The sequence below is a fragment of the Pteronotus mesoamericanus genome, unplaced genomic scaffold, assembly GCF_021234165.1.
Source record: "Pteronotus mesoamericanus isolate MK-2021 breed Mesoamerican mustached bat unplaced genomic scaffold, CSHL_Meso_final scaffold_1186, whole genome shotgun sequence".
NCBI classification, from domain to species: Eukaryota; Metazoa; Chordata; class Mammalia; order Chiroptera; family Mormoopidae; genus Pteronotus; species Pteronotus mesoamericanus.
Window position 1 is genome coordinate 1,395,296 of NW_026555302.1, and position 72,089 is coordinate 1,467,384.

Consider the following 72,089-nt stretch of genomic DNA (forward strand, 5'->3'; position numbering starts at 1 on the left):
CCCTACATCAACAAATCGTAGGGAGAAAATGGTGAAATGGATGAAAAAGTTCCTTTTTAAATATCAAACATACAGTATTAGGATCCCTGCATTATTTACTTGACTTGCAATTTAATTTTCCATGTGTGTTGTACTTTATATTCTTCACCAGAGTGTAAATTCCACCCACACAGGAAACAGGTGTATCATCCCACTGACCTTGCCCATACTGATGGGGATATCTATTAATACCAGTTACTGGTGTTATAGAATGCATATGAATAAATACTAGTGAGCGACTAGGAAACCAGAGATTTAGTTTTTCACCCTTGGAACTTAAGAACTGTTAGGGCACAAAGAATGTGTGCTACTGAATGGAGGCCAAAGCAACCTGTGTTATTGGAATAAACATTGATGTATTCTGGAACAATTACTGGTGACTTCCTATTTCCCTCACTGAAGATGCCTGGTTCTCTGTTGTTGTGGTTGTTTTTGCAACCTCCTCTTCCTCTGTTGTCTCTTCACTCTTCTCCCCTTATCTATACTCTTACATTTTCCATCTGCCCCTTTTCCTTTGGCCCCATGAACAGCCTTCTTGGTTAGATAGTAACTGCTTAGTACTCTCAAACCTTGTTACTCAGACCAGCAGCCATGACATCCCCTGCAAGCCGTTGACGAGGCAGAACCCCCTTAACCACCATCAGCCCCACCACAGAGCCTACGTGCTGGTGGCCACATTAACGTTTGGAGAACAGTGCTCCAAAATTCAGATACACACATATACACACAGAACAGATCAAATCATTTGCTAACTCACAGGTCAAACTTAATTATTGTGAGCTGATTATCAACTTATCCTCTTAAACCAGTTGAGTCTCTCTTCCTTAGTCTAACTCACTCTTGTGTTGGTTTGTTTTGTTCTTCTTGAAGCACGTTGCCTCAAAGGCTAAGAATGGCAAATTAAGTCCAAATAGTGCCAAAATTAATTTTTAGCAAGTTGGGTAAAAAGTTTAGTGAGACGGGACTCACAAAGCACATTCTTCAGAGGCTTTTGGATTGCGTGCAGCCCAGATGTGAGCTGCAGCACCCCCATCACATGACATTTAGGCTCCATTAGCTGAGGCTGACCCTGCGCTCTCCTATGAGAAGTCAAATGCCCTCCTCGAGACGGCTGCACATTCCTGGGGGCGTCCTTCTCAGGGCCACGTTGGCCCCTCGGCTTGCGTTCAACAAGCTTGCGGTCTTACTCCCTTCTTTTCACCCAGCGCCTCTCCTCTGGACACCTCACCATGTTGGTCTGAGAGAGGCTGCTCTGTCCTTCATTTCTCCCCGTCCCAACAATGTGCGCAAAAGGTGTGGCTGTTTAGAAGCTATAACTGAAGCGTAGGAGACGGAGATGCTTTTTACCTCAAGTGATATAAAAATGGCCAGTGAACGCTTTTGTTCTAAAAATCTTCCGCCAGGCTCCTCTCTGCAGGCTCACATTTCCACTTTGCTTCCTTCTTCTTCCTTCTCTACCTCCCTCCCCTCATCTCTGGTCTTCGCTCTTGAAATTCCTGTTCTTTCTCTTATACATGATACTTGCGCAATTTTATTTGTTTTTCAGCTGCCTTCTAACCCATACGCTCAAGTTTTCAAATTGTTTCTCTGAACAAAGTTTCTTCCCTATGAAGCCCCCTAGTGACAGCTGTGTAAGAGAGAATGCTGTGATCCCACTCCATGAGGAATACGCCGAGGCCGTGAGGGTGGGGTGGTGAGGCTGGCCTTGCTCCGGAAGCCTGGGTGTTCCCGGGTTAGTGAGATGAAGAAGTGCTCGAAACTGGGCAGGGTAGAATGAGAGGGCAAAGAGGCTCACAGGAAAAAACTACAAAGAGAACTTATTTCTTACCGACTTTCTAATCCCCAACTAGCACCACATAGAACCAATTCTCCTGTACTCTCTAGGAACACACTGACTTAACCAAAATTCAATGTAATTATATTCCCTTTCTTCATCCCAGGTACCGTCTCTCACCGACCGCAGCCCACAGCTCTTGAAACGCACACACCAGTGTAGAGCTGTGGGGCTTTGCACAAGTTCCTTATCTGCTTGCACTTCAGCATCTACAACTATGAAATGGGGATCATGGTATTTAACAGGGTCTTAAATGCATCTTTCCCAGTTCACTCTGCGTTTTGGCCGAGACCCCAAAGCTAAGGACAATAGGTGTCGAGCAGCAAGACACTCTAAAGAAAGAAATCCAATCACTCACGCAGAGCTTAGTAATGAGGGCAAACCTGGGGATGCGCCCTGCCGTTCACCCCTCTTGCTTCTCTGTAACAGGAGGCCAAAAAATTAAATCAATTTCAGAAAGATTAGAGAGGATGGATTTTTCCCCTTCCTGCTTGCCCACACGGAGAGGGAAAGGGGCTTTCCCTCCTCAATCCAGGTGGGGATACCCTGTGGCACAACGGTAGAGCAAAAGGATGGAGTTCTTGGGAGCCAGTGGCCCGTGTTGCCTGACTGGCCTGAAACATCTAAGATAAGAGTAGTTAAAGCTTCCTCTCTTGGCAAAGCGAGTGCAGAGGGCCATGGGGGAAGCAGCCTGCACTTCCAGCTTTTGGTGGAACATAGACACTGAGTTCTCCTGGCCGAGAGGACTCTCCATGCCTGTCTTGCCTGGGTGTGCCTGTTGATGCAGAAGGTGAGTGTCACATACAGTCAGCTAAAAGGTGACTCAGAGTGCCAAGGAATGCTACTGTGAGAGGTCCCTGCTGAGGGAGCAATGTCTCTAGACAACACACTAAAATACATAAGGAGGAAAAGAGCCCCCATTTGAGCCCAGCATGGAGCCAACACCAGATTACACCGCCCATGCATGCTATTCCTGGGTGTGCAGGAAGACTGTATCTCTCAACTTCACTTGCAGCTGAGCTGGGTCCCAATGCCTCGGTTCCGGGCAATGGAAAATAGGTGAGAGTACTGTGGGACGCTTCCGGGTCTTGTCACAAAGTTCCCTGCATGATCCTCCACTATTTGTCTTCTCCTCCCACAGTGAAGGTGGCAGAGCCACAAGATGAAAGGAGTCTGGATCCCTGAGTTGCTCTTCGGAAGAGAGCTGCCCCAGCCTCAGTGGACATAAGTGATAGAATTTCATTATGCTAAGGTACCAAAATTTCAGGGATTTCTGTTTGTTGTTGTGGATGTGTGTGTGTGTGTGTGTGTGTGTGTGTGTGTGTGTGTTAAAGAGTTTATTCATTTATTTTTAGAGACAGGAGAAGGGAAGGAGAAAGAGAGGGAGAGAAACATCCATGTGTGGTTGCATCTCATGCGCCCTACTGGGGAGCCGGCCCACAACCCAGGCATGTGCCCTGACTGGGAATCAAACCAGCGACCTCTGGTTCACAGGCCGGCACTCAATCCACTGAGCCACACCAGCCAGGCAGTGTTGTGTTTTTATTATTACAGCATGGTTTAGTCTTCCCTAAAACTGTAGCAGACTATTCTATGCCTGGAGCAGTTCTGATCTGGCAGTGCAAGGGAGGGGAGAAGCTGTAATAAGATGAGATATCAGAGTTTTTATATTATGCTGAAAAATAGTGTTTAATATGAATTTTTAATTTTGAAATAATTATAGATTACAGGAAGTTATAAAGATAGCACAGAGAGCTCTCAGGTTCTCTCCATCCAGGGTCCCCCAGTGGCTCTATCTCCCATAACTGTAATACAACACCCAAACGAGGAAATTGGCATCGGAGGGTTGTGTTTGTATGGTTCTGTATCACTTAATAATACATGTACATTTGTTTAAATACCAGTTACCAGGGAGATCAGGGTACAGAACTGTTCCATCACCCCAAAGATCTCTCCAGGGCTACCCCTTTCTGGCCAAAGCCGCCTCCCTTGCCACCAACCGCTAGTGTGTTCTCCATTTCTATAATTTTGTCATTTCAAGACTGTTATAGAAACAGAAATGTACACCTTGTGACCTTTGAGATTGGTTCTTTAAAAAGGAATCAGCCTAATGTACTTGAGAGCTACCCAAGTTGTTTCCTGTATCAATAGTCCACTCTTTCTTTTTGTTTTTTGTAGAGTAGTATTTCATGGGACGTATCCATGAAACAAGGATGTACCACACATTGTTTAACCACTCACTTACTACAGGACATTTTGGTCATTTCCCCTTTTGGAACAAAAGTAAATAAATAAAGTTGCCATGAGCAATCATGTACACGTTTTATGATGATGGAGTAAATACCCAAGAGGTGGATTGTTGGGTTGGTTTTGTTTGTTTGTTTGCTTTTTAAGAAACTGCCGAGCTATTTCCCAGAGTGGTAGTAAGCACTTCAAATTCCCACCAACAATGTATGAGAGATCTAGATTCTCTACATTCTCTCCATGTTTTGTATTCTGACCATTTTTTAATTTAATTGTTTTAATAGGTGTGCAGTAAGAGCTCATACAATAATAATCTTAATTTCCACTTTGCTGATAACTGGTGATGGTGAACATGTTTTCTCATATGCCATTGTAGACCTTCTTTGATAAAATGTGTCCTCATGCTGTTTGTCCATTTCATAATTGAATTGTTTGCTGTTTTTTCCCACTGCTGAGTTCTGAGTTTTTTAGATATTCTAAATATAAGTCCATTTTCAGATATGTGGTTTGCAAATACTTCCTCCTAGCCTATAGTTTGTCTTTCATCCAGTGTATCAATTTTTTTTTCCCTTATGGATCATGCTTTGGTGTCATGTTTAAAAACTCTTCACAAAGCCCTAGCTTTCAAAGGTTTTCTATGTTTTCATCTAGAAGTTTTATACTTTTCATTTTACATTTAAATATATTCTCCATTATAGAACCATATACTTGAAACTTATATAATCTTATTAACCATTGTCACCTCAATAAATCTAATGAAATAAAAATATTTAAATAAAAATAAACAAATATATGACCTACTGTGAGTTAGTTTTTGTACAAAGTGTGACGTTGAGGCTGGATTAATGTCTGCCTGTGGATGTCCAATTGCTCCAGCACCATTTATTGAAAATGAATTGCACCAATGAATTGCTTTTGCACCTTTGTCAAAAACCAGTCCTTGTGCTTCTGTGGGGCTATCTCTGTGTTGACTATATCATTCCATTGATCTAGGTGCCTATCCTTCTGCCAGTATTGCACAGTCTTAATGGATATTATTTTTAACATGTAAAAGTGGCTAGTCCAGGCTATGGACCTGCCTAACTTCTCATCTAGTAGGAAGGAAAGTGATCCAACAAGGTTTGGAGAGAGTGGCAGAAAAAAAGTAAATTTTCTACCTGGTAAAATCTCATCAAGTTTTTTGTTAAGTTAAATAGGCAATTACAATTACCCATTTCTTGAAGGGTTTGATTTTTTTTTTTTTACGGATTTAATGCATTACATATGAGAAGCATTTAATAGTGTATCTGGTACATTGCTAATCCTTAATTTTATTGTATGTTGTTAATATTCACAGTATCATCATCTTCATCACATGCGCTCCTGTCTGAACTGTTTCTAGTAATTACACAGAGAGGCCAGAATTTCCGTCCTTCAGGTACATCTCTCCTCCATACTTAGAAGTTAAAAACTGCCTTAAGAAAAGAAACCTTGCTTAGCATCTGTTAGCCTTCCTCACCCACCTTGAAGGAAAGGGAAATTTACCCAGACAGGTGAAAGACCCCAAGACAGCCAAGGTGAGCAGGCATTCCCTCCTGACCTTCACAGCTACCCACCTGCCTAGTGCTTTCTCAGGTAAGGAGAGCAAGTTGGGCACCTGGATACTGCGCCCAGGGCCTGGCCTTATGGGTCTGTGTGTGATATGTTCAGAGGACCTAAGACAGCCAAGGCAGAGGGCCGGAGGGGAAAGAAAGAGCCAAGAAGAGAAATCACTCGTGTCCTTCAGGCCCTCCTCAGTGCCCTCCAGCACAGATCGCTGGGGATCTAAATCAGGACTCCCTGAAGCTTAGCCAGACCCACAATGGCCTGGCTTAGCTCTCCCAGCTGAGGACCGCCCGGGAGACCACACCAATCAATGGGTTAATAAGGATTTCCGGGGCTGAGGTGGTGAGGGTGGCAGCAGCTGGGATGAGGAAGGGGAGAATCATTATTTTTAATTTCAGCAAGTCAATGCGTGAATAAAGGGGTTGGATGAAATGTGAGGACTGTGGTGGTTAGGGGGTGGAAGGGGGGTGGCGAGTGAAAAGTCTGTCACTTTCTAAACGCTTGCCTGCAAAGGGTAGCCTGATGTTTGAAATCAGAGTGGAGAATTCTTCAAGTCGGGTAAGAGCAAACACTCTTCCCCATGCCCTGCAGTGGCTGCCGACTGCAGACAGCTTTTTTCCCCTTCAACAATAGAAGAGATGGAAAAGAAAAGGCAAGCTTTAGGCCTCAGGGCTTTTTTTTTTTCTTTAACGGCTCTTTCCGCTCCAACCTACATCTAAGAGGGAGGGAAACTATCTTTTGTTATCACTCAATCTCCCTTAAATTTAAGAACAGCTGGGGATATTTTTCATGATTCATTAAATTCACATCATTCCAAAGAAATCTTCCTGCCGATTTATCTTTGCCTCAGCGGTTGGGGCTCCAGGAGAGTGCAGGTTCCTGAATACCATCAACCTGGGTTCACTGTTTTGGGCTCAGATTCAGTCTGAGTCTGTGATCTTTCATGCTGGAATACCTTTTTTTGAGGGTGAAAGAGAAGTGGGAAAGGAATCAGGGTATTGAAATGAATCTTTCCAGTCAATTTTTCCCTTTTTGGAGATAAAGAGAAAGTCATATGGCTGTCACAGCTAAAGACTAAACCCCAGCTAATGTCCTCAGCAGGGAAGAATAATTGGTAAATTCTCTAATTAGAGTCCTGTTTACACTTCTCTTTTCATAGAGGCTAATCCTTGTGTTTAAAGAAGATATTCTGCCTTGATTAAAACCCTTGGTTTTAATTGGAGTCACACAAGAATCCATGGTAAATGCAATGTGCTTGCGTTTCCTAAGTGTTCATTCATTTAGTCATTCATTCATTGAAAACAGCTATATACCGGCACTAAATACAAATATGACATGATCTCTACCCCTGGGGGCTGCGGCAAGCATAACAGACAGGTTTCATTCTCTGTGCCAACTGTCGTCCATCGGAGGTGGTTTTCTAGAGCACTCTGAGGCCATTTGCTGGTTTAAGGGAAAGAAGAGCTTTCCTGGATTAATGACATCCATCAAAGAGGCAGGAAGTTGGGGCACACTGTTGCTGTAGACAGTCAGTCGGAGACACGGGGACTGGGCAGAGAACGTGAGTGCACCGGGATCCAGGGGTGCTCTGCAGACTCCGACCAGCTCCCCCAGATGTGCGAGAGCCACATCCAGCATCGTGAGGTGGCTAAGGGCTGCTGTAGGACTTGACTGCAGGTCCTGCAACCTCCTATTATCCCTCTGATCGTCATACCATCGACCCGGTAGACAGGGAGCACCGTGGGGAGTCTTCCCCACTGGCTAAGATGGTGCAGGTAGGAGTTCTTACGGCTTGTGCCCCGAAGGCTACAAAGATGAATGGATAGGGCCTGGGCATGCCGAAAGCTAGCAGGATGATTGGATACAGAAAGCAAGGCCTCCCCTCCCTACTCCTATAAGAACCATGGGCGTGAGCAGGAAGGGGAGATAGTCTTTGAGACTGGAGCCCACCATTCTCCCAGGTCCCATGGCACCTGAATAAAAACTCTTTCCTTTTGCACCAGCACCTGTCTCTAGAGTTTGGCTTTAGCTGCCACAGGAAGCAAAACCCACTTCCTTTGGTTTCAAAACCAATGATAGGGAGCCCTGCCCACCTCTGCTCGCTCCCTCCCCGAGCCCAGTTATTTGTTCAACACCCAAGAAGTACAGAGCACTGTATGAAGGGCTGTCAAATCCACTCCTGCCATCCTCCCGTGGGCATGCAAATGCAAGGGTGAGCATGAGCAGGGAGGGGGGTGCTGAGGTCCCATCAGAGCTCATGGCTTCCTGAGACCTGGCCTTTCCCTGTCATGGTCTTTATTCCAGTGACGCAAGGGGCCAGGCTTAGTCAACATGCTCACGTATGCACATCTGTGATTAAAAAGTCCTTGTTATTATCAGTCACTGTGCTGCATGGACAGCACAACACAGATGACAAGCTCATGTTCTGGAAACAGCTATCTGGGTGACACACTGGCTCTGCCATTTTGTGGCTGAGAAGAGCTGGGCAAATTACCTAACCTCGCTCTGCCAGTTTTCTCATCTGTAAAATGGGGAGAAGAGCACCTACATACTGGATTACTAGGAAGGTTAAGAGGAATCCCACAGTGCCTGACTCCTAGTAAATGACTCCAGTGCGTGATCGTCAGTGCTGTTGTGGTTGTACAGGGTTTGCTGAGGACCTGGCCTGTCAGATACCTTAGCAACAGTTACATTCTCCTTCAATTCCCCATCTTTTGGTTTATCCTCTCTAACATAATTATGTGCAAGAAAGAAGAGGAGAGAGAAGGAAAGGGAAGGGAAGAAAAGAAGAGAGGAGAAGAGAGAAGAGAAGAGAAGAGAAGAGAAGAGAAGAGAAAAGGAAAGAAAAAAGAAAAGAAGAACATGTCTCTATTTTAGAGTAATGAGGGCCCCACAGCCTGAGGGATTTGCTAAGGACTCTCCTATAAAAGTCAAGTGTAACCACATCTGCCTCTTCTAGAAGGAAGAACAGTAAGCTTGTATTTCAACAAGCTTTCAAGGAACTTGATAATGGTGACACATTAACTGATAAATAAGAAGCCATGGACAGAGTCACTATCCCTGAATAAGCATAAAATAAAAAGCCCAAGGAATTCTGGTGAATTATTATTTCATTAACATTAATGGTGGGAAACCATCCTGTCCCCTCCACGTTACCTGTGCCCTTTCCACCCAATGGCTGACGAATGCTACATTTGTGACTTTCTTTCTGTGTACAGACCCTGGAGTGGACACCGTAGAAAGGTTCAAAAAATTTACCAGACTTGGCTTCTGCCCCCAAAGAACCCCATTAGAGAAGCTTCTACCATAACCATCAACAAGAGTGAACCAGTTGCAAAGCTAGGCGTTAGAGCAGGGCCTCTGACTGCTGAATGGACGGGAAGAGAAGAGGCGTCTGGGTCTGGGAAGTTCATGAGGACAGACAGTTGGATTTGAGGGAAATGTTAGATGGACAAGTCACTTGAACTGAGGTCTCAAGTGGGAAGGAAGGGAAAGAAAGCAACAGCTAACCTACGAGAGACCAGATCTTCTCAACTACTGTATCTCATTTCTTTTCCAACAAACCTCCAAGGTTGATAGTAACTTGCCATTTTTATGATGAGGAAGGAGAGGCTAAGAGCCCTGAGATGGAAGATCCCTGGGATTTGAACCCAGATATGGCTGACCTCAAAGCACTTTCCGCTGGAGCACGCTATTTCTCCAGGAGCACAAAAGTTGAGAACATTGGGTATGGAAAGTCTAAGATATGAAAAGACAAGGGCCTCTTGGGAAAAAGCGAAGAGGAAAAAAGGGGCAGGTGGATGGAGACTCCCTCACGGAGGTTTGGAAAGAAAGCACCAAGTAGAACACTCCCTGTGTAGGAAGCAGAAAGCAGAGAGAGATGAGATTACTAGTTATCCACCTTTCGTAGCATAAACATGCTGCCTTCCCTGACCCCAGCAAGTTGACTTAGGTGCCCCTGCATGGTGTCCCCATGGCACCTCACACCGTCCATGCCGTAGCATTCTCCCCGCCCCCTGCAGTTGTCATCAACGATCCCCCACCTGAGTGTATGCTCTGTGAAGGCTTAGTATGATGTCCCCAGCATTTAGCCTAGTGCCTGGCGTACAGCCAGCACTTGGTAAATACGTGCAAATGAGCAATTGTCCACAGTGTCATTGCAGAATAGAGATGGCACCACACACGTGCTCCTCAGGGCCCGCATCATGATGAGTGTTACCCAAACCCCTCATCCCTGGTGACTTAGAGCCTCACAACTCTTTAACCCCTCTCTCTGAGTCCCCGGCAGGCACCACACTGGAGAGCAAAGGGCAGTTTATCTTTGAAGGCCACATCCAGGACTAGTAGGATCCCTGTTCAAAAATTATTATAAAGAATTTCAGAATGATAAAAGTAGCCCTGGCCAGTGCGGCTCAGTTGGTTGCAGAGTCGTTCCATGCCTCAAGAGGTCATTGGTTTGATTCTCGGTCACAGCACATACCTAGGTTGTGAGTTTGATCCTGGGTCAGGGTACGTACGGGAGGCAACTAATGCATGTTTCTCTCTCTCTCCTTTCCCCTCTCTCTAAACAAATGAAAATTTTAAAAAATTGGATACAAGTAGAGCAGTAAGCCAAGCATGGGGTGCTTTTAAGCACAGCCTCCTGTACTACTGCCCAGGCCACAGTCTCCTGAAGTCACACACTCTGGTCACGCATTTCTCCATGACCTTGCATCCAGAAGATCCAACACATTCTTTCCCCCGGGGCACTAGGAACGAGTGCTATCTTCACAGGAATTAAGTGACTTTTAAAGTGAACCAACTGAAGTAACAAAATTAAAACTAAGAAATGAATCACTAATGGTGGAATTTCTGGCCCCTGTGGCAGAGATCACTGGATGGGGCTTAAAGAGACCGGCAGGAACCTTAAATTCCATTATTTTGCTACTACCTCATTACACATTAGGCTTTCAGTTTAGTATACCGAGGTCTGTCTGGAAAAAGCCTAACCATTGTTAGTATAATGAGAATGGTTTGCATGACATCAAAGTAACCTGATAGCCAAGGAGAGTGAACTGGAATTTGTATGTGTGAACAATGACAACCTCACTGTGCTAGTCAGTGGGGGTGAGCACCATTGAGTGAGCACGCGTACTGTGTGGCCATCGTATTCAAAATGACTGTGCAAGAGGAACACAAATCTGCATCAAATTTTGCGTTAAGCTTGAACATTCCTCCACAGAAACTATTTGGGTTAATCAGAAGGTCGCATCTATGGGCAACTGGTGATTGGCAGCTTCATCATGACAATACACCTGTTCATGCATCATATCTCGTGCAGAGTTTTTTGGCAAAACATTATATCACTCAGGTGACTCAGCCCCGCGAGAGCCCAGATTTGACAGACACCCTGTGACTGCTGGCTTTTTCCAAAACTAAAATCACCTTTGAAAGGGGAGAGATTGCAGATTGTCAATGAGATTTAGGAAAATACAACAGGGCAGCTGATGGTGATTAGAACTGTGTGAGGTCCCAAGGTGTCTACTTTGAAGGAGACTAAGGTGTCACTGTCCTACGTACAATGTTTCTTGTATCTTATATCTTCTTCAGTAAATGTCTCTATTTTTCCTAGGGCATGGCTGGATACTTTCTGGACAGAGCACGTTGTCAATGAGTGTATCTGTAGTATATACATGCCTATCTTCAAGAGAGGGGACTTTTTTCCTAATCTCATTATATCGAACAGTAAAATGAACACTAAAATATTAATTCAGGGAATTCAGGTAGAGCCTTTGAAGCTTCATATTAGCCAAGAGATTAGAAATCTTCTATGGGAACACCTATCTATAAGCCCGTGTAACAATGGACTCCAGAGCTGCAACCGTTAGACGGCTGTAGCCAATACTTCATATTCACAGAATGCCATGTGCTGTAGCAGATACTTTACACTCACAGAAATCATGTGGTTTCGGGACACGCGACACTTCAGTGGTCCTCAGCCCTGTCTGCTCGTTAGAATCACTCTGCAAGCTTCTCACTCTGAGGCCAGGGCTCCAGACCAACTGAGCAAAATTTCCAGTAGTGTGGCTGGGGCGGCAGAACCAAGAATTGCCGCCCCTGGTGAACAGGTTCAGTGACAGGCACAGGCATTCCTGAAATGCAGATTAAAGCATTGTGGCTCAAACCTCAATCGGAAGCTTATTAATTTAAATCCAGACCCAAGGAGGATAGCCAGCTCACTTCAACTGTCATTATTATATATTTGAAAGCAGTGAAATCCCTTTACAAAAAGAATCTAACTTAAACCTAAAATCATCAATAAAATATAATATCAATTTCACCCCATGGTACAAATCCCAATTTCCATCCAAAACTGCCCAACCCTGCTAAAACATAGCAGGAGCTTGTTCTAATCACAAGGGATAAATTCTGAATAGGTCCCCCTTCTCCGGACAGCTAAGTCTGTAAGTGACACTGTTTTTACTGCAGCTGAAAAATTAATTCCTTTTCAGAAAAATTCTCATCTTCTCCTAAAAGGGGGGGAAAAAGGCCTTTTTGATGTCGAGTGACAGGATTATAAAGTGACCCTCTAGGTCAGAAAGAGACTTTTCTTTTTGTCATCAAGGAAATCAATTTCTAAGTCCAAGTCTCTTAAAATAATATATTCTTGTAGCATGCATGCAGCTTTTTTGATCTGCTATGAAAAGAATAAGAGGCAAAGAGGATCAGGGGCGGTGATGGAATATTATAATCTGCCACACTTACACGTCAGCCTTTCACTGAGTAATTCCAGAGAAATTGAGGATTTACATATTTAAGATTAAGTGGGAGGAAGACTAGTTGATGCATAAATACAGCGATGCAAAGATATAACCGAAGCACGTTAACTCCTTAAACTTAAAGTTACTTGGTGTTTATTTTATGGCTCCATGTGGAAGTTTAATGTGTATTAGTGACTAATCAAGATAATCTCTTTCAGATCAATTGAACTGACAACTCACCCTTAGGGAATTCTCCCCCCACCCCCTCTTCCTCAGTAAAGTCCCAATTACACCCACTAGCAACAGTTAAGTGCATACAGAGACGCAAAAACGCAGCAGATGGAAAACAGGAGGAAGCAGCTGGAAGTGTGTTTCCCTCAGAACTGTTTTTAACAGCCTGTGCACAAATAATGCCTCTCTGATACAGAGATAAAAATAAAGCATAAATATTGAAAAGGTGACTGGTCACAGCAACAAGATATCATGAGACGCTGTTAACATCCCTGACTGTGTTCCCCTGGGATCATTCTAGATACTCTCCCCCTTTGGGCTTCTGAGACATCCTGAAAATCGGATTCGACCTCAGGATCCCGACTTTCCTAGGAGAACAATGTTTCTGATTGTTCTGGCCACAGTTCCCAAGGATCAAGGGCCTCCCTGGTTCTTGTCAGGCCCCTGTTACAACCCCCGCAAAGGGAGCCACCACATCTCTCTAACTTCCAGACAGTTCAAAATACACGTAACCAAACACTGTCTTTCCTCGCTCCGGACTTTGAGCCTGTGGTGCAGTTCTCCACCCTGTACCTGTAGGTGCTCTTTAAATAACAACTCTGATTGCAGAACGTGCACCTTTTATATATGAAGAGAATTCTGACCCACCGTTGGATGAATGAAGTTTGGGCTCTTTCTCTAGCGATGAGAATGAGTCCAGCTGATGTTTTCTTAGGCTGCACCAGCCTCATCCTCTCTTCATCCAGCCTGCTAACACTTCCTGGCCACTTGCTGAGCCCGAGCCTCTATGGCAGGGATTAAAAAGGAGAAGAATGTGAATATGGCGGAGGGTGGAGGGAAGGGGCATATGAGGGCAAAGGATGGGGCTTCTGAGGAATAGGCAATGTTTTCTTTCTTGACCTGGGTCCTGGTTCCTTGCTGCTCTCTTTGTGATGATGTATTAAGCAGTGCATTTAGGCTTTGTGCACTTTTATAATCATGCTACTTTTCACAATGCCAAAAGTGGGGGTGGGGGGAGAGAGAGAGAGAGAGACAAATATGAATGTTTCAGTCAAGGATTTTTCAGTGTAGTAGAAAAAATAGCACAAGATACTAAAAACAATAGAAGTTATCTGGCTTGTAATGCAAAGGGAGGTATGGTGAATGTCATAATTTACATAGAGATAATAATTATAGCTGAATATAGACATATAATTACTGGTAAATATAATCATTTATCCATATTATATAATTATATAAATATAAATTACTATAGGCCAATATGTAAAGTACTATGGGAATTGAAAGATCCATCAGGATAGAGCAAGGTTATTGGATAAGGCACCATAGATAAGGCAATACTTGAAACAGGCCTTGAAATGTGGGCAAGAGTTTCACAGCGGAGGAGAGCTCCTGGGAGGTGGGCACTGACTGATCAGGAAGGAGGATCAGGAAAAACAGAGTCCAGGGAGGGCCCACCATCAAAGGACAGCAGCAGTTTAACTACAGCAAGGAGGAGAATGCATAGAGCTAGAGGAGTGTTTCACTCGGTGGATAAAGGAGGACCACAGAATGGTGAGCGAGATGACGTTGTGTATTTGAACTGTAATTAGAAGAATTAATTGGCAGTAATCTAGTGCATAAATTAAAGGGAAGGCGGTGTGTAACAAGAAGGTCAATAGGTTTTGTAGCTATTCCTTGGCCTTCAGAATACCGAGGTGTGGGGAGGGAGAGGTGGCTGTGAAGGCTGCTAGGAACTCAGGGCTCTAAGTCCCGATTGGCCTGGATCCTTCCTTCCTGTAACATCGCCTCTGCCCCTTTAGATATCAGTTCCTAACTGATGTTGTCATTTCCCTCCACTGGTATATCTTTCTTATATTCATTCCTTGTGCCCTAAAAAGCTTTGAATAAGGGAAGCATATACTCGTTCCTCAAAAAAAAAATTTTTACAGAAGAATGTTACAAATACAATCAGCCAATTGAAATAATGCAAGACCAAAATGTTATTGTTTTTCTTTCTGCTCCTGGGTTTAACTTTCCCCTTCCCTCTCCTCTGTCCAACACAGTTTCTGTGGGTGGCAGGGTTGCACATGAGTCAGTGTGCACATGCACCCAAGGGCACACTATGTCTCTTTCTGAGTTCTTGGAGCTTCTTTTTAAAAGTTCTGTTCGGTCCTGCTAGAGTGTCCAGGAACTCAGGACTGCTGGCCCCCTTACTTCCCAGAACTGTGACTGGGGCAGCTGTCAGTGCAATGAGCAGCTACGACGCCACCAACTTGGCTGCCTAGGCTTCCCCTTTCTTAGGCCCCATCAGAGTGTGTCAGAAGCATGAGCAATACCTGAAGGTCTTCTTGCTGTGTTTGCTCTTTGTACTTATGGACAAATTGGAACATTCAAAAGTGTATCAAAGGAGATGAAGGAATCGCCTCTGCTATTTGTTCACCCACATTAACCGAATTAAGAGGACCCAGAATTGGTGCATTTTCTAAATGACACATCTGTGTTTGTTGCCTTTCTTGTAGTGGCATCGCAGTTCCCTGTCTCATTCTGAGGCCTGTTGTTTTACATGGCTGATGCACAGGCATTTTTTACTTATTCTTTTCAGCTTCTGATATCCTGCACTTATCAAATAAGGACAGTTTGAGGAAGGTCATGGTTCAAAAGGACTCGATGCCAATAGGAAATAAAGCTTCTCCCTCCCTTTACACAGGTTTGCTCATGTCCCACAGCTGGGTCAGGTTTATGGCCGAAAGGGAAGCTTATCGTTGCTGACTTGCTGCGTAGCCAACTGTTGATTTGCACATATAGCTGTCACCATTCCTGACTGTATTTCCCCTGTGACTCATTTATTTCAGGTACTACAGCAACAGGTCTGGGATGTGCACATGATGAACTCAAGTTCCTCTCCAGACTGAGTTCAAAACACCTTTTGCCCTTCAATGGATCAGAAGAAATTTTCTTTTTAAATATCTGCCAGCTGACCCAGAGTTGGCCAAAACAAGAGGGAATTTTCCACCAGGACTTAGTAGGACTTTGGGAGCTTCTTTCAGAAGAATTAAGTGGAGTCAATGGAAAAACGCTTTCCTGTGAGTCAGAAGCTTAGATTGTAGTTCTAGATCTACCAGGATCTACTAGAATGAGCTAAAACAGTAACTCTCTGAAGCTAGACCAGCTCAGTGACTCATGGTTCTGGTCTAGGATGCGATGAAGTTAGCATAAAAGGTGAAAAAATGGGAGTAATGTAGCAAAGGTTTCATTATTCTAAATTATTTCATCAAAAGTGCCAAATTTTATTTAAAAATTCTACTTTTCTAATGTTAAAAAAAAACAAACCCTGTCATTCAAGGCCAAGTTCAACTATCATCTTCTCTTAGATGCCTGTTCTGAATATTCTCAATCTATCTCAATGGCTCTTTTAATTTCCATAGTACTTAATAGTTATCTTACCCAATGATGTTAAAAAGCTCTCCCCTTTTTTTTTGTAAGATGACACTGATGGGTTTTTCAGCCCATACGTGAATTCAGGAAAAGGTGGGTGAGCTGGAAAAAAAATTTTTTTAACTTATTTTTCTTATTTTTTATTTTTTCTTATTTATATTTTTTATATTTTCTTATTTTTTTAAGTCCACCCACCTCTTCTTAACCCATCTATGAAATCCAGAAATCTGAAAACCGTTGGGCCAAATGGATCTGAAGGACATTCTATGCCAACAGCTTTTAAAGTCTCAATGAGTATTTGTGTTTGTTATTTCACATTATGCCCACAAAATGAGAGTGAAGTAGCTACTAGAAAAATAGTCCATGTACACTCATCATTCATCCCAACATAAATGCCTACTGTGTGCTATGTGCTCATTCACGCCATTAGGGGCTTATGGTCTGCATTTTAGGGAGGGTGATGTTTATGCAAATACATAATAAAAATATGCATGTGTTCAAATATGCACATATATATGCACATAATGACACATGGTCATTAGAGAACCATGTAAGGCCCTTCTCTGGCTGCATTTGTTTATTTAGGTATGCTTCCCCTTTTAGTCCTATTTCCCACTCCCATTCCCCTGTTCTCGCCATAGACAACCTTCTTAAAGCCTATCCTTTCATCTGAATGGGTGTTTGCAAAGTGTGTGAATATGTCTTTAATTTTGCAAATGATGTTGTTACACGTCATATTCTACTTTCTACTTTTTTCCCACTTCCCAGGTCCATCCGTGCTGCTGGCATACATCTAACTTTGATGGAATCAATTTCCTCTCTTTTTCTTGGCCTTAAGTTCTGTGTTTTAATGTTTGTTGAAGACCTTCTTTACCCTTTATTACAGAGATATTCTCCTAATCTTTCTTCTATAAATGTATAATTTAGACTGTCTCATTTAGGAATTTAATCTATCAAGCAACCTTATGTGCAGATCCAATTTTATTCTCCTCCATCTCGTGATTCAGCTCTCCTAATATATCCACATACAATCCACACTTCCTTTCTCAATTTGTAGCACCTCCTTTATCATATAATAAGTGCCTACATGTACCCCTGTGCGTCTCCGAGGTGGGCATTTTTAGAGTGACTTTCCCAAGGTCACTCAGTGTGAAGGCAGCTTGAGATTAGACGCTCTCAAGCCCATTTGACCCCATGGCTCTCCTAAGGTTAATAAATCTCACTCAGAAGTCACAGGGTATTAAAGCTCAAAAGGAATCTAGAGATTCTAGGCTACGTTTTTCATTATCTACCAGTAACTCAGGCCTAGAGAGGGTGAGTGACTTGTGTGAGTCAGAGCAAGAAAGCCAAGGCTCAAATGCCTTTCGAGTCTGCTATGCCTTTCATTGCCCTTAGAGATGTCCAAATACAATTTGAGGGCTTGTTTACAGAGTGTACGAACAAACAAGCATCTCATATGCATTTGGCACTCGTGTTTAAAACATATGTTTGACTAACCTACTCAGCATTATTTTCCAACTAGAGCATAGCAGAAAAAGAGGGATAAAGGGAAAAAAGGAGATTGTTCTACCTAAATTAAAATGGATGTTACAAGGTCCACTCTATTTATTGGCCTGATCTTCAGATCTTACTCAATGCCTCTTTGCTTTTATTTTAGGGGTAGGTTGACCAAACTTGGTTGTCTGATTTCAAGGAGACAGCAGACTACAAAGAGTAAATTAGGAGGAAGAAGAGGGGGTCATTAAAGACACCAAGAGGAAAAAAGTTAGAAAGATTACCAAAAGCCAGAACAGATTCAAATAGCACAACAGCATGACACCACAGTTTCTGAATAATCAGTGTTTCAAAGACCAATGGGCACTGAGAGCAATCACTCATCATGGCCAAATAGCCAGCATTTTCAGGACAAGACCTCAGTTCCCAGGAGCACGTTAGATTACATTCATTATATTCTGTTCTAAATGTAGGAACGTTTGTAAAATATTCTACCTGTATTTTCATCCCCAGTGCCAAAAAGAGTAATCAAGATTGAGGGTCTATTTACATACAACTGAGAGGGCCTAAATGCTATGACACTCCAATAGCAATAAGTACTCTTAGCACCTAGATCTTGATTTCTAATACCATTTGCTAATAAAAGGAGCCAAGGATCCTTGGAGAAATGGCTGATTCTAGGCCTTGGGCAAGAAATATACAGGCTGAGCCTGGAGAAAATTTTTATTGCAGAAAGTAGGGAAGTGCACAAAACCAAACAAACCAAAAAACCCACAATGATATGGAAGAATGTCAAAGGGACACAGAAGCCAGCTAAAAATCTCACAATGGCCAAAGCTGAAAGAATTTCAGCAACAAGATAAAGTACTGCTGGATTATGGCCCAAGCTATTGAATAAACATCTATGAGTCACACTGATCTAAATGAATGATTGAACAAGTAAATAAAGGCAAGAGAAGAAACAAGTCTCCCATGCAGCAGAATTCCAAAAATTTATCTAGAGACACCAGTCTAAAAGGCGAGAGCATACCTTCCCATTCCTCAAGTAGGGGCATATAGTGATATGATACTCTTCCTTCCAAAACGAACAGTATACAAAGATTCAGGGGAAATAACTTTACAGTAGAGAAACATGATACACATGACCTCAGCCAGGTGATCAAGTTCAATGTCAAGAGTGAGAAATCATGTTGCTATGTACTCTGAATATGACGGGATGAAAATGTACTTTACCTCTCTGTCTTCTCCCAACACCTATAACCTCCGTCTACTCATGAGAAAATCACCAGACAAACCCCAACAGAGGAACAGTTTAGAACATATCTGACCAGTGCTCCTCAAAACTGAGAAACTATCACAATGAAGAAGGGCCTGAGGAAACACAACTAAACCCCTTGGAGCACCCTAGATGGGACTCTTGCACCTGGAAAACGCATTCAGTAAAACAGTAAGAAAATCTGAATAAACTTTGAACATTCGTTAATAATAGTGTACCAGTATCGATTCACTGATTGTAACAAATATACTATGCTAATAGTAAGATGTTAATAGGGCAGGAGATTTGTGGGAACTTTCTATACTAACTTTGTAGTAAATCTTAAACTGTTTAAAACAGACAGTTGGTTTAAAACAAAATAAAACAAGGGCCTATAGAATCAAACGCTTATGCATCCAGAAAACTTGGGTCTCCAGAAATAAGAACCTCAGGATTCTGTGTAATTAAGCTTTTGTCACATACAATTTACATGATGGTATCTTCAAATGCAGCAATAAATGGGATAATTTATACCTTTACATAAAAAAACCACCATGATTGTATACTTTATGACCAAACTCAACCTTGGACTCCTAGGGGGCTGTGACGGTCTTACCCATCAGAGTTTCCAGCACCTAGGACAGTGGCTGGCAGATGCTGAGCCACCTATTTAAAGACTCCATGAGAGAATGAAGGAATGCAAGATGGCGGAATCAAGTCTGTTTATTGTGGCAAAGATTGTTTTTTGAAGAAGAAAAATAATTCAGAGATGTGGAAGATAAACAAGTAAAACTGAATCCCTCAAAGATTCAGAGCAACCTACTTCATATCCATTGGGACGACATTATCAAAATAAACAGAAAACAACCACCATTGGGGAGGATGTGAAGAAACTGGAACTCTTGTTCTCTGCTGGTTAGGAGTGTAAAGTGGCTCAATGTCTATGGGAAGCAGTTTGATGGATCCAGTAATTCTACTGCCAGAATTGAAATAGGGGCACAAACATATTTGTACACCCATGTTCATAGCAGCAAAAGAGTGGAAGCAACCCAAGTGTCCATTGACAGATAAATAGATAAAATGCAGTCTGTGCATATACAATGGAATATTACTGAGCCCTAAAAAAGACGGAAATCCTGGTACATTCTCCAACATGGATAAATCTTGAAGACATTACGCTAGGTGAAATGGGCCAGTCACAGAAGGATAAATACTATATGATTCCACTTACACGAATGACCTAGAGCAGTTGCATTAATACAAACAGAACGTAAAACGGCAGTTGCCAGGGGCTGGAGGAGTTTCTGTTTTGGAAGGAAAATGCTCCCGGAGATGGTGGTAGCATTTACAAACAGGGGCTGCACGTAATGAACTGTGTAAACTGTGTCAGGTATATTTTACCATGATTTTTAAAAAGAAAAATAAAAGGAGTATAAAGTAAAAAAGAAAAAAAAAGATTCAGAATAAGGCTGAAATGACGTTGCTCAAATAGCAAACTGAAAGTTTGGCAGAAGGTCAGGAAAGAATTCTAGAAATTTGTAAGCCGTTGCACAGAGCATTTACAAAACTGCCCAAGAATAAATGGTGAATATTGTCACAGATGCTTCTTTAGCTGTGTTGTAGACATTTCTACTTTCATTGCATTAAAAATATTTAATTATAACAATAACATCTAAGTGCTTAGTGCTTTTTCATTTACAAAGCACCCTTGCGTTCATTTTTGCTACCTTCTCAGAACAACCCTTTGGGGGTCGGAAAGCCAAAACCATGGCCCAATTCCCTAATTTCAACACTTCTTCGATATTTACTGTGCTGCTCCAGTGTGCCAAGCACTGCGCCCCCTAAGAGGCTGTGGACACAGAATGGTGATTTCAATCCCTGACCACCCCACTTCACAGCTGGATGACTTTGGACAAATTGAGTTAATTCTCTGTGCCTCAGCTTCCTCATCTGTAAAATGGGTTGTTTGAGATTAAAATGCCTCAGTTAATGTAGCACATTCAGAGCCAGCATCTGGCAGGCAATGGGTCCTCGGTGAATGTTAGCTGAGTTATGATTGCTGAGGACTGGAGGGGCACACAACACAGACAGGGTAACAGGTGAGGCGGGAACGGGATCCCAGAGTTCTGCCTGGGAAGGTCCGGGCACGCTTCCTAGAGCAGAGGGCACATGAGCCTTGAGTATAGAAAAGGAGAATGAGGAAAGTGAGAAGAAACACAGGCCTGTGAGACAAGCCAAATGAGGTCACATCTGTCCTCATTTTAGGAAGGAGGACCTGTCTGCTCAGAGTTTAAACAGCCAGTCAAAGAACTTAAATGGGCAGTGGCTTCAACATTGCCGACCAGCACAAACCTACTTCTCCCTCCTACTAGTCTAAGACCTTGTCATTGTGCCCGGGAGACACTCAGCCATCGGCTACCCAGCGTGGTTCATTTGTTCATCAAGTCTTTATTGATCACCAGCCAGGGGGCGCTGTTCTAAGCATTCTGTGTGCAAAGATCCATTGTGATGCTCCCGATGTGGGGGAGGTGGGGCGGGGCGCGGCTCCGGCGGTGGTAGAAATTAAGCAGTAAATGAATTAAATAAATGAAGTATTTAGCATGCTGAAAGATGCAAAGTGCAATGGGAAGGAAAATAACAGAAGCATGAGGGGAGAGGAGGGAAGAGGCAGCTGGAAGCATGAGTTAGGAAGCCAAAGTGAGAAGGTGAGATTACAGATAATCTTGATGGCTCCATTGAGTTCTGAAATCTGTGCTCTAACCTGCAGATTAGGTGCCTTCCTGCGCCCCACTGCCAGCACCCACCTGGGATGGATCCCACCTCCACTTCCAAGGAATGGACTCGGTGGGCAGCATCTTCTCCCACCTGGAGTCTGTAGGATGCAAAGTGGCCCACAGTCCCATCCCAGTTCCTTGTCTTTTGAAGTCAGCGATTCATCTTCCCAACCCTGACGATCTTCCTCCTCTCTTGCCTAAACCCCTGCTGATCTTCCTCTGCACCGGAATCTTCAGGAAGAACATGTGAGGGACAGTTTTCTTTCATCAGCAACAGGACAGGGAGGAAGTCGTGTTAGTCCCCAGGTTAAGTATGGATCAGGAAACTGCCTCTCTGTCTCCCTCTGTCTTTACCGAAATGGAAAGCCTTCCTCTGTACAAGGACATGGGTTGACACGTGCAGACTGAGCCGGGAGAGGTACACAAGGGCATTCCTGAAAGTCAGAGGGGATGGTTCAGTGGAGGTGAGTGCTCACTCCACTGCAGCCCTGAGAGGGGAATGAGCAGAGGCAACGCCCAACCAACCAACCAACCAACCAACCAACCAACCGTGAACTTGTCCACTCCCGTCTTCCCCAGTGGGGATCTTGGGAAGTCACTACGTGTCCACAGTTAGGTACCACCAACTGGACAGAGAAAGACTCCACATAGACCCCAGACCTGGACCCTGTCAGCAGACCCAAGGGCAAGCAGAGCCATAAAAATACAGAAAGCCAAGGCAAATCCCTAAATCACCAAGCCCTCGAGTGACCTCCCAGACTTCAACCTCAATAAAACCTACTTTCCCACAGATCACAAAGGAAGCCCAGCATTTTGGGTGAAATGGACTTTTCCTTGGTACATCTGCTTTCATTTCTGGCAGTCTGTGATCTGAGCCAAATGAGCAATGCTATGCTGCCTGGGACGGGCATTTTAAAAAGATGTTGGTAGGTGGCAAGGTATCAGATGCACCCATGTCAAGTAACATAACCAGCAGCTACATTTGAAATTCCTAAGCTGCAGTCCAGTTTCTTAGAACCAGTGCATGGAAGTGGAAACTAAAGAGAACTTTCATCTTTTTTGACCCCACTGGTCTTCACAGCTGGAATGTGCCAGAATCGCTTCTGGCACTGAAAAGGTTAATTGTCTCCTGCTGTGAAGAGGAAGCTGAGAAAGGGGTCTTGGGCAGGGGAGGAATTATGGTAAATGGGGTTTTCTTTAGAGGACTGCTCATTCTCAACACACTAAAAGGGCATTAGTTCACACTCACTTTCTCTGGAATTACCAAATCTGCTCAGAAGCCTTCATTAGGATATTAAACAAGACTTAATAAGTGAAAGTGATTTGCATCACTGATAATCATGGGCATTAATCAAGACACCTTCTGTCTCTCTCCCTGCAATATGTTTCATATTCCGTTGTAAAGCCCCCTTAATTCGGGAGAGCTTCTTAAAAGGGAAATATTACATTTAGAAAGCCATTTTTTAAATGATTTACTTAACAAAGATCACTATAAATAATGATCTACTCCTTTCTCAGCTTTAACTATCAGCATGATTAACACTGTGAGGTTCGTGTCCGCCATATAGCCAGATGTGTTCCCATATACCAGACATGGGTTGCACTTATTCTAATAAATGTTTTGTCTTTCAAAAGAACTTGAAGCAGGATTTGAAATCCAACGAGAACAGTGTGCACTTCAACCTGAAGGCACAGATTGTGGACACCTTCTATGTCACTCCAGAGACAGACGTCTTCCAAAAGCCTTAGACTGTAAGCAATAAATAAAGATGACCTGCTTGGAATGGTCTGTTAAATCACAAACAAATAAAAGTGAAGCTATTCAGGAGTGCCACTGCTTTCTTCATTAGGCAGCTGTCCCTTGTTAAAACCAGTGGCTTCAGAGCAAGGGGACTTCCATCCGGGGAGGCTTAATTTACAACTATGAGAAAGAAAAGAGACAAGAGTTCTTCCTTGGCCAGAGGCTCACCCAGGATTTTTTTTTCCTTTTTTCCCTTTTTCTTTTATTTTTTCCCTTTTTAATTCCTGGTTTTCAGCTTCACAAGTGGATTATTTTTCATGGTTTTCTGAACAAAAGATCAAGGCAGTCTTGTTACTTTTCATGGCTCAGAACAGTGTGGGAGCCATGAGTTTTCTGTATCTAAAGCACTGTAAGTCAAGATGGAAGAGAAAGGGCAGAAGGATGGAGGTCTGGGTGCCCGACTCGTGCCTACAATTCAGGTCTGCACGGTCTCGACACTTCTTCCACCTGACTCACCCTCAGTCTCTCCCGGGACAGCCCTGCTAAGGCTGCCTGTGGCGAAGACGTGTGTGCCTACATTTGTTTAACACCACCCCCCCCACACACACACACACACACACACACACACACAAAGTTTATATACTGTAGATACGCTCACACCCCTAAAGTTGTTGTGCCATTGAGAGGTTTCAAATCTCTGGGCATGTTTGATTGCGGCTTCTGCCCTACTTAATGTCATCGTCGTCACATGGCCCCTCCCTTCCGTCCTTCAGGCAGCCTCATTTGTTCTGTGTCTGCTAAAATTGTCTCCACGTTAATTTCTGGAGGCTCTGAAGTTGATTGCTGGAAAAAAAAAAAAGGATTATTTGCTGGCAGTGACTAGGGACATGATTGTTCGCCTGCACGAGGGCGCAGCACGCTACTTAGATGGAGCTCAGGAGAGGTGCGCCTGTGAGGCAGGGGAGACCACTCCATCCTAATGGACTGCAACGTGAATTATCTGCCCTACTTCACCTCCCTGCTTCACTGATCTGGATCATTCGCATGAGCCATTTATCCAGAGGGGAGGAGACGTCATTCCCAACTGAGGGCTCCTTTTCTCTCAGTTTTTGTTTGTTTGTTTTCTTTTCTTATTTTCTTCTTGTTTGTCTTCCCACACCTCCCATCTCCAAGCTAGTCTGTCTACTTCTGTCACCCACGAGGGGGAAATCTACTCATATCTGGTGAGACACCTCCAAGTTTTTGCCCACTGCAACACGGACCTTTCCCTGGACGCTTACTAAACGTGGGAGCTGGTGCTGGGAGATTTAAAGCATTGTCTCTAATCCTTCAAGGAAGATGCTAGCAGCCTTAAACTACAGGCGGAGCATTGAGCTCAGTGTCACTGTTACTGGAACAAATTCATGCAGCTATAAAATGAGGAAGCCAAGACTTGAACCAAGTCCCCCTAGTCTATTGGAGGCCAACCCTCACATACTTTTCAACAGCGCCCCATTCCCTATTGCCTCTCTTGGCTAGAAAAAATGATGATGGCAATGATATTTCCTTGGGGCACTTCAGTGAGAGTGTGAACACTGGAAATTTGGGTGCCACTTAATCGAGCAGTTTTGCTACAGTTGTCACAGTCTGAAGTGTTCTATCTCTTCTGATTAAAGAGAAAAGCCACACATCCACAGCCAGGTTTTCTGTCAGGCGCAGGAACTACATAGCAATTTCTATCCACGTATTTTCAGACCCAAGAACCAAAGTCAGATACTTTATAAAGCAGAGTTTTGAGCTTTTTCCTCTAAATATTTTATAATGCCAGCAAAAGAAAAGAAAAAGAAAAGAAAAAAGAAGACTGTGCAGGCTATACAAATTTAAATATTCAGATTTTTTTTTTGTCCATCCTCTAAAATGTTAGATATACTCACCTTTCTGTATTTCCAGAGGTAACAATCTGGTTTGAGGATTAACTACTTCCTATCCATTTCCCCCCTCCTCTCTTCTACTATCCATATAGCAGCTGTTAAATTTCAAGGCATTTCTACTAGAGGAAAAAGATACCATAGTAGAAATGACATGTAAATTAGACAACTACACTACTTAATAATTTTTGAAGAATTGTGGAGAGGAAAAGTAAAGAAGGGGTTTAAGCTATTTGTTTAAAATAATTAGCGAGGCCTAAATTATAGCTGTTACGCATCGTGACTGAACATACGCATTGAATCTCCGTTTCCTTCAGAATTTCCACTAATGTAAAAAAAAAACCAAGATGTACATTTCTTTTTCTTTCTTTTTTTTTTTTTTTTAAGAAATACACTCACAAGGACAAGTACAATGGGTAAAAAGACAAAATAATATTTTGGAATCTGTAAAGCAGATGTCCAAATAATAACTGACAGCAGATTCAAGAAAACTGTTGTTGCCCCCAAGTAATGTAAACCACAGATGTCCCCTGATTTAAATAAAGACTTAGGGGCACAGGTGGCTATGGAAGCAGAGTCAAAGGTATGGGCAAAAGAGGAGGACTGTCTGCAAGTCTACGTAGGAAGCACACGTCTCCCGCATACTCTGCCAAGCTTGGCCAATGCCCTTTTCCCACCCCAACCAGCAGGAGATGGAAGGCTTTTTCTCCAGAAAGGAGAAAGGTTCATGTTATCAATGTTGAGACCCCCCCAGACCTGTCACCCCTCCTTCCTTCTTCCCACCTTGGCTCCCAGATTTCCACAGAAAATCAGAAGACTCTTGCCTAGGACACCTTAAGAACCTAAGGGAAAGCATCTACAGATACTGTCGTCTGGGTTTCCCAAAGAAAAGTGCCAACCAGCTCTCCCTACAGAGAAGCCCTCCACGTACAGTGTTCAAGGGGAGTTGGGCAGCCCCATTCCAGAATGCGAACAGACAGTCCTGTGTCACCAGACACTTGAGAAAGTCATCTAAAATGAAGTCAGAGAATAGAACAACCAGGAGAAAAGCAATTTGAAGGTCTTAGTTTCCTAATATGTGAAATGACAGAGTTTGAGTAAATATTTATGTCCCTTGAAAGTCTAAAAGTCCATTATTCAGTAGACTTGTGATACAAGTCAACATTCCTTATCCCTGGTAAGTGTCGGAACAGCCGGAAGGACTATAGGCTCTTTAGGTCACAAGCTGGGGAGGAGAGAGATGCAGAGAAAGCTAGGTGGGCGTGGCTCAACTTTATTTAGCTGCTAGTTGAATAAAGATCCTCTTACTATGATTTGGAAGATGAGGCAAAATAAAAGGCTACTACCCCAGGGGCAGGTGGAAACCCATGCTGGGGTTTAATGTCCTAGACCACAGCACAGTGATAACTGGTTCCAGTTGTTCTCCAAATTTAGAGAAGTAGGGAGAAATAAGAAAGGAGCTACAGATGTATGGTAAGCATTATGGGAAGGTTGCAAAATACAGCCAACAAGGAAGCATGAAGGAAAAAGAGAACGTCTAATCTCAAGGCCATTGAATAATTATTTCTCAGAGAAGTAGTGCAATTCTAAACAGAAAGATGATCAATGTATTCTTGATCTAGACCAGTGATTTCCAAACTTGTCGAATTGAGACACAGGATAGTTTCTCCCAGTGAAATCTCATTCAGCAACCCAAATACATTACATAAAACAACAAAAGAGGTTTTCAGTGGTGGGAGTAGTGATGGGGATCCGCCACCTTCCAACCGTCTCGAGCACTGTTTCTGAAATCCTAGAGTTTGGGGAACACAACTCTAAAACAAATCTTTTAAATTAGTGTTTTTCAAATATTTGTTTTGCCATGAAACACAGACTCATACCTGCTCTTCCCTGTACGTCACACACACACATATACACACACACCTGAAACAAAGTTCTCAAGACAATTTCACATTTTGTAGTCTGTTTCATTCTATTCTATTTCTTTTTCTTTAATGCCAACCATGATTCACTTAATGGGTTTTACCACCCATCAATAATATGTTGCAACTCACATTAGAAAAACACCAATCTAGGTTGGGAAAAAAGTATATAAGTTGGCCAAAAAATTATGTTAAATTTCTTCATTGCAAATGTGATTAATTAGAACAGGTGATTCTTAATTTGTTGCTTTCGAAATATTAAGAACAGAGCAGCTCCTTGTCAGGAATAACTTGGGGTGGGAGCGGCTGAATGTTTGGCTATGCCTTGTGCCTCTGGGATTCTCTCTTTGGCAATGGTGGGGGGAGGGCTGGTGGGTGGAGAAGCAGAGATGTGTCTGGACAGCGATTCCTACATCTTAACAGTGTTGATGAGAGAAATAGTACATAGAAGAAGGCTCATTTGGTTTGCTGTGTAATTATACAATGCAAGAAAACAAAACTGAAAAATACATTGAGACTATAAATAAATCGGTTTAACCTAATTTAAAAAGAAATGTTCCTTTCAACAATCCTTCTTTATTCATCAAAAAGCCATTTGGAAAAAATTTAAATGTCAATAAAAAATCAGGCATTTGGGATCTGGGAAAAAAAGTCCAAATAAATCTTGCAAGCCATTCACAAATATTTTATTTCATAACTCATAAGAAAAAAGGAATCAAGTGACTGTTGAAAAGGAGCTATGGATTCTTATAGAATTTTAGTTGATATACAAATTAAAATATTGAAAGTACTGCAGTTCTTTTTAAAGTTGAATTTAAAATTGAACCTCATTCCCCAAATTTAAAGGAGAAACAATGTATGCAAAAAGCTGTAACAATAATAATAATAATAATAATAGTAACAGCTCATTTTTGTGCTTCTGGGCAAGGCCACCCTCTACTGAGTCCCAAGTATCATTTGCCATTTTACACATTCATACAAGGGTCTTATGTGTTTAGGTTGCTTTTAACTTGATCCATTTCATTGTATTACTTCTCTCCAAAAAGCTCTTTAATTTCTGTATAAGGATTCAAGCTAATATAACACCTAGAATAGTTGGTGTTCAATAAAGTAATAATTCCATTCCTTCTTCCCTTCCAAAGTAATATTTCAGAAAAGGAAGGTAAATGGGATCCTGGGATCATGATTTACCTGGCAACCTATTCTACTACGGAGGACAAAAAGGCGAACATCTGGTGGACCCACGGCACCTGCGCAATCAAGCCCTCATAGATGATGGGAAATTGGCACGATAATGAACGCATCTGTATTCCTGTTTGCACCTTCCCACTGCCGGGCTCTCCACTACTTAGCCAAATCCTTTCATGGAATCTGACACAGCCTCTGCACTCTGGAGATGGCCAGGGTTTCACTTGCTTATTTTTTATTAAGATGATCCCAAGAGCCATTACAATTCACCACTTGTGCCATATCTGTCCTTGGAGAGAAATTAAAAGAAGAGGGGGAGCAGGTTCGGAGAGCTGAACTTTGGGCCAAACATCAATACTCAAAAATGGAAAAACTTCCTTAATTGAAATTCATTAGATATGAAAATCAATCTGAATTAGAACAAATTTTATGTAGGAAAAAATTACTTTACAAAAACCATCTGAAATCCTTTTTGAAGTGAAATTTCTAAATATTAATGGTTGCAGGAAACTAAATATTAAATCATTTTCGAGTAGAGAATCTGCTTTAATGAACAGCTCAGGCTACATTATTTGTATGCAAGTAATTACTAAGCACCAAGTCCTTAGTTCAGTTCTTCATAAACAATCTAAAGCAACAGCAATAATATTTTTGTAGTGGCTCTTAACCAGAATGGTTCATCCAAAGGACCTGGGGTATTTTTATAATACAGACGCCCCATCTCACTCCAAGCATCCTCAACTACAACATTTGTGGAAGAACACGAAAAGGATGAGTTTGTAGGTTTAAAAAAAAAAAGCTCCCAAGTTGGTTCTTAGGCACACCGTTAACCAAAAGCATGAATTTCTTGAACATTCACTGTCTCATAAACACTTTGCTTACAGGTGGGGATAATCTTACAGACAGAATTTGGAATACCTGTTTCCAAACTCAGTGCTCTCTCCTTAGCACCACATGCCCGATACGGTAACTTCAAGGAAGCCCAAATGTACCTGCTAGTTAATAAGGTTTAACTGGAAGTTAAGAAGAGGATGCCGATCCCCAATAAAAGCGTGCTAATCCCCAGATGCTGAGGATACTGAGCGCACACAGCGCTCCAGGGATGTGCAGAGTGGAGAGCATATTGTTCCCATAGGAAGGAAAGGCAGCAGCAACGTTAGCCAGCTTGTGAGTCTCTCTTTCTACACATGTGGTAGGAATTGTCACCTCCCCAGAGCTATATTTTATACCTGAACAAGCCTTTGTCCAAACATGTAGTGTTTCCTTGCTAGGACACATCTGGCTTGCTCCTTGAACTGGAGCTCCGAGATTAGCTGGCCAGGTTCCAACTGAGAAGGCTTTTTATCTTTCTCACGGTGACAAGCAGCACTGGGAAGCCCCAGCGATGAGGCACAGGAAGGATGCTGATGTTACCGTGGGTGGTGTTGCCGCTGTTATCCGAGAAAATCATCTTCCTCGAGTGCCACCCTGTCTGTCACACTGTCAAGGCCCTTCCAGCAGTCGCCATCGCCTGTCCCATCGCACCTGAACCTCTCAGCTGTTCTCAGGAGCCCTCCACCAGTTTGCTACCCCTTTGTTGCCCACCTCTTCTGTCACCTCTTTAACCTGAGATGTCCTCTCCAGGAGCAGGGGCCGAACTCATCACCCGCCCCCTGTTCACAGTGGGCGTCACTCGGGGAAAGTGCCCTCCTGGCGCATGCAGTCACGCTTCATCACTCCACGGTCAGGGGCCGTTTGCGGGCACAGGCAAAAGCACAGGTAGGGGAGGCAGGCTGCCACGTTCGCATCCCGCCTCTAGGCAAGGCATTTAACTTCTCAGATGCTCCGCCTCCTTATGTGCAAATAAGCATCACCGCACCTGTCCTGCTTGCCTACCTCACTTCCTGGGCCAGTTGTGAGGATTAAAAGATTGTCATTGTGCAAGGACTCAAAGGTGTCAGCAGTGGGTTCTGACGGCCAAACTGATTCAGGAGCCGTTCATGCTCCTACATTTGAGATTATTGGCTGAGATTGTAATTCGTGGGTTGGAGGTCCTATTCTTTTTTCTTTTTCCCATTAAGTGCAAGGGAGATGATGACTTAGTACAACATTATCAAGTCAGTTGGTTACCCACTCTCCGCACTGAGACGCCACCTCATGAGAGCAGATGGCCAGAGAAGCAGTCTGTGTCACCTCCCAGAAAAACTGCCCTGAGAGAGTATTTCCTCATAATTAACCTAACCCTCCTCCGACACTCTGGTTTCTCATCTTCTTAAAAAGAGAACACGTGGACAGTCACTACCACTGCAAAGGACAACTTCTTGGAACTGAAGACACCAAGTGTAGTCGTGAGGAAGGGCTACGTGTTAGGGAAGCACTTTGAAGCCTTGAAGCAACCCAGGAGGCATGGCAAAGAGAGAGGCTCTGCTCCGGGAATCAGGACCCCTGATGCCCACCCGACTCTGCCACCAACTGGACTTTCCTCATGCGTCACTCTCTTTGCTGTTCCTCACTGGTGGCTTCTACAATATGACGAGGTTGACTGGATCGTCAAGCCAGAAGATTCTGTCATCTAGATAAGTGCTTACAAGTAATCACAGTGTTACCAATAGTCTTTATGAAATTGTTCATATCTGTGACAGCTGGTTTATATTTATATGCATATATTTTTTGCAATAGAAAGAAGTCCCAATTCTATGATCAGTAGAAGGGAAGCTTGAGGAATTCATCCACACCAAAAAGAAAATATTTGAGCCTGTAGAGTGACTGAATCAGGGTCCTAATTATGAATGACTGGCTCACCCTCAGAGCATCATGCTTCTTTCATATATACACAATAATATCATGTTGCCTTGGGCCCCCCCCAACACACACACATACCTATCATCCATCTATCTAGCTAGCTAGCTAGCTAGCTATCTAGCTATCCTTCTATCTATCTCTACCTCTCCCTCCCTTCTCTCCCCACCACCACCCTGTCAGAGAAGAGAGAAATCTTAGGGGGTTAGCTATTTTGGAGCTTAAAGAACCATTCTCTATGACTCTTTCCCACCACCCTCAATAAATAGAGTAATATTGAGCCTAAATCGAATTTTTATTTTTTTTAAAGAAAAAGAATGTTCAATGTTCTTCAAAGTGATTTTTCTTTCAAAAAAATGTATTTTCAACTGGTCATTCTCACCACCTCCTTGTGCACCTCTTAATTTTCTGTGGGACAGATTTATCCACTCCAGATGCCGAGCTGGAGCTGCTATAATTCCACCTGCCACATCTGGCTCTTTGGCACGCCAGGCCAGAAGCTTCAAAGTTGCTTCTCTGTACTGTACGTGGTTCGACTGCGGGCTGCTGCTTTATCTCCTTGGATGTAATTTTCCTTTGATTCACCTATAATTCTGAAGAATTGATGCATTTGTATCCATTTTGAATAAGGTTCTATACAAATGCGTCATTTGATCTCTGAGCAGACCCTTTTATTTCCTCTTATGTGGCCTCGCCTTTAATTCAGGCATAGCCTGGGAGCCGCTCTGAAACACTGCACCTGATTCTTTGCACGAGCAGTTTTGTTTGTTCCAAGGGCCCTGTTTCTTGTTCTTGGGGCGGTGGGGGAGGGCCGGGGTGGAGGGGAAAAAGCGTTGGGAGGGAGGAGCCGTTCATGCTCCTACATTTGAGAAGGGAACAGGGACAGACAGTGGGGCTCCGTGGTTTCTGCTTTACCCCTTTCACGTTCAGGTGCCGCCTTAATATTTACACTCCAAATTTTCTCAAGCAACTGGGTTCGTTTGGGCGGCACTGATATGAGGTATGAAGTATTACAACAAAGCACCCTCCTCAAACTGTGATCCACACAACTTTCATCAGCTGGATGCTCTGAATAATCCTTTGCTGAGATCACAGCGCACATTAACATACTAAATGTTCTGAGAATCCCGTGGCATAGAAAGATCTACGCGTTTGGTTTTCTTAAGTGAGTTTCCCAAATTTGTTTGAATACGAACCCTTTTGTCATCTAACACCTGTGAGCCTCCCTCCCATCAGAGCCCAGCCCGGGGGTGCTGCTGTGAAGGAACGTTCTTGATTTCCCTTAATGAGCACCCCAGCCCTGGCCTAGCCCATGGCTCCTGCCGTCATGCCAGGAAGCCAAACACTCAACGGCGGTGCCCTTGTTCAAAACAGTTGTGACCAAAGGAGAGAATGTGGCTGATACAGTAACCCATTTTCCTCAAGTTTCTCAAGCACCAGCACAAAAAGAAAAACAAAACCTTACCAAACCACCAAAAACCTGGCTCCAATACCAGAAGGATTCCATAATAATTTCCCCCAAAGAAACATTATTTAAATAAAGTAAGAAATAAGGGTATGGAATCCTATGAAAACTACTTGGGGGAAAATTTTATTGGAATGCCTAAGTTCTGATAATGTACCTAAAAGCCTCTACCAAAATGTTCTTGTACCTTCAATGGTCAATATGCAGATACGGTTACAGGAGCCCTGACTTTCCTGGGCTTAAGATGAGCAATTCAGCTCTTCACAAGGGACCCCACAGGTCCACGGCATAGTGCTTTTTCAATCTGCCAAGACCCACTGATAACCAAGCTGCCCCTCTCATATCTAGTGAGTGAGCCCAAAGATCCACCAGCATCTGTGTATCTATGGAGTTTGGTTCTCTTCCTTCCATAGTCAGAATTCTATGGAGATTATAAAACTTTTCAGATTAGGAAGAATTTATACATAGGCTCACAACAATATAACGTCATGTAGAGTTGTCAGGACAGACTTTTAAAATAAGTTGTCTATTTCTAAAATCATCAAGGTCTGAGGGGGACTTAAATATTTCACTACCATTAGCATATCTTATTTTAAAAATTATATGCTATATTTTTGAAGTTGGAGTTTTTAAAAGACTATGTGTATCTACCCATCACAACTTTTGAGCTGTTTATATGATTGATATTTATGTGACCTGTTACTGGTTTTTCTCTTACCACTTTTCTGTTTCTTCTACACACGAAATCAAATTGGTAGACCTTGAATTGCCAGGAATATTTTTAAAGGGGTTACTGCATTGAGCTACATGACCAATGATATTTGTTTCAACATACAGATTATATCAGTTTCCAGCCAAACGTTTTAATCATTTTTAGAAAGTGATCATAGCATTCTTAATCTCAATTTTCTATTTATACCATGAACCCCAGCAGGAAAGTTTGGGCACTATAAATTCACAACCCCCTAACTCTTACATAGGGAGTTGGAAGGCAAGAAGTACCATCAAACGATGCTGCAGGAACTATTAGTACAACTAGCTAAGTTAATATGTTCTTAGACTATAGCTAATTATGATGATACTCTCTACGTACTTTATGGTTTGCAAAGCACAAGTCAAATTGCCTGGGTTCGAATCACGTCTCCACCATTTATGAGTTGTGTGGCATTGGTCAAGTTACTTAACCTCTCTGTGCCTCAGGTCCTTAAATCTACAAAACGAGGACAGTAACAGTACTCCCTCATAGGGTTATCGCAGTGATTGAAGAGTGAGTAAATAACACACAATAGGCACTAGGTATTTGATTTTGCTGCTGCTGCTGCTCCTATCATCATCATATCAGCTGATTTTCAAAAGAATCTGGGGAGACAAGTGGGTAAGATATTATCATGAGCCTATACCCAAGGAAAATGAGATTCAGAGAAGTTTAGTGACTTGTTGACAGTGACACAGTAAGAGGCAAAGTAATGTCTCTGAACTGGTTCTGACCATGAGCACCTCTATCACTTTCAGGGTCTAAGACAAGAGTTCGGGTGAAAACTCACATCCCATAAGTCTTAAAAGTTATAGCTCAAGCTAACAAACTTGTAAATGCAATATGTTCTAGCCTCCTATCTTGACAAATATTTTTTCATAATGACAAAATGAAAAAATATATGTAAAGCTAAAATTTATATATACACATATGCACCCAGGTTAAATATCAAACAGCAAATTACTATTGAGCTTGTCTAAATGGATGGGCCAGACATATTTGAGCTAGTAATAAAGATACATATATTGCAAGCATATTCATTTCAACAAAATCACTAACTGTGTTGTTATAATCAGGATTTTCATGTTATCTATGTTTTATTTTTAATAATACCAAATTAGACAACTTTTCCTGAACCATTGTCATTTCAAATAATTTTTTAAATTAACTTTAAAAGTATTAAGTGCGATTGCCAGTAAAAAAAAAAAATTGCTTAAAGCAATACTTAGATACAGAAATGTACCATGAATTTTATGCATCATTATAATGAAGTCATCTGTGAAAATTACCTTCATTGCAGAAAACATTATGAAAAGTTTACAATTTGCTTTTTATTTGAGGATTTTTTATTATTTTTGCCTAACACTCCCAGTGAATCTCATATCTTGTCTAAATTAAATCAAATTATTTCAACAGCATTTAGTTGGCACTCTTTTAGTGAGTCTAAGAGTAGACCTAAGGTTAAATTTTGTATTTTCTATCAAGCTGTTTCATCTTTAGACAGATATAGAAAATATAATACATAATCTTCGAGGTGTTCCAAAGAATGTCATTATTATCAGTTGATGTATGTCTCCTAGTAACAATTTCACACTACGCATGCCACATGACACAAGGAGTCTGGATTTTCAGAAATACTGGCTTGTATGCCTTTCTCTAACCAACCATGTTAGTTCCATTAGCATAGACTTCCTCTTGACAATCTTTTAAATAAGTGCTTAACGTTGAAAGATGTTTCTTTCAGTTCTCCAATTAAACCTGTATCTCAGATGCAAAATCAGTGAAGTTCTTATTTTGATTTTTTAATTTTCTTTCTTGGTAGTTCAACGATTATGCATAATAGAGGTTAGATTTAACACAATTTTAGTTTCTTACACAATTCAGTTGACTTGCCTAGTATTTCCTTTCCCTCTTTTATGAATGATTTCTTCTCTCATTTTAAAATCTTTCGTAGTAGTCAGCTTTTGCTGCAGCAACAAACAACCCCATATCTATGTGCCTTCCAAGGACAAACACTTGCTTTTGCTCAAGGAGGTCTAAGCCAGGGCTGTGACCCAGTGAGGCCTCTCTGAGGGGTTCTGGCCTCCTCTGCACTCAGTTTGGTCCCACAGGTCTTCCTGCTCTGTACCAGGATAAGGCACATCCATTTTCCAGGCCTAAAGTTTTCACAGGGTGGGTGGGTGGGTGGATGGAGACAGAGCCAATCCATGCAAGCACATTGAAAGCTCCTGTGTGGTGTGGCACACGCCATGTCTGCTCACATCCCTCTCTGAAGGAGAATCACGTGCAAAGCCAGAAGTCAGAAGGGTGGCAAAGTGCATCACACCAAGGGGAAGCATGGCAAGGGCCAGGGCAGAGTACAAAGTTGTAAACAAATAGTATTGTCCACCAAGACCACCTTCGTGATCACAAATATTTGCTTCCTGAGACCTAAAGTATCATCAGTCAAGTCTTTAGGCTTACAGCCCAGGAGCTCATCATTTTCTCAAGTCCAGTGTAGTTCCTCTTGATCCAGGGGCCTATGATCTCAAAAGACTAATTGTCTACCCACCCTCCCTGCCAACACACGCAGTCAACATACAATGGTGAAATGCTTCTGTTCAGAAAGGCACAGGACGCATGGGGGCACCAATCCACAGCCATTCTGAAATCCCACAGAGCAAACACTGCGGGTCCTCCCATCCCAAAGACAGGAAATGTTCCTTGAGTGGGACTCTCTTCCACTCCCCGGGGGTCTACACTAGTTTATTATTTTCACACCTCTTGTCTCAGCTTTCTATGCTCTTTTATTATCATCCTTGGTCATATTTGAATAAAGCATCAGAAAATACATTCTCCTGGTGGTCAAGCAGTTTCCTGAGCCTACTTCCTATCCCTATAGAGTTAGATTACTTACCATCTCGGCCACAGTCTCTGTTAATTCATGCTAAAGTGCTCTTGGTAACACAGGGATATTTTGACTGTTGTGGCCCTTTCATTTTCATCTACTTGCTTCCAGCCAACTTAATATGCTAAGTTGGCCACACTCTCGATTCTTTCAACACTTTCTCTCTCTATTGATTACAAGCATTTTAAGCTTATCAGACTTTGAGAAACCATGTCTTTCTTTCCCTTTCTTTCTTCCTTTCTTTCTTCCTTTCTTTCTATCTTTCTTTCTAGTCTGAGCTATTTTGTACAACTGAAATAATTTACTGGAGGACACATTATTAATCTAATCAGACACCTGAACAAAAGATGTGTGATCCACGATCTTGGTTTGGTCTTGTCCCCAAGCTGTGTCTTAATGGCAACACTCCTCAATTAGCCCTTGTCCTCAGGTTATATGTTAAAATGAGAATTTTTTTTTATTGGAAGGTAATGAGAAACCGTAGCCTATACCAAATCGGCAAATCCCTGAACTTATGGATTCTCACTCTTTCCTTCATTGTAAAGAGGCCAGTTCTTTCCCCAGCTCTTCTCTCTCTTACAGTCTCTTATCAAATGCAGCGAAAAACAACCAAACTGTGGTTAAACATTGTGTCTCAAAGCCCCTTCACACTAAGTCAGTAGGTGTGCTTGTCTATGAGAGTTTTACCAAGGGTTTCGCCAATGTGTAACAAGGGTTGGTTGACATTTTCCAGCTTCCTATTACAGTTTTCTCGGTGCCTGAAGCCCTACCCTTGGTACCAATTTCTGTATTTATCAGCTTCTACTGTTGCAATAAGCACAAAAATATCCGTTGCTTATAACCACAAATGCCATTTTCTTGCTCATGTTGTTTAAGGGCTGTGGGTTAGATACAGTTCTGTTGAGCTGTGCAGGGCCCCAGGGGGATCTGATCAGCCCTAATGTCTTCTCTATCTGGGACCCAGGATGAAGGCTCACCCACTACCTGGGGCCTGCTTTTCCCTGGTGGAGGGCAGAGGATCAAAGGACAGGTAGAAGCAAACCAACAAACACATTTAAAGCGTAAGTTTAGACTCTGTACAGGTCATATCCAAAGGGGGTCATATGGCTAAACTCAAAGTCAGTGGGGTAGGGAATACATACACCCTGCCTATAAGAAAGCTTGGCAAAGGTTGGGCAGAAACAGAAACAAATAATATAATCTATCACACCTATTAAAGTAATAATTTTATCATGTTGAAATCTCCTTTGTTCCATTGTTTTTGGTGTACATGCACAGTTGCCATTAATGCCTTCGTGTTTTGAGCAGGCAGGAAAGGCTGGATCCTGAGGGGCAGAGAGGACCAGCTGCAGAGTCTGAAGAATCCTGGGCCAGTGCAGGCACACCTGCCTGCAGCTTCTCTGCTCCCCTCCTTGTGCACCAACTATGGACATTTTGCAGACTGGTGCCAGGCCATTGACTGCTCTTCTCTGCAATCTAACCTGGGGGAAGGGGAGTGAGTATGAAATATATGAGTTAACAGCAGCTCTCTGGATAAGGGCACCAAGATTAATGCCAGACCCTTTCTGCAGATGAGGGCACAGCTTTCCACTGAAGGTTTTCACATAGGACTGGCATGTCTACATTGAAGGAAAGGGAAACGGGCATGGGGAGGGAGCGGTGAGCGCACCAGAAACCCAGCGAATACTCAGAGGTAAGAGGAGGACCTGAGTGCCTGCAGAATTTTAGGAGCTTTAAGGAGGTGTGGGTCAAGGTGAGAAATTTCCCTTTGAGTTAGGGGTAATGAAAAATATTAGGCCTACTCAGCAGAGGCCTATTGACAAACCGTGAATGATTTTCCTCGGAGATCAAACACATTGGAGCCTCTTCCACCCACGTGCTCAGTGGCTCATCATTCCCCAGATTTAGAATGATGGCCATGATAAGCAAAGGTTGCCACTTATTGGGAGAACATGAGGCAAGATCAAAGGCCTGGGAAGAGGGCCCTGCCTGGCATTCCCTGATTGGAAGGCCCTGATGGATGAAGCATGACAGAGAGGCCCAGAAGGCACCAAACACGGATGGGGAGAGCCAGGATGTAAACACGTGCTTGGCCAACCTCAGAGCTTTGCATTTGCCCGGCCCAGGGAATATTTTTAAAGTTTTACCATTTAATGTGCTGCAGGTGATTTGAGCAAGGCATAGCTAAAACAGAGGCAATCCCCAAGTATGTTATATCTGAGTTCTGCTGTTTCCATTCTTCTTTGCTGGGAAATTTTCAATATAAATTACCTAAAATACTTCAGAGGGTTAGAAAAGTGATGATCATTATATTCTCTGACTGGCCCTCACAGGTTCAAAGTCCTCTTCACAAATACCATGTATTGAGCAGCTGACCCAGAAATACAAAGACTGCCTTGTTAACCCATTACTGCCCTTATGTGAGGAAAAACCTCTCTAGATACTAAACCAAGAGTAGAACCTGGTCTCAAACTCACTCTATAGTTGAACAGCCTTATTAGTTAGAATCTGTATTGTAATTTTTAGGTCTGAAAGATATCTTAGGGATAGTGTGGCCATGTAATTTATCATCAAAACCCAGACAATTTTGAGAGTAAAGAGGAGTGCTGTTAATTACTGGAGGACAATGGGTATAAACCAGGATAACCCTAAGCAAACCAGAAAGGCTCCCAAGATGTATATATATTAGATAGCTTCTAAAGACTCCCCTCCAAAGTCTCCCTCCATAGTCCATGCACATGCTGCTTCTCTTATGGAGAGGTAGAGTCTATTTTCCTTCCCTTTTGAATCCTAGGTCAACCTAATGACTTCCTTTAACCAATGGAACTCAGTGAAAGCGATGCTATTTATAAATCTGTCTTAAGCATGGCACCTGATGGCTTTCGCCCTTTTGAAACTCAGCAGCCTCACTCCTAGAAGTCCAGGCCCTGAAGGGTGCAGACACATGAGTGATTTCCAGACAAGACCTTGTGGAACAGAAGGACCACCCTGCTAAAGTAGAGAAGCATTAGAAATGATAAATTATTCTCTTGAGACATTACCTTTTGGAATGGTTTGTTATATAGCCATAGAAAACTGGTCACCCGCCTTATAGATAACCGTATAGATAGAACGTATAGATAGTTCACCATCCACACACAGTAATGTGTAAAATAGTATTAGTCCATAAAAAGCTCCACATGCAGTTTCAGCACAATTCGAATGTCCTTACAGAAGTAAAGCATGAATTATATGAAAACATAGGTACTGTTGCCAGATGTGTAACTCATATGACTTTGAACACAAGGAGCTACATTTAGAAGGTGATCCTCAATGATTTCTTTGGAGTTTAAAAGAGAGATCATTGTGCTAATGTTTTCATTGACTTCTCTTTCTACTCTTTTTCTCCCCAATATCTTGACCAAATGTTTCTTATAACTAGAACACCTTTGGATCCTCAGGTATCTGTTTGCAAACTTGGTATCTTAGTTGTTAAGTAGTTTGAAAAGTGAGATAAATCTCTCTTTTCTAGAGTTCTTTGAAATTCTCAACAGCAAAGTCCTGGAAAACTTGCCAGTTCAGCAACACAGCAGGTGAGTCTTGCTGGACGCTCATGACATTCAATAGATGATGTGGCAGGGGAAAAGCAGGAACAGAGAGTAGCCACTGCTGAGCTAGGAGACCCTGAGACTCCCACCTGTCCCACTGCTCCCAGAAAGAGCAGAGAGAACATAGCTGTGGAAGTTCATGGGAAGCTTTCAGAATCCCGCTCACCCCTTCAGAATGAACTTTTGACTGGGAGGTGATAGCGTTCAGAAACAAGCTGTGTTACAATGCAAATTCAAATCACTTCTTCAGACACAACAAACACAACATAGCCCCGAATGTGACCCGATAAGGGCAGACGCCAGTGTGACCCAGTGAACAGTCTTCATGTAAGAATATTTTTTAAAAGATGATACTTTGTTTTCATTAAAGGATGTTGTCAAGTGTCAGTAATTTGAGCAATGTCTTTCATAAACAGATAAGCATTATTTGAAATTAGCTGAGGGAATGGGTATTTCTACCTGCTCGACAAATCCTTCTTTAATAGAACAAAAGTAAACTTGAACGCAGACATTTTTGCTGTTGTCAGAATTTTCCAATTTCCAATTTGGGGTGCTTGACTTATTCCAGTTATTGCTGTTTTAGTCTGCCAGTATAAAAGAGAGAACAAAAAAAATCTGTAGAGAAATAATGGTATTTTGTTCCTAGTACAATCTACATATTGTCAATAACCATTAAAAAGGCATCATTGTCTTAAATTGGGGGGAAAAGCAGTTCATAATGTAAATATTTGATCTACCTAGAAAATATCTACAGCATTACTCTCATCAACATTCTACCTTAATATACCTGTGTTGTCTATTAGTTGAGGTATTGAAAGGTAATGTGGGGTTACCACATTACCTTTACATATATTCTCATTCTTTCCCACTATTATCTTTTCCCAGAGAACTTGTCTCTAGGCTCAATTCTTTCATCTGCTTTAGCCAGAGAGCCCTTGATAACTTGTACAGTCACTGTATCCAGGTTACAAGGCATTTCATTCATGTTGCTTCTGAGTCTTACAGTCTGGAAGACCAGCATGCCTTGCCCTGAGATGTGGTTAGGTGAGAGAGCATGGGCTCTGGGCACACAGCCCTTGGCCTGAATGTGTGCTCTGCTATACCTCAAATGTGTGATCTTGAGTTTTTGAAAAAATCCCAGATATCTTCCTAAGGTAATTTTCTAGACTGCAGAGCAAGGGGGAGTTACAAAGGAGAGCACAGTGATCACAGTGAGTGGAGGAGGGAGGAATAAAAGTCCAGGGAGGCAGAAGCAGCTAGAAGGATAGAGCACAGGACCAGAGAGGAGGGCACAATTCAGAAAAGGAGTAACGGAATCTGCATAGGGGACCCCTTGAATCTGCTCCTGAAGAAAACACTGCTCACAAACAGGGCGAAAATGCACACAGCCAGATGAGGAAAACATGGAAACTGTCAGCTGAATAATTTTCAAATTTCACAGTGTTGGAAGAAGTCTATTTCTGACCAGCTAAAATGGAGGGACCTTATTGAAAACTTAGTTCATTTAGTACAGATTCCAGAAATGTCTCACCTATGTATAGAGCTAAAATAGCATTACAGTAAAAAGTACTCTAGACAAGCCTTTTAAAAGTTTGAAAATCAGCTCCAGAAAAAAACCCAATATGATCTTCATTTAGCTTAACAAATTGCCAGACCAGAATGCTCTACTACATATTTAAAGAAATACAAAAACACTCAACAATGTGAAACTCATAATGTTTAGCACTCAGTCAAAATATACAAGACATGCCAAGAACCAGAGAAGAGTGATAACAGAAAGAAAATGTCAATAGAAATAAATGCAGAAGTGGCAGAAATAATGAATTAGCAAAAAAAAAAAAAAAAAAAAAAGGCTTTAAAACAGCTATTATGAAAGTGCCCAAGAATTTAAAAGAAGATATATAAAACAGAGATAAATAAAAGTTTTTTTAAAAAAACTAATTAAAACTTATCTCACTGAAATAGCCATTTGAAATGGAAAATTCACTGGATGGAGTTATCAGCAGATTAGCTATTGCGGAATAAAGTCACTGAGCTTGAGGACAGAGCATTAAAAACTATCAAAAGGAAACAGTGAAAGAGAAAGACAAAAAAAGATAAACAGAATTTTAATAACTGTTACAGTATAACAAGTAGTGTAACATGTGCAATGAAGTGCCACGGAAGGCAGAAAAATATGGGAAGTAATAATTATTAGAAATTTTCAAACTTGATGAAAGCAGTAAATCCAATGATCTAAGAATTTCAACAAACTTCTAACATTATAAACAAAATCATATCAAGGTATTATTACATAATCAAGTGGCTAAAAAAAAGTGAAAAAGAATCTTAAAAAGGAGTCAGTGGAAAAATACGTGTTATAAACAGAGAAACAAAGATAAAAATGACTGCACACTTCATAACAAAAACAATGAAAGCTAGAAGATAATGTAGTGGCATCTTTAGAGTGCAGAAAGAAAAAAAGGGCAACCTATAATTTTATACCAGTGGAAAAACCATCAGAAACTAAGGTTAAATAAAGACTTCACAAGAAGAATTATTCAGAGTGGAAGAATAAAGAGCATTGAAAATGAAGTATGTGGGTACACATTAAATACGTTTTTCTATTTTAATTTTCTAGAACATAATTGACTGCTTATAACAAAAATACAAAGGTATTGTGGGGTTTGTAACATATGTAGAAATAAAATATATGTCAAAGTATTACAAATAAAGAAATAAAGGATGACATGGAGGTACATTGTTGTAAAGTTTTTATATTGTGCATGAAGTGGTGAGATATTTGAAGATAGACTGGGACAAGTTAAAATTATGCAAACATTTATTAAAGCATAAAATAAAGACATTTTCAGACAAAGTAAACAAATATAAATATCCAAGAAAATTCTGAAAATAAAAAATAACTAAAAGTGACTAACACTGTCAGATGTAAAATAGCAATTAGAAATCTGGGTAATGGCACACGATTAAGCGTACACATAAACATAAACATACACATAAAAGAGCAGGAAATAGTGCCAGAAATACATAAAGGAATGTAATTTCTCACAAAGGTAGCCATGACATCCAGTGGGTAAAAGATAGATTATTTGGTAAAATTGTCAAGACAACAGGACAAAAATTCTGAAAAGGAACCGAGCTGTGAGAATGACATCACCAAGATGGTGCGTAGGAGGCTCCTGACTTTCCCCCCACAAAGGCACATACCTCACTGGATCATTTTTATTTTTGTTATAAGCAGCCAAATTGCATTCTAGAAAATTAAAATATGAATATGCAGCTACAAAGGGATCATTTATTCTGAGAGAAACCCAGAAATTAGTTGAAAGACTCCTACATATCAAGTGTCTGAGAAAATGCACACATCACAATGGACAGGAAAGACTGAGACACCCTCTTGCTATTAACCCCACCTCTGGCACAGCACCTTAAAATTGGGAGGCAACTCCCAGCTCCTCCTTGCGAAGCAAAGGGCTTGGAACACAAAACTGGAGCTCTAACTTTTCAGGATGCCACACAAGGTAGAGCCCCCAGCCTCTATGCTCTGAGAGCCTGTGGAGATTTCGTTCACTAGGCCCACAGGACTACAGCAAAGAAGCAGTTTATAAATGAGCAAGTAAGGCCTCTCCACAGCTGTCCCGCTGGGCTCTGCACAGAGCGAACAGATAAAAGTGCCCAGCTCCCAGTCTGCCCCGGAAGAGGTTTCACTGAGTACTTTCCTGGCTGCTGCCTGAGAATCCGGCTTCTGATCAGCCAGCATCTAAGCTACTGGCACCCTCCTGAGAACATTAAGGAGCTGGTGCGCAAGTTGCCAACCCCCTCCCGCTGGTTCAATCCAGTAGTAAACGTGTCTCTTGCTTCTCCCAGAAAAGGAGCTTGTCCACACATCTGCCACCCCAACTCATGACTGCCACCTGCGGGACTGGCTCCCAGTCACCTAACTCTGGTAGGTGACAAGGTTCAACATTCATGAATCCCCCAGGACCACACAAAACCAACAAGAAGTTCTATTTGGGTGCACAAGCACTCCCAGTGACTATAGGCTCAGCACAGGATGAGTCAGCAGAAACACCCAGCTCCTGATTTCTCCTGGCCGGTGGCTCCACTGCATATCTTATGTCCCAACTTTCCCAGCAACTGCATGAAGGTCTGGCTCTCAGTTAGCCTGCAGCAGGGAGCTGCAGGGGCAGAAGTTAGTAGTCACCTCACCGGGGAGCCTAAATAGGTGTGGGCGTTTCCATGTCTTGGCACATCCTAGTCTACAGGGAGCCACTAAGAACCAAAGAAGATGGCCTGGACAATCACAAAGGTTTGAGAGGCAACCAGGAGCTCAGGCCAGATGATTGGTAATGTTCATCTCTTACACGAAGCCAGCTGGTAAAGATTGGAAGAGGTATCTATATCTAATGTGCAGAAACCAACATAAAGAGTCAAAAACATTGAAGAAATAAAGGAACATGTCCCAACAGAAGAATAAATAAATCCCCAGCAATTGACCTTTATGAAACAAGGTCAAGTGATTTACTCAACGGAGTTCAAAATAGCAATCATAAAAGTGTTCACCAAGGTTAGGAGAGTGATAGATGAACAGCTGAGAATTTCAACAAAGGGGTAGAAAACATTAAAAAGCACCAAACAGAAATTGAAGAGTGGAAGAATACACTAATTAAGCTAAAAATTCCGGTAGAGGGGCCCAACAGTGAACTCCATCAGGTGGAAGAACATATCAGTGAATGTAAAGACAAGACAGTGAAAATCATCCAGTCAGAGGAGCAGAAAGAAAGAGAATGAAAAATGAGTGAAGCTGGCTTAACTGGACCACAATAGACACATTACAGGTATCCCAGAAGGAGACAAGAAAGAGAAAGAGGCAGAAAGCTTATTGAAAGAGATAATGGCTGCAAACTTTCCAAACCTAAGGAAACAAACATTTAAATCCAGGAAGCCCAGAGAGTTCCAAAGAGACATTTGTCAAAACTGTCAAAAATTAAAAGCAAAGAGAAGATTTTGAAACTAATAAGAGAGATGTGACTTAATGGGAGAAAATATTTGCAAACCACATATTCTATAAGAGGTTAATATTTAAAATATACAAGGAGCACACACAACACAATAGGAAAAAAAAACCCCAATTTTTAAAATGAACAAAGGGCATGAATAGCCATTTTTCCAGAGAAGACATACAATAGCCAACTAGTACATAAAAGATTCTCAGCATCACTAATCATCAGGGAAATGCAAATCAAAACAACAATGAGCTGTCACTTCACACCTGTTAGGGTGTCTATTATCAAAAAGACAAGAGATAACAAATGCTGGCCAGGATGTAGAGTAAAGGGAACTCTCATATGCTGTTGCTGGGAATATAAACTGGTACCGCTATTTTGGAAAAGAGTATGGAGTTTCCTCCAAAAAATATGCAACTACCATATGATCCAGCAACCCCGCTTCTGAGTATATATCCAAAGGGAAATGAAATCACTATTTCAAATAGATATCTCTACTCCCATGTTCATTTCAGCATTATTTACGATAGCCAAGATATGGAAACAACCTAAATATCCATCAGCAGATGAATGGATTAAGAAAATGTGGTGTATATTTACAGTGAAATATCATTCTGCCTTTAAAAAGAACAAAATCCTGCTGTTAGCAACAACATAGATGAACCTCGAGGGAATTATGCTAAAAGAAATAAACCGTACAGAGAAAGACAAATATTACATGATGTTATTTCTATGTGAAATCTAAAAAAAAAAAAAAAAGTTGAACTTATAGAAACAGAGTAGAATTGTGATTACCAGAGGCTGAGGACTGAGAGAAATGATGCGTGATTGGCAGGAAAAGGGTACAAACTCTTATTTATAAGATGAATAAGAGGATCTAATGTACAAGATGGTGACTAGAGTTGATAATATTGTAATTGTATAATTGCAATTTGCTATGAGAGTAGATCCTAAGCATTCTCACCAAAATAATAATAATAAAGGTAACTGTGAGGTGATAGATGTGTTAATTAACTTGATGGTGGGAATCCTTTCAGAATGTATCAAATCATCATGTTGTACAACAATTTTATTTGTCCATTTCACCCTAATAAAGATGAAGAAAAAAGCAAATAAGGTGAATCTCTACCATTTTACAGCAAAAATAAGGTCCAGATACATCAAAAATCTCAAGCAATGCTAAAAGTACTAGGAAAAACAGGATTTTTAGGGCAGTGAAAATACTCTGCATGATATTATAATGATGGATACATGTCATTAAAAATTTATCCAAACCCATAGAATGTGTAACACCAAGAGTGAACCCTAATGTAAACTACGGACTTTGGGTGATAATGATGCTTCAGTGTAGGTTCACCACTTGCAACAGATGTACCACTCTGGTGGGGGCTGCTGATAATGGGAGAGGCTATACATTTGTGGGGGCAAGGAGTACATGGGACATTTCTACACCTTCTCATTTTTGCTGTGAGCCCACGGTTGCTCTTTAAAAAGTATAGTCCCTATAAAAAGAAACAGTAAATACATTTTTCAATTTCAGAAAGAAAAAAGTTTAATTATGACCCAAACCAAAAAACCAAGAAAGAAACATAATAACAATAAAATTGAGCATATAAAAAAGAAAGTCCTACATGGAAAAGAAACCCCATGAACTGCATAAAGAAACAGACTGCATTGGGAAAAAAGACTTAAATCACATATTCACTGATATTGAAGTCTCTGAAGGACCCAATAAATGGCAGTCCTCGACCCCACTTAGTCCTGAACAAACAGAAATAAAACAAAGGAATGGCATATGGAGGCCAAAATAACTATTTCTGGTAAAGACTTAGTTATAACATATGGATTCATGTGGAAGCCAAATGGGCGGGCTAACGGGACCCTGCACGAAGTCAGGTCACGGCAGAGTGTAAGACACGCCGGCACACATCAGCTGTCCCGGCTTCTTTCTTGTCTTTGAACACCCGGAGCTTCTTCCTACCTCAGAGACTTTGTGCTTGTTTTCCCTTTTCTGCAGAAGGAACGACCTTGAGCTGGGTATTCTTGGGCTGGCTTCTTCTCGTTCTTTATACCGCAGCTCAAACGCCACCTCCTCACAGGGACCCTGACCTCAGCGCCTAATTAAAAGCAGGCCACTCTTCCCCCACCACAGTGAGCACAATCACTAATTGCCTTATTTACGTATTTACTTATTTATTGGAATATCCTATTGTGTTTATTTTCCTCCACTGAAATACAAGCTCCAACAGAACCTCGATCTGTCCCTGCATCATGGTTCCCCCAGAACAGTACCTGGCACGCAGTAAGTGTTCAGTAAGTACTCGCTGAATAAAGGTTCGCTGAAATTAGCAGAGCACATGTTACAGACCTAGAAGGTCTATAGTTGGGGGGATTTGGAGAAGCTTCCAAAGGGATGTGAAAGGGTTTATTTTAAGTGGGGGCTTGACAAATGAGAAGGTATTAACTAGAGGGGCCTTTTACTCCACCTGAAGAAAGGGGGAGGAGGTAAGAAATCTTCCAAAGATTTGGACTAAAAAGCAATGTTTCGGGGAAAAAAAATCCAAGAAGGAAAAAACAGTTGGAGTTCAGAGGAAAGGGCCTATAAATCGTCCAATATAGCTGAGAATCAGATTGACAGATAAAAAGGGGGTGGAAATATAAGCAGAGGGGAAGGCATAAGAGCATTTTGTGTCAAGTTAAGGAATTGACATTTTCTTTTTTTTCCATAAGCGTGGTAGAAAACTATTGAAAGAATTGAGCTTGGAAATAAGTGATCAGATTTCTGTTTTGAAAGTTCTTGTGTCCCCAACACCTAGTAGGGTCTGTAACCAGGTTAATTCCTTAAACACCAGGGAGTGAGCTCTGTGGGGAGAAGGCCGGGAGAGGAGCACCGCTGGAGGCAGGAGGGCTGGCAGGGAGGCTGCGGCGGACCCCGAGGCGCGAACCCGCGGTGGCCTCAGGAAGGCCACGCGGTGGACAGAAGTGTATGGATACTTTGCTGCATGGCCCGCACCCCATGCTCACCCCGGGGGTCCTGACAGGGCAACCTCCGCCCTGCAGGTATTTTACCACCGTTGCAGAAGGGCAGGAGACAGCATCCTAATTCTCCACTCCCCAAATTTCCGAGGATTATCCCCTCCCATCTGGGGAAATCACAAAACCAAAGCAGCCTCCTATTTTAGAGAAGAAGAGCCTTGGGGGAGGGGGCTTGCCGTTGGGGTACAGGAAAGTGGGGAGGGGGAGCCCTCACCAGGTGGGACTGTGGGAGCCAGGCATCCTCTTATCCAACGGCTCGGGCGCCTTGAGCACAAAGGGAGGGAAGCTGAACAGGTTTCCTTACGGTGTCCCTTCCTTTTCCCTCATGTCAGAATCATCCAGAGTCCCTTTTCCAGGTTTTTCCCATCTTACCATTAGCCCTAGTCAGCCTAGGAGCACGTCCCTGTCTTTCAAACAAAGGCCTGTAAAAGCAACGGCAAGAACCACTCGACTGAATCCTTTGGCGAGTGGATCCAGTCTCATTTTCCCCATGCAGAAGGGCTCATTAAATTAAGTAAGACCCGACGTTCAGCCAAGGCCCGTGTTTACTAAAAACCAAAGGAGAGAAATTCTACACAGCCAGCTGTGGAAAGAGGCCAGTCCATCCCGTGTCAAACCACAATCCTGGAAATTGAATGTTTAATTCATAAAGTAAATTAGAAGAGATTACTTGTACAAGTAGCTGCAATGTCCTTAAAATTATTCTTTAACTGAGGAAAAGTTTTTTGACCTTTGGAGAAAATGCTTGCTTCTAGCTATGACTAAAAAGAGATTTCCTTCTTTCTCTGTTGTGTTAAGAATCTTTTCTTCTTATAAAGAAGGCACCACAGTGATTTATAACTGTCATAAAAGCCTGGAATCCTTTTGAGGTTAAGCTACTCAGCTATTCAACTTTTACTACAGAAACTTTGAAATTCAAAAAGAAAAAATAATGTAAGTTTTTGAAGGACATGTGTTGCTGTAGGTGATCCTGTTAATTAAAAGTGATTGCCTGCTAGGAAATCATACTTTAAAAAGTTTCATGAATTTATTAGAACCCTCAAGGTATCTTTGTATGCAGAGAGCTTTACATGCCATTTATGCAATTTTGTTTCAGATCTGCTTCAAGTCTTGCTGACACTCCGAGAGCAGGGAACAGCACCACCAGCGTGCGTGTGTGTTTTTGGCTAATTGAATTATGTGAAAATACATACTAATGAAGCATTAGCGGAGGTGTTTGCTGTGTAGACTCTGCCTCTAATTTCTTCTAAATTAGGAGCATCTTTTTGGAACAGATTAATGTGATAGGAAAGGCTGCCTTCTTATTAAAAAATAGCCCACTATCTAATATTGCGATTCATTTCTTTTGCATGCTAAAAAGCTTTCTGCACACCTGATGTGCCCATCGGAAAGGAGAAATCGAAGTCGTTTTTAATTTTAAAAAAATGTGGTACTCTAAAAAGACCAATGATGTGTAATTATCCAATAAAATTAACGAGCTAATTATTCATCTCTTAAAACATTTTGGGGGGTTTTTTTTGCCCCCTTTAATATCCTTTAAGAATGACTGTGTTTGCTTTGGTTTGGTTTTAATGAGGACGATTATTTAATGGTATTTGGATTACTTTTCTGCATCTCCGTTTGGAAATAGTGCCTCGTCGCATTTGTCGCAGTGATGCTGTGATCCCCTGACGCTGGGAGTGGAGAAATCCGCTATGGAAACGCTGGGGCTGTTTTGCGCGGAGCCCAGGGAGCTGTCAAAGTCGGGGACGTGCCTCTGTTTGCAGTAGAGCTGGGCAGGCGCTGAAGCCCCCACGTGCGGCGCGGGGCTGCGGGGACAGCAGTCAGCTGATTACCTAACGGGAACGTGGAGCCAATGCCACGCTCCGCTCAGGGGACGCCTTCGGGTCAGGACACCAGAAAGTGGCTTGTTTGCTCTCTGTCAGGTGGTGGGGGAGGGGCGGAGCAGGGCACTCGGCACAACCCAAAGAAAACATCCTTGGATGCCTGTTACATCTCAGGGCCAAAAAGAAGAAAGCTCTGGAGGAAGGACACCGTGCGAAAACTCGGGCTCGCCTGCCGTACTGCGCTGTGCGTGTGTACAGCACAGAGATACACCGCGGGAATACATGTGACCTGAGAGGACGCCGGAGACCCTGCGCACAGCTGCGGTCCGGGGCGCTTGGAGGACAGTTGGAGCAACAAGAGCCATAGGAAGTAATCGGTGGGGGAAGGGGGCTGGAAATCACACATATAGGGTTTAAAATGACAGATGTATATAAAATTTAAAATTATATATGTCGATCAGTGTATTTATGTATAATTTGTGTGACCATGGGGAGAATTATCCTTTGCTATCAAAAAATCACTGGACAGAAATGCTGTGATGCATGTAGGGCCATGGAATCCTGCACAGAAAAGTCACTTTCCAGTTTGGGGCTAGAGCTACCAGTCCCACAAAGCGTCGCCAGGCCTCTCACTTTCCACCCCGATAGAGGGGAGCGTCTTCCACCAGCCACCTGACCCTGAGAGTCCAGCCCCGCCCCCTGCAGCTGCCAGCAGAGTTGCTACCATCCTTCCTGGTCACACACCTGTGCTTCAGGAGATCCTGATAGCAATTCCCCTGCCTCCCTGCTTGTCATGTCTCCATAAATCCCCATTTTTTAGGACAGTCCCATTTCCATGCATTTTATAAGGATAGCAAACCGGAGATCTAAGAGTTCAGTTCGAAGTCCCTATTCTGCTACTTACTAGTCTTGTTCATATCACGAACCCTCAGTCAGCTGTTAGTTTCCAAATCGGTAAAATGGGCAAAAAGAAAAATACTGGTCCTGCCTATCTCAACAGGTGGCTGAGATGATCAAAGCCTTGGGGAAAAGGTTTTGAAAATTTAAAGTCGGCTGACAGTATTATCATAGAGCACAGTGCTTATCTATCAAGACATTACCTGATCCTCCGCACCTCTCCTTTAGATCCTGACATAGACCTTCACACTTTGCCATCACCTCCCGTTTCCTGAGAGACAAACTGACTGCTAGCCAGGAAGCAGGTCAGACGCTGGAGAGCAGGCTCTGAGGTGGGGCTTCGCTGGCAGGTGTCTATTAGCCGCGCCCTCGGGATCTGCACCAGGGGAAGGAAAGGGAAGGAGGCAGCAATAGGCAGAGGGACAAGGTGACGCCGTTTCAGGGCAGCCCTCAACCAGTCCCGCTGGGGCTCTGGAGCTGGGGTGACCCTTCGGAGTTGCTCCTCCTTGGCACGAGGGGGCCACAGCTTTATTCTCCTTATTCAAGCAGTGCCTGGATTCAGGCTCTCGGTGCAGGAGTGTTCTCCAACAGAGACCATTGCCTGGGCGCGGCTGTCAGCCTGGGGGTCTCCCAGCTGGGGGACTGCGCCCTCCATTCCTGAAGCGGGGCTTGGGTGGTGCCTGTCACAACGACCACCACACTCATCTTTTGCTTTTGGTTGTTTACTCCTGGGAAATGCTCAGCACATTGGCCTGCTGGAGGAATGTGTTGGTTTCTGCACGGGCCTTCAGGAGACACATGGGTATTAGAACACCGAACTCTAGGCAAGATTCTGCACCGTTTAGACCTGCTGAGCACCTCTAACAGGCTGGGTGGCAGAGCCCTCTCTCTCTTCTGTCTCCCTGGAGTGTTACACTGGGAACCCCTCCAAGATCTGCCTCCTAAACCCCCTCCCCTGACTTCTCCCTGTACCTTACACTTCAGCCGCAGGCGCTCGGACTTCACGCCCAGGGCTGCGTCCGCCTCTGTCCGCTCGCCCACCCACTCCAGGCTCCCGGACTCCAGCTCCGGTCAGAGCCTGGGCCCCTCGTAGCTGTTAGAGTGAGCTCTGCGCATCTGCTGTATGGCCTCCAGCCACCCATCACTCAACGCCTTTCTTCAAATGTGAAAAAAGAAGTTCTGCTCTTTCCAAATTTACCTCAGAATTATGGGTTTCCACAATCAAACTAGGCAGCGCGACTGTATGTGTGCGTTCAGTGCATATTCATTTCATAGGCATGGACTTGCTGGGTGGGTGCGTAGGTGGATGGGTGTGTGTGTCCTACAGTTTGGATAAATTCTACAAAAGCAGTTTATAGTCTGCACCCTGCCTCCACCATTTGTGTCTTTTGGGAACACAGTCATTATTGTGTAATCACTAATAGAATATTTTACCAAGGATTTTTGATAAATGTTGTGGCATGTGGAGCGGAAGCCCTAGCACTCTAACTGACACACAGTAATTTCTCTAATGAATGTGCATAACCTTCTACGTTACCTCCTAAACACCTAGAAACCATATCTACGATCACTTTCATTCATTCAATGAGCGCCGAGTGCCTACTATGTGCCCGACCCCAACGTTAGCACCAGAGACAGGGCTATAACCAATGCACAGTCCTTGCCACAAGCAGCAACCAGATGCCTTAACGCAAATTTAAACATGACCATAAAAAGACGAAATTAGGCTGTATATAGATTAACTATCAACTTTTGAATAACGTGTGCTCTCAGGGGCATATCTTTCCAAAGATGCTCGATTTTTCTTATAAGTTCCTGTAAACAAAGTTTTCCTTCCATACTTCTAAACATAATAGTTACGTACTTCAGTCCATGTAGTAAACCAATTTTGAAGCGGTGAATCTTGATTCACTTTCCAGTGAATTTTAAGGGGTTGTTGTAGTAATAGTCCTGAGCCAATAATATTTTTACATTGCATTTTTAATTTGGAAGTGTTTTCCATATCTATTAACTAACAAAAGCCTTACAAAAACCTTAGCAGGTAACTGGAAAGTATTAAACCCGTGGCACTGAAGAAGAACCCAAGGCACAGAGAAAGCTGAGTGATTGTCTAAGACCACTCAGCCAGTCAGTTAAAACAAAATACAAAAACAAAACTAGGTCTAGTACCCAGATCTCTTTCCACTAAGAAATTTGCATATTTAGAGTTTTTTGTAGTAAGTGAATTTTTATGACCTCTCTCTTAGACGCTATTTCCACCCCAGTGACCTAGTAACGTTATCTCTTAGCTTGTCTGCAGCCTGTGAGATTATTAAATAAAATGATTAGTGATATGTATCAATGTATATGAATCACTACTATGAACCCAGGATCTCAATTTGTCAAGCCCAAGGATACGATTCAAACTCTCTGGAATCTGGCTTGCTTGCTATTTGTTCTAATTGCTTGAAATTTTTGAACTTATTATATATTTTATGGAATATTTTTAAATTCTCTTGTGTACCTTGAAACATAATATTAGAGGCAGCAGGTAAGTATTTGCCATCCAGTACCCTCTCCTCTTGCCTTCAGTGCTCAACAAGAGCATCATACCTTACAATCTGGAGAGAGGACCTGTTGGTCGGCCAACAAGAAGTGGAAAGCCTGGTTCTCGACAGTTGGGCCGGCCCGCTTCACTACAACTCTTACAACTGTCTCTTGTCCTTCACCTGTGGGAGACACTGTGTCTGGCCTGCTACCTGCAATGCCTCAGAGGCCAGAGCCTCCTGGGAGGTAGCTAACAGGCTGGCAGTAGATGAGGTGGCTGAGAATCTGGACGCTTACCCTCCTTACCCCGACTCTTACCTATTCCAGGAATTCTCTCTGATAAGTTAAATTCCTTTCTTTACCTTTAACCACTCTGGCCTTTTCATGGGAACAAACCACAAAGTGTCCATACTACCATGTTAAATTAAAAATAAAAATCATGCCCTGGCTGGTGTGGCTCAGTGGATTGAGCCTCGGCCTGCAAACCAAATAGTGGCTGGTTCGATTCCCAGTCAGGGCACATGCCTGGGTTGAGGGCCAGGTCCCCAGCAAGAGGCAACCACACATTGATGTTTCTCTCCCTCTCTTTCTCCCTCTTTTCCCCTCTGTCTAAAAATAAATAAATAAAACATTTAAAAATAAATAAAAATCAGGCAACAAAATTGTATACACAGATTTTTTCATGGAGTAATTCATAAAATAATTCTAAAGAAAAAGGCATTGATACTTTGATATAGTTTTTGTCTTTACAAGTTTAAATATTAAGGATATATACATATACAACTACACATATACATCTACTTGCATCAGAAAATGCTGGAAAGATAAACCGTAAAATTTAGCATTTATTATTTCTTAGTATTAGAATAAAGGGTACTTTTTAAGTTTTCTGTACTGAACGTTATTACTCATGATACTAGGACAAAACCTTACATGTAGGAATGAGTATAAAAAAAATCTATCATATTAATGTGTACATGTGTACATGTCTTTTTAAGAATATCAGAATTGGTTGCACAACAGTGTTAGCATACCTAACACTTTATTTTTTAAGAGTAAACAGAGTATGGATGAAGGACTCTTCTACAAATAAAGTCTATAAGCTTTTTTTAAAAAATCACATTAAAAATGAAGCAATTGCTTTTTTCTGGATTGCAGTTAATAGTTATTTTATCTGTATTATATTATGTATTTCCTAAACTTTTATAGGATAATTAATATTTCTTTTAAAATAAAAATAGTTAATTTGAGGGTTTCAAAAATACTAAATAAAAATAGTGACTGTGTTTATCAACTTTTCATTTTTGACATTTTTTATTTATTTTTAATTTATTTATTTTCATTTGTATTTATTTTCATGTTGTTTCATGTGCATATATTTTTGTATTTATTTTCATGTTGTTTCATGTGCATATATTTTTTTTCCTTCAAGGGGACAGCAGATTCCTAGTGGGCCTTCTGGTCATCTTGCAGCCTTCGGAGTGTTTTATGTGCATTAAAATCTACATGTTCATCCAGGGCATTCTCACCCACCCCAGTAAAGGGGAGAGAAGGCTGCTCTGACTGAATCTTGACTACGACCACTGAATTTCTTCTGCAAATATAAATATCTGACCATAAGACTACATGAAACATTTTGAATTAGTTAAAACCAAGACAGACACCGGAGTTATCCTTATTGTCATTGTGTTCATACGAATGCTCGTGAAAGTTGGTCTATATTAATTTCGAACAAAGTTCCTATCTGCTGTCTCCAGGCACTGGCTACACACTGAGCTGGCATCCTTGCAGTGGGAAGGACAAAGCAATTTCTTGTTATTGGCAAGTTGGCCAATTTCATCATTAATCGATCATTTGCTTTTTCCAGTGTGGTCCTGAGGCGTTCCTCTAGGGAGCAGAGCAGGACAGCAGGATTTGCTCGGTCAGGCATGGCAGTCACAGACTGTGAAAGAAATGTTCAAGGTATTTCATCAATAAAGGACGGTCACTTGCCTTTGCAACAGCATGCATTTCAAACCAAAGGAAAATCGTGCCTGGGATTTCCATCAATGTGGGCTTTCCAGGGAAAGTTTTTGTTATTAACGCCCCTACTAGGCTGTGAGTGCTTCTCTCAGCAGCATAATTTTCATGGTAGAGGAAAGGGGACCAGAGGAGCACCGAGTGTCCTGTCCCCAACGGCTGCCTTGCCCTCGCAGCAGACTCAGCCCTGAGCGTCCTTTCCTCTGAAGGTGGCAGGTTGGAGAAGGAGGCAGCCTGGCACCCCCGGTCTGGAACGCCCACAACCTTGTTGAGATGCAAGCGATGTCCCTTTGCTCCTTTTTATCGCTGCAAGCCCTACGTTCTGTGCCGTTGCTAAGGGGTCAGAATGGACAAGAACTCAAAGCCTGTAGAGTAACAGAAACTTGAACCTCAGTCACTGTTAAATTTACAGATAACTCGAGTGAACGTTTTAGTTAAAGATGGAGAGAAGAAATGAGGTTTGGATCTATTCTGGACACATAATGTGTCTCAGGAGAGAAGGCTCTTCTGAAGGGCCCTGTTTCCCCATCAGGGGCTGTCAGCTATCACCCTGGCAAAGGCGCCCTCGGGGCAAACACCGCAGGGCCTGCGGCGCTGGTCCTCACGCAGGGCACCACAGAGGCAGGTGGCCGGTTTCGTCACTGCGTGGCTGTATCCCTACCTTACTTTGCATCCATATTCTAATAAACCACAGTAGCACAGTAAATATCATGTGTTTTCTAGCCACTCATATACAGGGCTTAAGACACAGGAGAAAAAAATGTATTCACGCTCCTTTCAAATCCTTCCCCTGAAAAGCACAAAACTAGAAAAAAAAATCACAGTCTGTATTTTTTTCATGTTTCATTTTTAATTCCTTAGATCATCATCATGAATTGATTGTCACAATCTCAAGGGTAGGAATCATACTTTCTACATATTTGCCTCCCCCCTAGGACCCCATCCAGGGCTCCGTATCCCGAGCACAATCCAGCCTTATGAAATTCGTGGAAACTCGAATGTGCATAGCATGCTCTAATCTTCACAGCACTTCTCCACCTGGGCACACCTCACTGAGCCTGGAGCAGGAAATGGAAGCCCCAGAGGGCTGATTTGTCCTGTATCACAGAGGAAGAGTGACAGAGTTGGAACCAGAACTTGGATTCTACTTCAGATTTGCATTGTGCCCTGAGATGGTGAGTTTCTCAATTTGAAGACACAGAAGTGGTTAGAAGGAGTTACCGAGAGGGTCATTGAGCTATGAAGCTACTTCAAGGCTTAGTTGGTTCTGAAAGCGTCCAAATCATGTCAAAATCAAAATAGAGAAAAGATGTGTTCGTGTATTTGAAATGACCTATCTTGATCCATTGATTTCTTAATGCCAAAGGGGAAGGTGAACTACTCAGACATCTTGATCGACTTTTTGAGGACAATAAAAGCAACATGTCAAAACAGGATGATATGACTCAGGGTAGTTCTTGTATGAATGTACCAGATTAATTAATTTCATAGAAAATTAACAGATTGCCTCTTTACTAATCCTGCTAGCAACACCTCAAGCATAGAACAAGCACTCCTACTGCGAAGCCATATTAAAGGACTTAAATAAGTGTTATTCTCTGATTTCCTGATAGAATGAAATTCCACAAGGGAAGTGACAAAGATTTTCCTCCTGACCAAATTCCAGTCAGGCTCCTCGGAGCCCTCTTCTGACCAGGCCTCAACCTTGGCCCACAAAGATGTGACAAAGCACTGACATAGTTTCCCACAGTTCAGGGGCGCATCCCTAGGACGAACCTAGACCCCCTTAGAGTGTCTGCCTGAGAAAGCTCAAGTCTGCCGAAAGAGTTTACCGTTTGTTTCAGCCAGCACCTGAGGATAAAGCCCCATCCCCCAGTCTCTGTGGGAGGGGAGGAGCCTAACTTCAATAAACACCACTTAACAAGTCCAAAAGGGTTTCACGTAGTCCAGCAACCCGCTTGGTGTCATTTTTTACTTCCATGACTTCATGAGCCCCCATTCACTGCCCTCTCTCCCCCCTCATTCTCCTTTTCAAACGTATAGCACCTCTTTAAGATCTAAGCCGATTTCAGGTCCCAATGGACTCTTTTCATTATGGCAATAATTATTGCCAATTAAAATCTGTCCTTCTCCCTTTAACTGGTGTCCGGCTTTGTTTATCTTTGATAGAAGGGCCACTCCTTCCTTGCTGCCTCTGTATTTCCAGTGTTTGTGCAATGTTTGTTCACAACACCTGTTCGATGGCTATTTGTTAAAGGAATGAATTAAAACTTAGAGTTTTCACTGCAGGGCATTCATTGAGAGCTTAGTCTACAACACGCTCCTTCGTCTCATCCAATGCCCCCGAGGCTTCCCACTAGTCCCATGTTGGCACATGTGTACACGACTTCAGAATTCCACTTATGGCCCCTGCGTGGGCCAAGTTCTGCCTGTGAGCAGACCCTTGGACATATCCGGACTGGCCCTAAGACCTTTCCTTCCCCAGAACACATGCTTTTCTAAGATGCCCATCCTGTTCCAAGCGTGACCTCTGAGTGCTTTTGCAGAGGGAATGGATTTTACCAGGCCTTATAGCTCACTTAAGGCTGTGGGGTCCAAGTTTAAAGCTGTACTTGAGCTACTCTCGGTTCAAGTTGCAACGAGCACTGGCAAAATGTGACCTCCTAGTTGAAGAATAAAGGCTCCTGGGGTTTCTTAGCTATCAAGTTGCCCTTACAAAAGATTCTGTTGAGTCAAGTGTAAAAGAATCAGAGTCTAAAGGATTTAATTTCTCTTGAAATATCTGATGGCTTCTTGGTGAAGGGGCATTTATTTAGCAATAGGTATGTGGAGTCTCACTCATCTCAAAATGTTTGAAAAAGAAATGATGATGTTTTCCCAATACCACAATCGTGCTATGTCCTCTCCCCCTTTTCCTTCCTGAATAGTCCGAAAAGTTGCACTACATATTCCTAGAAACCAACATTATCCTAGATAAGTTTTATTCAGGACATAGCAATGAAACAAAACTTAAGTTCAGATCTCATTACTTAAACACACACACACGAAGAAAAATTAAAATCACCCAAATTCATCAGCTGTGTTGGAATTTAGCACTCCTAAAACAAGGGCCTCGTTAGAACTTAGAATAAATATAATTTCTTTTTAATGCTATTTGTTGAAAAAAGGTTTCGCCTCTAGCTATATGAGGTCTGTCCTGAAAAATCCAGCCATTGTTAATATGACAAGAACGATTTGTATGACATTGATATAACCTGGCAGCCAAGGAGAGTGCACTGGAATGCACATGCATGAACAATGATGACTTCACTGTACTAGTCAGTGGGGGCAGTAGATGCCTTTGTGTGAGTATGTGTACTGTGTGGCTGTCGCATTCAAAATAACTGGGCAGGTAGAGCAACGAATCTACATCAAATTTTGCATTAAGCTTGAACATTCTTCTGTGGAAACTATTTGGGTGATTCAGAAGACTTTTGGGGACAATGCTATAAGTGTGGCACAAATGCTTCAAAAATGGTCGAGAAGCGATCCACGTTCTAGAAGGCCAGCAACAAACAGAACACCTGAGAATGTTGAACGTGTACAAGTTGCAATCAACAAAGATGGACAACCCAGGTGACTCAGCCCCCTTATAGTCTAGATTTGGTGCCCTGAGATTTCTGGCTTTTCCCCAAAACTAAAATCACCTTTGAAAGGGAAGAGATTTCAGACCATCAATGAGATTCACGAAAATATGACGGGGCAACTGATGGCAATTTCAACAAAGGATTTTGCAGAATTCTATATATACTTCTTAATACCATCTCAAAGTTCCAGAGGCCCCAAGCCTTTCTGACCAAATATGGGATCCTTTGGGTTCAGAGCTATCATTTACCTTTACGTTTTTACTGCCTGCAGCATTGCGAGGAAATGCGGTGAGGCAGCGTGCACTCTCGCTGTACCTCCCTATTCCCAACAATTAAGAAATACAAAATTATCAGATGTTTTTTCTATACTTAACATTGAGCTAGGAAACACAGAAGCAAGAGAAAGAGTCTCTATCCACAAGAAGTTTATAATCTGGGATTAGAGACAAGACTTACACAGATGAGAGAATTTGTATGCAAGATAATAATAATACTATAAATAACTAATACTTATCAAGTATTTGCTAATGAAAGAAATTGTTCTAAGTGCTTTACATGTATGATATCATTTTATTTTGGAAACTTACAAGATAGATGTTAGTATCATCCCCAGCCATACAAGAAAATACTTAAGTAGGATAGTTTTAAGACCTTGCCCAACATCGCACAGCTAAAGAGTGATAAACCTCAATCTACCCAGAGCCTGAATGCCAAGCCTCAGCCCACCACTGCCTTCAGATAAGTGTGTTCCCATATAAAGGTTAAAGCATGTGTGTGTGCGCACAGAAAGATCCACATGATCATTACAAACTGAGAGCAGTTTGCCAGTTCAACCCAAATAGAACCATTACTTCAATATTTTCCTTGCATTTTAATCTATATTTGATTCAAAAATATGTATTAGGCACTGGTTATAGGCCCGTAAAGGAGAGTTAAGGCATGATCTCTGTCCATAGAGGGGATAAGAAAAACTGAACACGCTCTTGCAGTGAAAGGAAGAAGATTGTCACATGCTGCTGCAGACATAGCTAAGTTTTCCTACAAGAGATTAATTGAGCGGGCTGGAATTTCACAAAGATGGGAATTTTGGAAAATGAAGTGGCATTATTTGTGTATGTTCATCTATACTATGAAAGAAAACACCTCCATATACCAACTTTGTTACTTTCTTTCCTCCATCTTATTTTTCTGTATTTCATCTCAGTTGCCTACTACACCTGACCCAGACCTCATTCACCAACATGGAAAGGGCAGTGATGGGTCCGGACAAAAGGGAAGAAAGGCTTTCATCCCAAACCGATGCTGGACTGGTTGAGAGAACAGCAAGAGTGTCAGATATGTGCAAATTCAGGGCCGCAGATTCCACGGAATCAGCATCAGGTTCATAATTATTTCCCAGCATTGCACAGCGTCTGGTCATTTCCTCTAGTCCTGCCTCCCAGCCTCTTCTCCCTCTGCACATTCTGCAAGTCAGAATATTCCCTTTATTCAAGCAGTTCCTGAAATCTCGTTCCTTCCAAATAATCCTTTCCTAACGTGAGAACGTTGGCAAATTCCCCTTTGCCTCTCCCTCTCTAACCATGAAGCTTTCAAAACAGCCTCCTGTAAGGTCACCCAATTTTTAAAGCCATTCCCCCACCACCCGAATGCATTCATTCTAACATAATACCAGAACAACAGAGAGGGTTTCTAAAGACATAAAAGCAAGAAGTAGCAATAATAATAGATTTTACTAAAAGCCAAATCCAAGCAAGCCAGGCAAACTCATCTGAAGCTTGAAAAGCCAATGTTTGCATTGTTCTCAACCCCAGTTCCTTCAAATGAACCCCTGTATTCATGTTTTAGTTCTAATGTCCTCCCTCTCTCTCCTCCATCCTCGTTTGCATGAACACACACTCCCCCTGAGACACAGCCACTACACGTCCACCACTCACCTTCACTCCTGTTCCAGCTCGTCACGCTTCCTCCAACTTACTAACTGCACGGCTCTCAATTTTAAATTTTGCTTCCAACACTATGTGTCTCTACTCTGCAACTCTGCATGCACGGCACTGTGTACGTTAAAGGCCCTTTCCTTCTTTGATGGGGCCCAGGTCAGCTTGTGTAATAAAAGAGGAAGGCTAATAGAAACATCATAAAAGCAGAAGAGGTTATTGAAAATGTTCTTTCACTAAGTAGATACACACCCAAAACATACACAGGGAAGATAAATAAGTGTGTGTCCCTGGAAGAGGAAATGAAACAAATGTGGAGATTGCAGGACTTCAAAGAAAAACTCACTATCCTGTGGAGGGCGGGAGGGCTGTGCATAAAGGACTTAAACAGTGGAAGAAGGCAGGGGAGTCATTAGGTGTTCCTCTCCAATCAGAATCCTGCACCCCTGGACACCTGACGCATGCCCAGGACATTTGCATTTCCGCAATGGGTGAGAAAACATCCCTGGCTTGTTTTAGCTCATGAAGACCACATCGAGGCCAACGTTTATTGAGCTGTGCCAGGTGTTCTGCTAGGCCTGAATAAATGGGGAAAGTAAATATACTATAACCAGTGGAGGCAAAATCATGTTTTCAATATGTTTGATTCTCTGATGCCTCCAATAAGAAGTCCTTTAATAAACAGTGGAGGGTGATCTCTGGGCAAACACATTATCCAGTAGCAGATTGTGAAGAAGGGATTGTGTCCATCTTCCTCCTAAGAAAGAAAAATGCAGAAAGTACACATGGACATTCATGTGCCCTAAACAATGCCAGCAGAAAGCAAGGAAATTGATGCTCACAGAGCAGGAAATAATTGACAATTTTCATCTGAATAATGCTGATAACTGCCATCCGAAGAGATGAAAGCAAGCTACAGATGAAAATGAGATCAGGATCTTCCTTGGAAGTCTAGGAGGAAAGCAAAAGTTATGTAAACACCACTCAGGGTAGTAGCAGGGTAGTAGCAAATAAATAAAACAAATACTTTACACATAGGACCTTAGTTTTCTATCTTTACTGGTGAAAAGGAATGCTGAAATTAATTACACAAACGGAATATTATAAATAAGTAGGGAGAAATAGGGAGGGGTTGGTTAAAAAAACTGATTGCTTAGAAAAGAATTATATTTCTGTAGAACAAATACAAATGAATATGTTAAGTTGCGTTAAGTTCTGATTCCCTAAATGATGCTGAAAGAAAGCTGAAGAGCTAGGAAAAGGTGCAGGGATTAAAAAAGCATCATTGCTAGGTACAAAATAGACAGGGGGGTATTAACAATAGTATAGGAAATGGAGAAGCCAAAGAACTTACATGCACAACCCATGGACATGAACTGAGGGGAGAGATTGCTGGAGGAAAAGCGGGTACCAGGCAGAGGGAGGCAAAGGTGGGAAAGTGGGACAATGGTAATAACACAATCAATAAAATATACTTTTAAAAAAAAGAGCTAGGCAGTAATGACCATAGAATGGATGACAACAGCCACCGGAGAGAAAGGTAACCACAGCCAGTAAGCTATGCCATGTCTTTAAGGCTAACCTTTTGCTCTTCTACTATTTTGTTAACCGAATTCTTCACTGATTTATCCATTTAATACACTGTTTTATCATGTCATTGGGAAGCAAGAATATTTCTTGAAATAACCTGGGTTTTAAAGTAGACTAGATTCTAATGAGAGACCTACCATCTTCTTACCCGATGACTTTGAAAAATGCATATAACCTCACCATCCCCATAGGCAAAACAGAGAGAACTAAGGCCTTGAAAGTGTGTTTGTAGGTTCCAGCAGGGGCACATGGAGCGATGAGGGAAGAAAGTGTGTTTGTAGCCGTCCAAACAAGCTGAATCAACCCTGGAGATCAATGGGATGACAGATGTCATTTAAGCATACAAACCTGCGGCTCGTAGATAAATAAGTGCTTGAGTTCTAATGCACAGCATGGTGATTATAGTAAACAATATTGTATTATTAACTTCTAAGTTGCTAAGAGACAACATCTTAATTGTTCTCATCCCCCCCCCCCAAAAGTTACAATTGTGTGTCTTGATAGAGATGTTAGCTAATGCTATGATGGTATGTTATCATGGTAACCAGATTGCAATATATAAATGTATACATCAAACCAGCATGTACATTTTAAACTTATAAAATGTTATATGTCAATTACATCTCAATAAGATTTAAAATAACCAATTCATTTTTCTTTCAATTATATTTGCATGGTAAATGTTATGTTGTAAATATGTACCTAATTTCAGCTTGAGATGAAATTAGGTAAATGTCTAATTTGCACCCAGTAGCAAACAAATTTGTCCATAAAATAGCCATACAGGGGCCACAGACCCTCAGAATTCAGTTCAATTACTAAAACACTTGTAGTATCTTTTCCTTTATTTTGATTTGAAGAAAGTAGCCAAAGAGATACATATGATCTCCATGTATACAAAAGCAAATACACACTAAATGAACGAAATAAAATGAAAACAGAACATTAAACCAGCTTCAGAGGGGAAAAAGCCTATTTATTTGATAAATCAAGAGTGGTCAGGTGGTGTATGCCTAAGAGTGAAGGATTTATTCTTTTCAATGGGCTTGATAGGATCATCTAACTTTTAAACCAAGGTATCTTTGAGATATTCCACCTGTTTGTTGTAATGGAGATGCAACCATAAACCCCAATAGCCAATTGTGACTTCTTTCATCCCCAGCTAGCCCCAGCCTGTACCCTGTCCTCTAGGATGAAGATCTCACCTCTCGGATTCACCCTGGCCATCCCTTTGGCCTGGGAAGTGTCAGTTCTAATGAGCAGAAGGAGAAGGACGGAGGCTCTTCAATGAGCCCGGAAGAATGGAGGGATGCCTGTTAAATGCCATTCACAGCTCTAAAGAGCCATTCAGATTAGCGGCCGTGGTTCCTAAATGACGGGTCCCACACTGATGTGTGTGCGGACCTCTTTCAAGGTCAGTGATCCATGCAACTCAAGTGGTAATGGGATCTGACCCTTACTGTCAAAACCTGCACCTGTTAGGCTCAAAACAATGGGTCATTCTGAAGTCAGCCCCGGCAAGTTGCTCTTTTCCAGGCCAGTGAAAAGAATATCCCATTTCTCTTGGAACTTGGTGACTACCACGCAAACTACTTTCGGCACTGTATGCAAAATATCACACAAGCTGTGAAAACAATGCTATTACAGAGGTAGCACCACAGACCTGCTAGCCTCGTATTTTGAGAATAATGCACATTGTCAAATCTTCCTTCCAATACAGCAGCCTGTAAATTAAACTCACATAAGTGCCTTGGAAGAAGAGCATACATGCCTATATGTACACATGACAGGGGGGGGGAAGTACTAATTAAATACATGTGAAGAGCACACTGACTCACAATTGGAAGTGCTGGGTCCCACTCACAGTGGCTGTGTGACCTTGGGTAAGTCAAGTCATGCTCCCTCATGCAATGGAGAGAGTTTCACCTCAGAACGTTGTCAAAGCTCAGGGAATGGACTTCCCTCTGCTTTGCTTTCAGTTTCATCATCTTTTAGGACTTTGAATTAAGTAATTTGTAAGGTCTCTTCTTGTCCTAAAATTCTATTATTCTATTTAATTCTTTGCTTTAAATTATTCTGTGATTCAATATAGTCTTAACAGATCAAGCCACACACTTCTTACTATTCAGCAGAATGGTTCCGATATAGTACACCATTGATTGAAATATATGTCAAGTAGTCACACGAATCAGTATTTCCTAATTTTTCTAAAATGGGTATTGATTATCTGTGTCATTTTTAATTGGCTGAAGAAGACATCAGCTTCAACCACCTTGCCCCAAGGTATGTAAACAGAATAATCTTGCAATAGTGATTTTGAGGAATGAAGATCACACACTCTCCCTTCATGGTTGGTATTAGTTTATAGTCACATTCCAACATTGGCAGATTCTTCACATTCCCCTTTCCCTTTTCCCATGTTTCCCAGCCTCCCTTGCACTTGGGCATAGCCATGTGACTTGCTTTTGGCCAATTGAATGCAGGTGAGAGTAATGTGTGCCACTTCTAGCTCTGGCCCATACAATCCCCCGACATGCAATTCTCTACTCTCCCCATCTGCCTGTTTAATGGCGAAGACCGCCCACAGTTTTCAAGGAGATGCGTCCATAAGAGCGAATGTTCCCCTGTCCAGGGGTGAGAGCTTTGGGAAGAGCTACCCAGGAAAGCTGCCTGACAAGAAACATCCATATTAGATTGTTGTTGGGAGTTATTACCAGAATAAATAACCCTGGTTAACGTTGTTATGTGGAAGGTTGCTTCAATGCAATGGTAGCCTCCAAGTACACTCGCAGGCATAGCACCTCAGAGGTCAGAGAAGAGCAGGCCCACAAAGCAAGCTGAAATGCTCAGTCACGTGGTTTGCTGAAATGACAAAACACACAGGGAGAGGCAAGAAGAAAAGAAAGGGAGTGAATGAAGGTCTGGGACCATACTAACTAATCCTGGGCTACATGACGTTCATGTGCCGTGCCTCTCTCTCTGCTTCAGCAACTTCCCTCTTCTGATGTGATCATGAGGACCAGCACTGGGATTCAGATGACACAGAGCCTCCAGGGTCTCGTGAACCCTCTCCTGATCCCCCAGTCAGCCCCGGGGTAGCCCTTAGCTTCCTGCTCCTCTGGAAGCCAACCAGAGGAAACACTGAGGCCCAGGCCTTGCCTCCCCAAAACTGGGAGATGAAAGGAGCAAAGGCAGTACAACGGTCCCTCAGCCATTTCAACCATTCCTCTCGTTTCTCCCAGTCCTGAAGGAAGGGCCTGGAGGACACATGCACCAAGCAGACTTTTTGCCAGTGGCTAATGTCCCACCAAATAACAAGGAGGCAGCCCCCGCCTGTCATGAAATAGGAGGTGTTATTTCTTCCCCATTATTAGCATTGTTAAACCATCCAGAAACTTGTCTGTCCTCCATAACCACTTTCCTCAGCACAAACCAGACTATAATAAATGGTGCTGGGTACACGGAGAGGACAGAGATGATTGCAAAAAAATTCCTCTTCTAAATTATTCTAAGTTAACCTAATTATAGTCCTTTATTAAGATGGGATGCTATAAGAAATTATCACCCTTCTCTAAGAGTTTGCTCAGGAACTTAAATGTATACCATTAGGGTGGCCTTCTTTAAGAAAAACTATATTTTCAAAAGATCTCATTTTTGCAAATATAAAAAAAGTACATGACCATGTGAACACACTGGCAGGCTCCTTGTCAGGACCTGGAAAGCAGCCTATAAAAGTGAGAAGCCCAAGGCTTAAGCTTAATTCATTCCGAGTAAATCCACCTCTGACTGGGGGTATGCTTGAGTTGCAGATTTGTTCTAGAAGTATTTGAGGGCTGCCTATTTCTACAAAGAAAGCTGAAGAGAACGTGCCAGGAAAAGATAGAGTCTGGAAATTTAAAAACCAGAATTTCCACACTTCCAAGCAATTAAATCACAGCTGAAAATGGATGTTTCAATAACATTCTGTTCACAGCTATTCTTTATGCCTCAGAAATGCCCAAATAACCAGATGAGGCAAATAACCAGTTTTTGTTTTTGCCTTAAGCAAAAACTTGTTGGGGGTGTGGTGGAAGGTTGACAACTGATCCCCATCTATTAGCAAACAGCCTTAGTATTCTGCTCTTTATGATACTGAGGTTTCTCACACACACACACACACACACACACACTGCTCACGAATTAGCCTGAGAAGAACATGTCAGGCCTGCAAAAATATCCACATTTCTCAGCAGAACGTCTTTCCAAGCCTGCCTTCCCTCACCCCAGGTCCACTCACAAACAGCAGGTATATGGGAAAGAGGCCAGGCACAAGGGGACCAGGCCATTTTCCTGGTGTTTTGTCCCTGGCTTTTATTGTCTGGGCATCCCACAGAGATGACACAATCAGGATAAGCTGAGCTTGTGTGGGGACAAAGAGCTTAGTCTGCTCTGCACAAGCCTTCCCAGTTTCCTTCTGTGCCCTGGATGGGGACCACGGGGGAAGCCGGGATATAAGTGTTAGACAGACAAACTTGAGTGCCTTTGTCTTTTGGCTTATATCAGTTTTTCCATCAAAAAGCTAATGGGATAAAAGAAGAAACCACTTTCTCCAGAGATATTAGATGGTAAGGGTGACATCAGTCAAGATATCGCTTGTCTTCACATTGGGAAACTTCTATGCATGTGGAAACATCTGGAGAGCTGACGGAAGTCAGTTTTGAACCAGATGTTGGACATCATGTAGACATGGCTCCACCAGCACCCTGCATTTCTGCCTCCACATGTGTGCCTGGTCCTTTCAGGAGACTTTGTCCAAGAGTCCTTGGCCCCTGCATGGCGCGTGAGTAGGTGAGAGACGCACATGGGGCCTCTGCCCAGCATGAGCCTGGCACTGGGCTGCCCTGAACGACTGTCTCTTTTCTTTCAAAGGGCAGTCTAAAAGCAACAGCGTTTTACTTCCTGGCAGAGCATCAGCCCTCTGCGAGGGGATCTGCGGTCAGGACAACTCACCCACTTCAAAGGCCTGTGGTCCCTTCCACTGAGTGTGGCCTCGTCCGTGTGAATTCCAGGTCCCACTGGGGTGGCAGGCACATTCAGCTCCTCACTGGCTGCCCGCCCCTGATGCAGGGAGACCAGGCCCTGCTTTAGAGCCAGAGGAACACAATTACCTCCTTATCCATTTTTAAACAGCCTCTTCCCTTGCAAATCTCTGCTAATAAGCACAGCTTATCTTTATTTACCAGGTAGCTCCTTTCTCTTCTGAGAGACCAGGAGGCCTCACAAAGGGAAGCAGAGAGAGAAGCATTTTCTACCAAATGACAAGGAGACAGCACTTTTCTGTCTAAAAATACACAGATGTCCTTCTCCTTCACGGATGCTGACTTGTTATAGATAGCGAACGGCTTTTAAAAAAATTCTTAAGAGAACTCTGCGTAGCCTGTAATGGTGGGATTTCCCATTTAACTGTTCTGGGTTCTGTTCCACCTTCCACCAAATGAGCTAAACACCCTAATGCAAAAGAAACTTTAAGGCCAACTGGTCTACCCCTGTCTCTGATCAGTTATACTTTGCTGTTCAAAATTCTTACATTAAAGCATAATAAGCTTTCCTGTTTTGTTTGTTTGTTTGTTCTTTTCCATACACCAGGAGTGAAAGCCCTTATTCAGATACTAGGAATTCCTTACTCTGGAGCCCACTTCTTGAAGTTATGCCACTTTCATGCTAAAAATGTTCCTCCCCTAATTAGGTGGTTCCTATGCAGTATACTAGCAGCTCAGTCATATTTTATTTTATGGAACTTTAGAATACCCTGAGATACACAAACCGCAGTTGTGCATAAATATATGTCAAAGGATACAGCAAGTTGGGACCCCTAATCGCTAAATCTGGCCATTTGCATCATTAAAAGACTGAACAAGGTAAGTTACAGTCCTGTAAAAACCAACAGACCCGGTAGAGATTTTAATCTCTATCCCCACTTCATGGGGAGCTCTCAGGAAGCACACTCCCAAAGTGGGTGTAGTTATGTGAGAGTAAACAGCCTTCTCTAGGTCAATGCATTACAAATTTTCCAAGCAGATATTTTTCTCTTTTTAGAAAAATAGGTTATATTCTGCCTGGATATTTATGCAAGGCTTCAAAAATCAGAAATGATCCCTGGATCTGCCAAACTGAGGTGCTAGAAGACAAAAAAAAAATTATCTTGAAAAAAAAATCCCTAATCCTAGGCATAGGGACTGGTGGTGCTGGTAGTAGTGATGATGATGATGATGATGATGATGATGATGACGACGACGACGACGATGAAGATGGCATGATGACAGCAGCCATAACTTATTCAGCACTTGCAATGTGCCTGGGACTTTGCTACATCTTTTATGTTTATCAATTAATCTATTCCTCACAGAAATTTATGGGGCAGGTACTATTAAAAACCTTATTCTATAAATGAGAAAACTTGGTAACAAACTCAGGATGTTTGTTAGGTGACTGCCCGAAGTCACACCTCTAGTAAGTGGCCAAGATAGGATTGAAACCTAGGTATTTCTCATTCCAGAACCTGTGAATGGAGCTTCCCACGATGATAACAGAGTCTAGTGTGTGGCTAATAAATTTATGTTGAACAAACTGAGATGCAATAGAATTTGAAGGGGTGCTTCTCTCCCTACTTCAAACTCCTGTGTGACTTTCAAAGGCATTATTTTTTATAAAACATAATCGTGACTATTATTATGATAGGCTTCATTCTCCAAAGTGAACTACAAGTGCCTTGAGAGCAACAAGACATATTCTTCATAATATTAGCAGGTACTGTGCTATGCTTTACATATGCTTTTTAATCCTTGTAACAGTTCCAAAAGGAATATATTATTATCCCCATTTTTTAGATGAGGAGACAAATGCACAGGTGAACGAAGGCCACAGAGCCAGCAGTAGGACACCCAAACTCTCTCTGTCTGCTCCAAAGTCAGTGCAGTCTCCACTTTGACCCATGGCCACCTTTTTCACCTGTGTGTCCTTAAGGTGACATAGAACACAATACTTGTAGCAAACATGAATCATGCATTCACCATCAGATATATGCAAAACAAGAATCACTTTGATTTTTTAACTTTGCTCTGCTGAGAGCAGATTACGTACATTACCCAGGTCTTGGCATCCATCTTGATTCGGACATTTGAGTACTATTATCTTGGGTCCTCTTCCTTCATAGCTCCTTCTCTTTGCCAGCCTCATAAAAATCAGGGAACTCACGAAGAAGTGGCAAAGAGAGGAGATGGCGCGTCACACTGCTCGTCTCTTCTGGGTCTCTGTCTGATCTCGTGCGCTTGAACAGGTTACAGAAAGTCAGCGGTGGGGGTCAGGGGATTAGGGGTCAGAGTCTCTCCTGTGAGAGCACTAGATATAGGAGGCAACACTCCACTTTTTCTGTCCTGTCTACTCCACCTCTCAGGGCTGGCATCGCATCTCTACTAAAGTTTACAACATCTGGTGGCTGCACCTACAGGGTCCCATGTGGCATCTATGGCTATGATGTCCTTGGGGGAGCCACATCCATTTCTATAGAAACCCCAGCTTCCAGGGACACTATAGTGTCTCCCCAGGTCCTAAGACTGTCATGGACTACCTCCACTTCCAGGGTTAGGGTGTTCCAACAAAATCCACTACATCTCCTGGCTGTCTGGCTCCACTTCTTAACAAGCCTGAGGTAGGGCAGCTGGCAAAAGGGAAGGATGTTTCTCTGAACTTAGACTGGAAAGATGTGCCATTTTTATTCTCAGCTGGGGTCTTCTCCTTGGGGTAGTGAACAACCAGTGGCTGTGGTCGTGGGAAAGGATTATCTTTCCTGGTACTTGGGCACGTTGTTTGCAAGAATGCAAGAAAGGCCTGAGAAAGAGATAGATTCCTTGGTCAACCAGCCCATGTCTGAAAATCACCTAAAGATCTACCTGAGGGAATGTTTTATGAGTTCTCCAGAGGCCTCCACGAAGTGCATTGAAATAACAAACTGAGTTTAAATCAACCCCCTGAAAAAAAACCCTGATTGTTATATATGTATGTGCAGTTGGCTTTCCACGTGTTTCTAAGCGAGAGGACAGGGACCACATCATTCCTGTGTTCTCAGCACCGCATGGGGCCCAGAGTAGGTGCACAATAAGCTCTTGTTGAATGACTATTAAAATTCACCAGAGAGCCTCATGGGGCCCGCAGGAGTCAAGCAAGAAAGAGTAATGGAGGATAAAAGCCCAGGGACCCCCTGTGGTCCCCGGCTTTCCACGGAGGTGGGATCCCTGCACCAAATGCGCAGTCACAGGGTTGTTCTGGTGGGACTCCTTGCTTCTTTGACAATTACATGTGAATTTTGGAAGTAACTATTTTAACGTCTAGACCCAAAGCACTCAGCATCGGAGCTCGAGTGAGACTGATGACCCAGGACGGGACAGCAGAGATAAAGAACTGTAAGGACAGTGGGACTTGGATGAGGCATGGAAGTCAGCGGGCCCGCTCTGGACATGAAACTTCCTACCTAGTCACACCAAAATCAGCCTTCAGCATGCAGCTTCACCGCATGTGGGCTGAGGGTGAGCCTCTCTCCTCCCTGTTGCTCCCTTTATTCACCTTCACGTGCATTCTCGACGTGGCAAAGCCCCCAGCTCTACCATTCCATTTCATGTGGGCAAGTCTCCCTTAGTTCTTCACCTACAGAATGGGTGCTGCTCATATCTGTCTATCTGCCTCAGGATTCCTGAGGGGAATCAGATGAGATTATTCATCCTTCTTTTCAACAAATATTTATTGAGTAGTTTCTAAATAATGTCGCGTTGTGAGAAATACTGCGAGAGACACGATGGTGAATAAGACTGGTTCTTTCCCTCAGGTACCCGGGCAATGTGGACAGCAAGACAGGGCTGTGTCCCAAGGTGAAGACCATCAGTCCAAAGGAGGCCTATTCACTGTGCTATGGGAGGTCAGACGGAGTACGGATTGTCCCAGGAGGCATTAGGAAGGCTCCAAAATAGGGGCTGCTGCTATTGAGTGAGGTCTTGAGAGTTGAAATGGAAGCAGTTTGGAAACAAAATTACTCTACAAATAGTGGTCATAAGTTATAAACAATAACTAATTTATGAAATGATTGGCGTTCCAAACTAATGTCTGCCTAAACTCAGGCAGACTTCAAGCAAGCAATAGATAACCTTTACCCAGTGCTTGGGAGGTGCCAGATACTGTGCACTTTACATTTGAGAACTCATGTCATGTGAGCCTAAACCCTATGAGGCAAGATCTAGTGTTATCCCGCTGGTACAAATGAGGAAACTGAAACTCCAAGGAGCTGAGTTTCTCGCCCACAGTCACACAGGTGATCGTAGAGCCAAGATTTAAACTTAGGTGGTCAGAATTGAAATCCTGCTTCTCAGAGAAAAGAACTGTGATTTTGAGAGAAATCAATTTTGTATCCTGATGAATCACGGCACCGCCTATCTGGAAAATTATGTTTCTGATTGAGAAGGTACATGAATCTTCCTCATAGGTATCCTCTCAAGTAACTCAGGAGTAATTTTCACTGTGGCCGGTAGATGGCAGAAAGTGACAAGGAAAGGACTGGAAGCCGCAGCAGGGCACCCTGCCTGCTCCCAGTTTGCAGGACACAATGCAGTTTGCATCCAATATGGCTTGTTTAAACGAACAAGTCCTCTCTCAAAGCAAGCTAACTCCGAGTAGAAACTGTCATTGTTTGAAATTCTCCAGTCACCAAGTCCTAGGACCGTGAGGAGGACCAGCCCCTGCTGTGTCTGCAAGGCGTTTCCTCT